The sequence below is a fragment of the Lynx rufus genome, unplaced genomic scaffold (assembly GCF_022079265.1).
Source record: "Lynx rufus isolate CCGP_SWC_20201006 ecotype Redwood Valley unplaced genomic scaffold, mLynRuf1.p SCAF_1, whole genome shotgun sequence".
NCBI classification, from domain to species: Eukaryota; Metazoa; Chordata; class Mammalia; order Carnivora; family Felidae; genus Lynx; species Lynx rufus.
The window spans coordinates 220,256,492-220,328,580 of NW_025814823.1; the positions used below are offsets into that span (position 1 = coordinate 220,256,492).

At 35.6% G+C, this 72,089-nt stretch overlaps 2 pseudogenes; one reads left to right on the plus strand and one right to left on the minus strand.

Moving 5' to 3' along the window:
• Window positions 1-11,271: 11,271 nt before the first annotated feature.
• LOC124510408 (heterogeneous nuclear ribonucleoprotein A1-like) lies at window positions 11,272-15,836 on the minus strand (annotated as a pseudogene).
• A 28-nt stretch (window positions 15,837-15,864) lies between these two features.
• Window positions 15,865-44,004, plus strand: LOC124510418 (nuclear transcription factor Y subunit beta-like; annotated as a pseudogene).
• Window positions 44,005-72,089: the final 28,085 nt, after the last annotated feature.

Sequence of the window (72,089 nt, forward strand, 5' to 3'; positions counted from 1 at the left end):
TCTTGTTTTAAAAGATTTATTTATTTTTTAGAGAATGAGCACAAGTGGGGAAGGGACAGAAAGAGGGGGGCACAGAAGATCCAAAGTGGGCTCCACGCTGCCAGCAGAGAGCCTGATACATGGCTCTAACCCATGAATCGTGAGATCATGACCTGAGCCAAAGTCAGACACTCAATTGACCGAGCCACCCCAGGAACCCTGCAAAGAATTGTTTTTCAGTCTTATCCATATTTTATTTTTATTGTTATTATTATTCGCCAAGGAAATCACTAATGTCAAAAAAAACACATATTTAATTCCTTTTCTTCATGGTATCCCAATTTTGTGTCAATATAAGAAAATCTCCATCTGGCTGACTTTCTTTCACATAGCATAATACACTCTAGTTCAATCCACATTGTTGCAAATGGCAAGATTTTATTCTTTTTCATCACCAAGTAGTATTCCATTGTCAGTCAGAGAAAGACAGCTAACATATGAGTTCACTCACATGTGGAATTTGAGAAACTCAAATGAAAAGATGAAAAGATGAAAAGAGGGGAAGGAAAGAAAAAAATAAGATAAAACAGAGAGGGAGGCAAACCATAAGAGATTCTTAAATACAGAGAACAAACTGAGGGCTGCTGGAAGGGGAGTGTGAGTTAAATGGGTGACAGGCATTAAGGAGGGCACTTTTTGGAATGAGCTCTGTGTGTCATACTAAGAGATGAATCACTGGGTTCTACTCTTGAAGCCAAGACTATACTGTATGTTATCTAACTTGAATTAAAAAAAAAATCTTCTCTATGAAAGTTTTCTATTAACATTTTAATGCTTATTTTTCTTTTTAGTATTTTTAATATCTTACTCTTTGAATGACATGGGAGTAACATAGGTAAAAATTTGTTTTGACAAGTGGCTATATCTAATGGTTTTGCTAAGAAAAAAAATGTCACTTCTGAATGGATGTAACTTGAGAATTTTTTGATTTGTTGACATTTTGGGAAGAAACAATTTGTTTTCAGATAAATACACCCAATTTTTCAAATAATTGGTGTATTTGCTAAAAAACAAAATAATGTCTACCAAGGAAAATAAAATTTATACTATTGAAATTAGAATAACTGTATTCAAAATATATGAGTTTTTCAGTTGGAGCATAGGGATACTTTATGTATATATACCTATATATTTATAATATATAAAAATATAAATTTACATTATGTTTTATTTATAAATATACTATAGTAGAGTGATGTCTGGACAATTGAGTGATATATGTATTATTAATACTAATTTTTAATTTCTACCACTTCCATGAAAAACAAATTGCTGTAAGGTATATATTAGGAAACACTGCAAAAAAAAAATTAAAAACTAGGCATTAGGGAATATGTTGAAAATATGTCATATGGAATTTTACTCTTGCATTGTTTTTTTTTCATATGATTTATACTGTCTGAAAAAAAAAAAAGACTAAAAATGTCCAAAGTTGGTACATACACATGGTTTCTAGGGTTATCACCAAAAATCAATGAAATCATATAAACAATTTATACATATATGTTTGAATTTAGAATTTTTAAATTCAGAATGGTATTTCCAGACTTTCCCTCTATCAAGGCACTCTTGAGCCCCTTTTTGATAAAATCCTTTTTACAGAATGTTTTTGACATTCTTTTTCTTCTAATCGCTGTCTGATATAAAGGCAAATTAGTTTTAATGATAAATGGGATATAATAAAAAATTTCCACTATAGTTTCTGTTCCTAAAACAATTACTGTATTTCAATAAATATTGTATTAGATAATCACCTCCTTTATTATATAGAAAATAGATTATGATTAAATAATACCTTTGTTTATTATTACTCTACCATTCTCGTATATTACAGGAAATTGACAAGAATTATGAGTACTGTTTTCATACGGATTTTCATTTATTGGACATATTTTTCTGACCATAACAATCAGTTTGTCTAAAAGACTGAAATCATTAAAATAGTTTATATCCAGTTTTACCTGCAGGTAGCAGCAAAATACTATTAACTGAGAACAATTATCTTCTCTGCTATCAGGATTTTTATTGTAAAACACATGTTTACACTCAGGATGCCTATATTCCTTGAGATACAGTTACTTAGGTTTTTTTTTTTTTTCTATAAGTTTATGCAAATGGATTAACAACTAAATTAATGGCTCTTATTTGTGGTTTATAGAGAAATAACTTCAATCTAACCTTGAAACTTCATAGAAATGCAATTCTTAGATGTCACCTTAGTCCTACTGTGGAAGGAGAGTAGCATACTGTTTAACAAGCCTTTCAAGTGATTCTGGGGCAAGCTAAAGTTTGAGAACCATGGAACTAAGTCAAGCCATACAACAGAACTTTCTTTGATGATTAAAATGTCCTATATCTATTTTTTCCAATACAGTAGCCAATAGTCACACATGCCTACTAAGTACCTGAGAGATGGCTAATAACCAAGGGACTGATATTTAATTTATTTACTTTTAACTTATTTAAGGTTAAAAAGCCTCATGTGGCCGATGGATACTGTTTTGGACAGCACAAGTCTGAATGAGCCCACGATTTCATGTGATTAGAATGGCAGAATAGATTCTAAAGGAAACAAGCTTATTACATCTTTCCACCATTACTGGAACTTGGTGCTTTAATTTACTACAAGAAAAAACTTAACCCATTCTAATTTTGATCCTAACAAAATGACTATAATGGTGGAATCAATCACTTTGGAAAAATTTGTGAAGTGAAATGCATTTAACAATGTTTGCCCTTTTTACCAAAAAGTGTTACCTGAGTGAGGCAGAAAGCTCAGGTGATGTACATATCCGCTATAATCCTCCCTCCTTTAGTGAGAATAGGATCAATGAATGTGATGGGATTATGTTCATGGTTAGGTTACTTTTTATGTTAAAGATAAATGGATTTTGCTGATATAGTAAACATCACTATGCATTTGATAATAAGTTAATTAAAAAGGAGATAATCCTGAAGGGGCCTGTCAGGTGAGCTTTTTTTTTTTTTTTCAATATATGAAATTTATTGTCAAATTGGTTTCCATACAACACCCAGTGCTCATCCCAAAAGGTGCCCTCCTCAATATCCATCACCCACCCTCCCCTCTCTCCCACTCCCATCAACCCTCAGTTTGTTCTCAGTTTTTAAGAGTCTCTTATGCTTTGGCTCTCTCCCACTCTAACCTCTTTTTTTTTTTTTTCCTTCCCCTCCCCCATGGGTTCCTGTTAAGTTTCTCAGGATCCACATAAGAGTGAAAACATATAGTATCTGTCTTTCTCTGTATGGCTGTCAGGTGAGCTTTTAAGAGAGGGTCATACCATAAGCAAGTGTGATTTGTCACTGGTGTGCAAGAATGGTTCAATATATGAAAATCAATGTGATACACCATATTAAAAGAACAAAAAAGAAAAATCACATCATTAACTCAAAAGATACATTTGAAAACACCGTTTCATAGTAAAAACTCTTCACAATTAAAAATAAACTGGGAGCACCTGGGTGGCTCAGTTGGTTAAGTGTCCAACTTCCACTGAGGTCATGATCTCATGGTTCATGGGTTCCAACCCTGCCAGGCTCTGTGCTGATAGCTCAGGGCCTGGAGCTTGCTTCAGATTCTGTGTCTCCCTCTCTCTGTCCTTCCGTCACTTGTCCTCTCTCTCTCTCAAAAATAAACATTAAAATTGTTTTCAAAAAATAAAAATAAACTCTATATAGAAGGAATTGACCTCAACATAATATGAAAAGCATACAGCTAATATCATACTCACCAGCAGAAAACTGAGTTTTCCTCTAAGATTAGAAACAAGACAAGGATGTCCACTCTCACCATTTCCATTCAATATAGTAAAGTTTTAGCCAAAGTAATTAGGCAATAAAAAGAAATAAAAGGCATCCAAATCAGAAAGGAAGAAGTAAAATTATCCTTGTTCACAGATGACACGATCTTACATATAGAAAACTCTAAAGACCCTACCAAAACAAAACTGCTAGAACTAATAAGCAAATTCATCAAAGGTGCATAAAACAAAATCAAAACACAAAAATCAGTTGCATTTCTGTAGAGCTGAAACAGACTATCCAAAAAGGAGATTAAGAAAATGATACCATTTAAAATTGTATCCAGAAGAATGAAATGTTTAAGGACAAACATACTCAAGGAAGTGAAAGAATTGTATGCTGAAAATAACAAAACACTGATGAAAGAAATTAAAGAAAAGAATCAGTGCAAAGACATCCATGTTCATGGATTGGAAGATTTAATATTGTTAAAATGTCTATACTACCCAAAGATATCAATAGGTTCAATGCAATCTCTATCAAAATCCTGATGGCATTTTTCACAGACTTTGAGAAAATTCTGAAGTTCATATGGAACCACAAAAACAAACAAACAAACAAATAAACAAAACCCCAAATAGTCAAAGTATTTTCAACAAGAACAACTAAAAGCATGACATTTCTGATTTCAAGATATATTACAAAGTTATAGTAATTAGAATAGTATGATATTGGCATAAAGATAGACATATAAACCAAGGGAAGAGAATAAAGAGTTCATAAAATAGACACACATATACTGTCAATTGATCTTCCACAAGGAAAATAAAAAACACACAATAAAGAATAGATAGTGTGTAGAACAAATGATGTTGGGAAAGTTGGATATTCATATGCAAACGAATTAAACTGGATGCTTATCTTACATCATACACAGAAATCAACTCGAAATGGATTAAAGAGTTAACTATAAGAAGTGAAACCATAAAACTCCTAAAAGAAAATATAAGGAAAAAGTTTCTGACATTGGTCTTAGCAGTATTTCCTGCATGTGACATCAAAAGCACAAGTAACAAAGGCCAAAATAGACAAGTGAGACCACATCAAATTAAAAAGCTTCAAATAATGTTCAAAAGCTTCAAACTAAAAAGCTGCAGCAAATAATCAATGGAGTGAAATTAGGAAATAGGTATTGCAGAATGGCTCACATAGACTATTTTATATATGCTAACTTTGATGCTAAGAACTTTACACGTATTAATTTATTTAATTATTAGTGGAAAACTACTGAATGACAACCATTACGGTTAAATTTTCTTGTTGGGAAAATTGGGACTTGGGGCACAGAGATATAAAGTAATTTATCCAGAGTTACACAGGCAGGTAGTAAATGGAGAATTTGACAACAGGGGTTATAGTTCCAGAGTCTTTGTACTTATACAATTCTCTATTTGCCTTTCAATGGGACCGTTAATTTTGGAATGTGGAATGTGGAATGGAAGCTCTTTCTCATGTTAAGAAAAGTGTTGAAGGTGTTTAGAGGGCTTGTGTAGGGGTTAGTAGGTGAAGCACAGGAAATTCTTTTAGGCAGGGAAACTGTTCTGTATGATACTGTAATGATAGACACATGACATGTATTTGTCAAAACCCATGGAACTGTACAACACTAGTAGTGAACCTTAATGTCAACTATGGACTTTCGTTAATAAGAGTATATTAATATTATTTCATTAATTATAACAAATGTCTCACACTAATGCAAGATATTAATTATAAAGGAAAAGTATATGGGGCACAGCAAGTGGTAACCTGGACATTTCTGCACCATACGCTCACTTTTCCTGTAAATCTAAAACTGTTCTTAAAAAATTCAGTTATTTAAAAAAAAAAGAACAAAAAAAGTGTTGATACTATAGATGAAGTCAAAAGACATTGGACGGTGGAGAACAGCACTCTGAGGGATGTCGATATTGAAGGAATTGAGAGACTCTTGAAAAGATGCAATGATTCTGAAGGTAAAATGGAAAGTAGGATAATACTTACAAAATGGTAGATGACCAAATAAAATCACTAAATGTAGCAAATGACAGCCTGAAATGACAGCCTGAAAAGAACATTTGGAATAGTTGTTCTGTGATATTTCATAAATATCCCAGAAAAGTAAGAAAAGTATTTAAATTTAAAGTGGGCAAACCACAACCATAAATGTTAGCCATAAAATATAAAGCGTAACAACCAGGAATTACAAAGTGGACTAGTATAAAAAGGACTTGCTAGTGGTTTAGAACCTGGTCCTGGGGCCAGGAGAAATATGTAAAAGTAAAAGTCACAGTTCTTTTATTTGAGACATGTGGTCTAGGGGTCTACAATCAAATATTCCTATTAGCATTCAATTAAGTTCTAAAGAGTAGAAGAGAGGATAAAGGCAAAATATGGCTGACATTTAATTTTTATTGTTTACAATCTGGTTGATATAAAAGGAAAGTAGATGGAATTGAAGTGTGATAAGGGAAGAAAAAGACAGTTATAAATAACTTTTATAACTTTACAAAAAAACCTTTTATAAAAAAGGTTTACAACAAAAATGTGTTTATTAAAAAGAGAGGTGGTACAAAAAGAAAATTAAAAAATCAAGACACTTAGAATACAGAAGATATACATCAAAAAAGCATAAACCAGAAAAATACTTTTCTACAAAATCTATTCAGTACAGACCATTTTATTAAACCCATGTAAGAGATCAATTAGGAGATATAAGTTATCTGAAGAAGATTTTGTAATAGAAAGAAATAGAAGAAGGAGAAGGAAGGAGGGAGGAGGAAGAAAGAAGAGGAGGAAGAAGATGAGAAGGCAAGGAGGAAGCAGAGAGAGAGAGGGAGAGAGATTAAAAGGAAAACAGCAGTTTTCAGGAAAAATTAAAAGAAATTTAAAATTTCATGAAGTGAAAGTCACACTGAAAACAGCAAAATTTGGATAAACATGAACAGAAATTTACAACAATACGAAATATAGACTTATGAAATATGATAGTTAATTTTATGTTCAAATTAATTGGCCATGAGGTGCCCATATATTTAGTCAAACATTATTCTGGGTGTTTCTGCAAGGGAGTTTTTGGATGAGACTAACAATTTAATCAGAGTAAAGCAGATTATTCTTCATAATATGGGTGGGCCTCATCCAATCATCTGACAGCCTAAAAAGAACAGAGCAAACCCTACTCCTCTCTTAAGTAACAGGAAATTCTCCAGCAGACTGCTTTTCATTTTCATCTGCATCATTGACTCTTCTGGATCTCTGCTGGCTAACTTTCAAACTAATACTGCACCATTGACTCTCTTGGGTCTTGAGTCTGTGGGGCCACACTGCCAATCACCATAATAATTGAACCCCATTCCTTATAATAAATCTCTCTCGGGAGGGAGGCAAACCATAAGAGAATCTTAAATACAGAGAAAAAAACTGAGGGTTGATAGGGTGTAGGGAGAGGAGAAAGTGGGTGATGGGCATTGAGAAGGATACTTGTTGGGATGAGCACTGAGTGTTGTATGGGAGCCAATTTGACATTAAATTATATTTAAAAAAATCTCTCTCTATGTCTTTCTCTTTCACACGCATACATACACACACACATACACACAAATACATGCACATATGCACACCTTCTATTTTTTCTGTTTCTCTATAGAACCCTAATACGCAAAATTCACTCACTATGCAATGGAAGGAAAGCAAGGTTTACGCAAATTTCAGTTTTGACCATGAAAAAGTAAATGGCAAGTGATCTACCTTCTTACAAAAATATCAGCTATAATATGTATAAAATTTATACATGGACTAGCTTCAGGCATAGAGCAAAAAGAGGTAAAAAGTTGTGATCCTGGAGGGAAAGGAATCATAAGAGGGAAGCTCCAACATTCAAAACAACATTGTGCCTGCGGGAGCTTTTCAAACTGTATCACAGGAAATGGAACGCAATCATGAACCAGTTTTTTGAATGAGTAAAATAAGTAGAAATCAAACTGGCATTCCTGAGACATCTAGGATTTGAGAGACAATTAAACTAAAAGAGTTAATGTACAAACAAGATCCCTAAAACTGCTTCCTTCAGCCTGTATCATAATATTAAGTTAAGTATACCATGGGCAATGTTCTGCAAGGTCTGGCAGAAAACACTATTGGAGGGTTGTGAGTAAAATACAGATTATAAAATTTGTACAATTAAATGGAGTCATTAACTATCAGATCATGTAGTACGAAGTGGCCCTGCTATAAAACACATAATGTTTTTAAGCACACATGGATCATTCAAAAAGATGAACCATTGTTTGGAACATGAAACAGGTCTTGATAAATTTTAAAGAGTTTTAATCATACATAATATATATCTTGATCAAAATTAAATTAAAAAATTAATAACAGAAGTAGCTGGAAAATCCTCAAGTAGTTGAAAACTGATCAATAGAGTTCTATATAGTCCTGAATAAAAGAATAAATAAATAATAAGAAAATATAAAAACATTTTGAACTACATAATAATGAGAACATAATCAAATTTTAGTGATGTATTTAAATCAATGCTTAAAGGGACTTTTATAGCTTTGGAATTTTTCTATACTTTATTCATTTCATTTCATTTCATTTCATTTCATTTCATTTCATTTCATTTCATTTCATTTCATTGTGACTCCACGCCTAATGTGAAGCTCAAACCCATGACCTCTGAGATCAAGAGTCACATGTTCTACCAACTGAGCTAGCCAAGTGCCCCTACACTTCTATAGCTTTGAATGTTTATATTAGATAAGAAGAAAATTTTAAGTCAATGGACAATGCTTCCATCATTGAAAGCTAGGAAAAGGAAAGTAAATTAAACCTAAAGCAAGTTAAAATATGGAATGAAAAACAGAATAGCTGAACTTAATAAGAAAAGGACAAATAAAAAAATGAATAAAATTAAAAGTAGGTTATTTGAAAGTAGATTACTTCTACTTTAATCTTCTAATCAGTAGATTACTACAACTGATAAAACCCTAGCAAGGCTTATAAAGGAAAGAGTGAAATCAAAGTTTCATAAAGGATTGCAAACTCACGGTTCAATATACTCTTCCAATTTCACTGGTTGTTGGTAGAATTACTAATATAATGAGTGAAAAAGGGGACATCACTACAGATCCTGTAAACATTAAAAAGGTAATGATAATAATATAGAAAGAAGTAATACTCTCCATTTATTAAATGGATCCAGCAAAATATTGACACTCTTTGCTTACACTAAGAAGATAAAAATTGGACAGATAAATGATGCTCATGGAAGGTCATGGGATGAAAAATTGAATATTTTTAATATGCTTATTCTTGGGGTGCCTGTGTGGCTCAGTTAGTTAAGGGTGAGACTCTTGATTTTGGCTCAGGTCACAATCTCACAGTTTGTGGGATAGAGTCCCACACCCGGCTCTAAGCTGGCAGTACAATCCTGATTGGGATTCTCTCTCTCCCTCTCTCCCTGCCCCTTCCCTGCTCATGGCTCACTCTCTCTCAAAATAAGTAAATAAACTTAAACAAAAAAAGATGTTTATTCTTCTCAAATTGACCTAAATATTGAAAAAAAAAACAAAAACCAAATTCACCAGGCTCTTTTGTGCTAAAGATTTATATTAATGGGAAAGAATTTACATTAAAGTATAATTTCAATTCTAGTTAGGAAGTTAGAGAAAGCAATTAGTTTATATACACGTATATTTGTGTTGTCCCAGAATACAATAGAGACTCTACAGAACACAAGGTTTCTTTAAAGAAAAAGAAGGCTGAAAATTTAGTATTAATGAGGAAATGGTCAAAGAAAGACTTTGGAGAAATCAAATAAATAGGGGTTAAGGGCAGTGGGTGTAGACTTTCAACTTCACCGCTGCCTAGTTCTGCAAGGGATAAGGGAGATAGCTTTAAAGCACTCAGTCACTGTCCAGCACATACTAAAACACCTTATGCAGAGTTATCATTACTAATATTAATGTTGGAAACAAGAATGAAAGTGTAAGAGTCTTATGAAGTCTGAGATTCACTTTTGTCAGACTCCATTAGGTTGGGAAAGAAGAAGAAAGAAATGGAACAAGGCCATTTGCATTAATCCAAATTAATACTCCATCTGAATAAAATATTTTTATTGAAAATGTTTTTATTAGACATTATAAAATTTCCCATAATTTATCCAAATAAGTGTATCGACAACTCACCAAGGAAAATAACCCAGCATTTTCACAGAAGGCTTTCTGCATGATTTTATTCATATTACTCTATTTAATCCAATCAAAATAATTATAAATTATGAGAATATATTTTGAATTTGAGGCTTCAAATTTGAGAATAACTCTTGTTTTATTTAGCTTTTTTTTCCAATGTATAATTGAAGACTAAGAATTAACTTATTTTGAGTGGAAAAAATTAAGTGAGGAAAATAAAATTTTTCTTCCATTAAGAAACCATTTATCTTCCATAGCTCAATGCTTGCCTATTCCAAGAACAGCCAAATGTCCTTACCTTTTTCAGAAAGGCATTAATACCTGTTGTGAAAAACCTTTATTACTGCTAATTGTTCCAGCAGCAGTGAATGGGAAACAGCAGGCCTAGGGGTTGTCTGTGACTATCTACAATAAAAGGAAGTTCTATACTTCATGGGCCTCTAAGCATGCAGCTAACCCTCCTGATTACAAAAGGTACAGAGTGCCATTAAAAGGCATCGAGATTTCCTGAAGACAATTATAAAGGCATATAACATCTGTTCTCAATCATGGGCGACAGAAGAGAAAATGCGCACCACATGATATGTTACATACAACAAAGAAGTCCAGCTGTGTGAAGAAAAGCATGTGAACAGGCGATGGCCAGGCAAGAACAGTGCAAAGTAAGCATTGTTCCAATGACAGTGACCCATGGCGATCTCTTTGAGTAGCTCTGTGGTGCCAAGCTCTGTTTGTTCTCCTACAAAAAGGGCCACCTGGGACATACTCAATTATTGGTGCTGTTCATAAAAGAGTACTATTCACCAGACAATTTGGGTTTAACATTTAAAGTGACAAATTTCAAAAAAGCTACATGGGGGCAAAGCATTTTCTTAGCCCTTTGTTCTAATTGTCCAGGATTGAAAATACCTTTATCTCCTTATAGAAATCTATGCCATTCCAAACCATTTTTACAGAATATAAAACAGAACCAAAATAGTTTCATAATAAGTGTCAATAGGAAAAAAAATATTGTGGAAAATAATGATTAGAGAGAATTATGCAACCGTTTACATCGCTGGCCCTGCCACTTCCTTCTGTCTCTCATTCTTACTGGTCTTCAGCCAACTTTCCCCTTGCGGTTTTCCCCACATAACACGTGCCTCCAACTGGGCCTTTGTATGTGGTGTTCTGTCCACTTAGGATGTTATTCACCCAGTTAGCTACCCACATCTTGCTTCCTCATCACCTGAATTTACTTACTGACATTGCCATCACAGTAAGGCCGTTTCTGAAAAGCCCAATTAAAACTGAACCCATTCCACACCTTTCCTGCTGTTTATGATTTATTTTTTCACATAGCATTTTCATACATAATAATATCTTCTTAGAAATTGATTTTGTATATTTGTTATCTTTTCCTGGAAAACATAAGCTTTATGAAGTCAAAACTGAAGCTCTTTTGTTCAGTGCTGCCTCATCAATATCCACATGACAGAAGTCAAAACTATTTCTCAAACAATTGAATGACTTGATGACTTTTTGGTTCTAAAATTCGACTGGATAGTAAAGGGTTAATCCAGCAGGTTTAGGGTGCTCAAAGCTACATGTTCCACATAAAGGACTGGCCCTTCACCCACTTAAAAGGGAGATTGCCTCTGAGCCCTTTAAAATATCCTGCCTGATAAGAATGTCTTTCTATACCTGAGACATTAAGCTACACACGTGGTTTATGGTAACACTGTAATTTATGGTGACCATCTATTTTTGTTTACCTGGGATCTGAGGCCACTCTGTCAGTTTGACCTCTGGGGGATTGGAGTCCAAGTAGCTTAGGTCATTAACATCAGTATTCCATGCCTCAGGACAACCATTAATAAAAACCCTGGTCAAGGGTCAAGAAGGCCTGAGCTTCATTTTTTGACAACACTTGGCAAATGTCATCATACATTGTTGCTATCTCTTTTACTCTACTGGGTCAAAGACAGTAGAGGTCAGAGGGACAGTTGAAAGGTGGTGCCTCGTTCCTCCTACACTATGCCATATACACCTTTGCCCTTTACTGATTTAAATCTGTATCCTTCCTCTATAATACACTGTAACTGTGAGTATAGCAGCTTTCCAGAATTCTGTAGGTCTTTCTAGCAAATCATGAAACCTAAGAGTGGTCTTAGGGACCTATGAGACAGTAATGACATCCATACTTGGATAAAAATGACTAATCATCATTTTGTGGTCAAACTATAATTTCTTATTTATGAAACTCAATGTTTAGGGTCCATTCCATTAAACCTACAAAGTTTAGATTCATTTATGTGAATAAATAATGGTATTCTTTGCAAAAATAACAATACACTGATTTTTGATAAATAAGTATTTGAGAGTCATTATCATATAGATATCAGTAGTACAATATTAATATAATTGATTGTTTCCATTTCCAACACTGAAATTACCTAGGAAAAATAGATGTAAATTAGCATGGTGTCTCAAAATGAATATAAGCCACACTCTATGAAAAATAGCGCATATTACCATTTTTCCTGTTTTGAATAACTTTGAGAACCAAAGTGGACATGCACATAATCAAAAATATAAGCCATGGGTTTGCAAATATAAATTAGACATGTACAATAGATAAATTATTCACAAGTATACAAGACCACGTATTTCTTTCAACTTATACTAATGTAATGTGACTACAGTACCCTTATCAGTGATAATAAATTCAAAGGAACTTGAATGCTCCCTAGATATCATGACCACATATATCCCCTTGATTAAATTAAAGCACCTGATGATTACCTTGGATTCTTTACATATACATAAAAATCCAACCAATTATATTTTGTATATCTGTGTGATATCCACAAACTTGCTAAGGATATTTGATTTTGTTGAATTGCTTAAAAAAATAAACACTTAAATTTTATAGCATGCTGAACTTGCACACATGTGCATGCATTAGAGGAAACAAATATTTTTGAAAACTTTGAATTTTATGCATTTTGAAAAAGAGAAAAGAAAATACATTTGGTAATTATTTGAGTTAAAAACAGAAATGCAAATATCCATTGATGTTCTTGTTTCCAAATTTCCCATGATATACCAAAACCACCTGAAGTTTACTCACTTAACTATTTCCCATAAAAAAGCAGAAGAAACAATTCTGTTTTAAAGCTTAATAAAACTGCAATGTGTGTGAATATTATTTTATATATGATTTTTACATTTAGTATATTTAATATACTAAAAATTCAATGACAAATTACTAAGTAAATATAATACTAAAAATATACAAAAATGTATAAATATATTCATATATAGCAAAGGCAGACACATATACATTTCTGTGTTTGTGTATGCATGTGTGTGTATCCATAAGTAATATATTTAGTAAACAGCATATTTATTAATTTAGTATTTTATATATAGCTATATATAAAATATATGATATATATACATGTATATAAATATATATTTCACACACACACATGCACACACATACACACCTGGGTGCATGTGTGCATATCTCCAAGTAGAAGTTTTAGAAATCTGAGGAGAGAAGAATTTCATTATCATTGTATGGGGGCAGAGCAGTACTAATATTTAAAGGCAAATCTTTAGAGACTAGGAATCCTGCACCATATAGATGGTCACCTCAATGAAGAGATTCTAAGTCCTTACTCTTTTTAAATTCTTCCAGATATGCTTACAAGTGAAAACCTGGAACAAAGTTGATTTTACATATAAATTTAAATATTTTAGCAGTTTTCCAGTAATGCAAAAAAAGAAAAACAAAGCCAAAAATGATAAATACCATTTTGAGCCAAGGCTTCACATATTCATTTAATCAAATTTAATGGAAAAATATTACCAAGAATACTGCGGTTTCTATTCTTTTGTTGCAACTTCATATTATTTAAGTAGTTACTAGAATGATCACACAATCTAAGTTCAAGATAGCAAGTAAAAAATGTTCTGTTCAACATCAATTTATTCCAGCTTATCTAGATACAGAACACTTAGGTCAGACAGCTATCAGACCTTTTATATCTGAAGGCCCTCTTAGTAATGTTCACTTTGAAATCATTTTTTGGCGTATTATCTGCAAATCTCCAATAAAGCATTATGAAGTACAATGGCCCCCGACGTACAGATGATTTGACTTATCATTTTTTGACTTACAATGTGTGAAAGTCATTCGTATTGACCAGAAACTATATTTCAAATTTTGAATCCTGATCATCTCCGAGGCTAGCCCTATGCAGGACATACTCTCTTTTGACGCTAGGCAGTGGCAGCGAGCTGCAGCTCGCAAGCAGTCGGCCATCATGAAAGTAAGCAACGGATACATTTACAGCCATTCTGTACCCACACAACCATTGTGTTTTTGAGCTTCAGAACAATGTTCAACCAATTACATGAGATATTCAACATTTCATTGTAAAACAGGCTTTGTGTTAGATGATTATGCCCAACCCTAGGCTACTGTAGGTGTTCTGAGAATGTTTAAGGTAGGCTAGGCTAAGCTATGATGTTCAGTAGGTTAGGCGTATTAATGCATTTTAGCTTATGACATTTTCAATTTAAGATGGGTTTATCAGGATATAACCTTATTATCAGTTTGAGGAAGATCTATTCTTGACTTTAGGTAATAATTTAATTTCATATATATTGTAGACACTGTAATTTTATGGATTTTCAAAAGATTCATATAAATTTAGTAAATTAAAAATAATATTAGTGATTTGGATTTATATGATTATTTCTGGATTGATTATTGCCATAAGTCATCATTCAAATCTCAATTAGATTATTTCTTTAAAAAGATGATATTATATTTCAAGTATACCCATATTGAGAAAATTAGAAAGACTTTTATAAATAAAATTTCTAAAAACCCACTCAGTTCTTACTGGTTTTATGAGTATTATAATTTATATTGATATATTTATTACTATAGATTTTTTCAAAGAAACGCTAATGTTTACAGTTTAATTGTTTATCTGGAAATATCTGGATTGTTTTTCTAAGCAAAGGTAATTTTAATTACACAATCATAAATTCTAATGAGTTTCACATATGGGCATGTGTGTCATGAGTGGCATGTGTGGTCATGGTCATGAGTTTCACATATGGGCAGAGAGAGGGAGAGAGAGAGAATCCTAAGCAGGCTCTGCACCATCAGCACAGAGCCCATGATCGGGCTCGATCCCACTAACCATGAGATTATGACCTGAGTCGAGATCAAGAGTTTGGTGGTTAACCTACTGAGCCACCAGGCATCCCCACAGTATGGTATTTTTGAATGATGATCTTGTCCATGGAGCCATGGTCTTCAAGTGTTACAAAAGAAGTGTTACAAAAGCAACGCCTCTCTTCTTGCCAGTGCCTCAATCAGTCACGATTTCAATCACCTCAATTTTCCCATACTGTTTAAAATAATCTCTGAGATGATGTCCTTCAGAGTCTTCTTTAATGCCACCAACAAAAACATTTTTCACAGTTAAGTGGTACCAGCTCTTTGAGAATCTTCTCTTGAGATTATTCTTTTCTCTTTGGTTCCACACCTCTTCCATCCACTTTGTGTGGCCCTGATTCATGGCTGCATCCACCCCCTCCACAGGGGCATACATGATAGACCCTAACCCTCTGGAAAGTTTGGTGTTTGGATCTCTCGTTCCTACACACTCTGTAAATGTTCCCCGTTGCTCAAAATGGTTCCTCAAACTCTCATCAATTATTTTTAAAGCTCAAACCTCGGATGAAGAGCCTCCACAGTTCTTCAGGCTCTTTGGGAGATTCTGGTTTAGACATGACAGCAGTGGGAGGGCAGACTTTAACGATGCTTCCTCGGCAGCATTCATGGGAAGAAAGGGGAATTCTGTATTTTTTAATCAATTTTTATGTAAACCTGAAACGGCTCTAAGAAATAAGCCATTAATTATCAAACAAAAGTAATAATTATATTTATTATTACAATTAATAATTATTATACAGAAAACAATACAAAAGATATGCAAACACATGCAAATTCTTAAAATTGCACATATCTATGACCTCTGCATATTCTTTTTCTTACTAGCCAAACCTATTTTTTCTCTAAATCTGAATTTTCTACTAACTTTTTAACTGCCTTTGCCTGACTTCTAATACCATATGTTATTCATGGAAACAACCGTCCCTAAGGTAATCAATGACATGCATTTCTCTAAATCTATTGAAAAGTTTGGTTTTCATTTTACTTGATCAAGCAACAGAATTTGACAATATTGTAGTATTTTTCCTTCTGTAAATTCTGTGTGTGTGTGTGTGTGTGTGTGTGTGTGTGTGTGAGAGAGAGAGAGAGAGAGAGAGAGAGAGAGAGAGAGAGCGGGAGAGAGATCATACTGCCTTGCTTTACTGTGATTATCTTTGGCTACTCCCCAGTAGATTTCTCTTCAGGCTCATTATCTTCCTCCACTCTGCAAATTAACTGTATTTCTACATTGTTCAGTTGAAACCCTTCTTTGTGTTTATTCTAAGATTTCTTCCTTGAAAAATAAAATGCTTTACTTGTTATTTATGGACTTTATGTATTCTAGTTTACTCATCTGAGTTTGTGATCAATGACATGATTGACAAATTTACTTGTGTGTTTCAAAGTTACTTTAAATCAGCAAGTGCACACTAAATTTATGTTCTCTTTCAAAAGTCAATCCTTTCCTAGAAAACATCATCTTTTTAATCACTTGAAAAAAACGAAACAACAAAAGGTCATTCTGATAACATCTTTCCATCTTGATCTATATCCAAGGGCTTTAGTTTCAAATAATAGAAAAATCTTGCTGGTTTAAACCAAAAAGTCAATATATTGACAGCTTTATCTTAATAGTTTGGAGGTTGGATGGAATACAGACATAGTTCTTTTACATCACTAGCTATGTTTCTTGGTGAATCTCTTTTCTATACCCTTATCTGTATCCAAGCTTCAATTTAAGGTTGCAAAACACTAACCATCATACACAGCAGTGTATGTTTCATTATTCAGAACAAGGGCAGAAGGAAAATCACTCTTCTGACAACTCTAACATAAAAGCTTTATTTTCTTCTGGTTTGAAGATACTGGGTAACTTGAATAACCTTGAGCCACAAACATTACACATAAGATAGTATTGGTTTTTTTAAACTAATCAAGGTCTGTTCTTGCATTTATGACTGGGTTAATCATATTCAAGCAAATGGGGTAGTTTTGAAGGATTTTAAAAAGGTGATAGCCAACTTCAGAATCTATCATTTGTCCACTTAATATTCATATATATCCTCTTTCTCATGCAGAAAGTTTCTAAAATGAATGTGTTTAAATTCATTATACTCAAACATTTTCAAAGGGACACAAATCAATGTTTATTCTAGTTGCTGTGGTAAGCTTTGGTTCTAGAATCTTAGCTAGATCAGCTCTCATTTTAATTGTATATTGTCAGTGCTCCTCATGTTCCAGTAATTGATAAAATATCTACTTCTAACACACATGATCTATATTGAAAAAGAACAGAACGTGTGGAGGGAATTACCTTAGTTAATGTGCTGATGTGTGAATTAGTCAGTATTGTGGGATGCTGAGATGTTTAATGTGGGTGACTTGGCAGGTAGTGGGGTCTGAAAGATTAGCTAAATAATGAAGAATAAAAAGATAAAGATCAAATTGTAAAAGTTCTAAATGATAAAGCTCAGAATTAAGATTCTAATAGCCAAAAATATTATTAAGTAGGGACACAATTATGTCACTTTTGATAATTATGTGTACCCTGTGCTGGCGTAAAGAAGATGGAGTCATGAAGCTATTTAGTCAAGTGAAACTTAATATTGAGCAGTGAGGTCTGTTCAAAGAAACATGAAAAAAGTTAAGAGCCATATGGATGTAAGACGATGAGAGAGGTGACAGAATCAAGCACACACTATATGTTTTAAATTTTAGTGGGATTTTTTTTTGCACGAGTATCTTATTTGTATATGCAGTCAATAGTTTATTATTACTTTATATTATTTGTTAAAGTTTATGTATTTTTGAGAGAGAGAGAATGAGTGTGGGGAGAGTAGAGAGAGAGAGAGAGAGAGGTCAAGAGACAGAATTCTAAGCAGGCTCGGCAGCCTCAACGTACAGCCTGACACAGGGTTCCAACTCATGAAACATGAGATCATGACCTGAGCCAAAATCAAGAGTCAGACGCTAACCGACTAAGCCACTCAGGTGTCCCTAATCTTATTTTATTTTTTTTATTTTTTTTTAATTTTTTTTTCAACGTTTATTTATTTTTGGGACAGAGAGAGACAGAGCATGAACGGGGGAGGGGCAGAGAGAGAGGGAGACACAGAATCGGAAACAGGCTCCAGGCTCTGAGCCATCAGCCCAGAGCCCGACGCGGGGCTCGAACCCACGGACCGCGAGATCGTGACCTGGCTGAAGTCGGACGCTTAACCGACTGCGCCACCCAGGAGCCCCCCCTAATCTTATTTTAAATACATGTTCTGCTACCGTGCAAAATAAAATGGGAGAAGTATTTTTTTTCATTATCTAGATGAATTTGTGTAAAGCAGGTGTTTTCCCCTTAAATGTTTGAAGGAATCTACAATGAAGTTTATCCAAGACTAGAGTTTTCTTTTTGAGAAGGTATAAAATGATGAATTATAGTTTATTAATAGGTAGAGGATTATTCATATTTCTTTTTTTTGGTAATTTTTAATGTTTATTTTTGAGAGAAAGGGAGAGAGAGTGCAAGCAGGAGAGGGGCAGAGAGAGGGAGACACAGAATCTGAAACAGGCTCCAGGCTCCAAGCTGTCAGCACAGAGCCTGATGCAGGGCTCGAACTCACGAACCATAAGATCATGACCTGAACCAAAGTCAGGAACCCCATCAGATTTCTTATTCTTATGTCAATTATATTGAATTTTTGAGGAAAATTTTACATACACATTTTTTTAAATTTTCGTAATTTTTATTTTTTTATATTTGTAAGATATATTTAGAAATATTTCTTTTTATTCCTGTAGAGAAAATATTTTATTTTAAGCTTTATTAATAGAATACATTTGATTTTTTTATAAATTTTTGTTTTTAAAATTTGTTTTCTTTTTTTTAAGTTTATTTATTTAGAGAGACAGAGAGGGGGGAAGGGCAGAGAGAGAGAGAGAGAGAGAGGGGGAGATGGATTGTCAAGCAGGTGCCATGTTGTCAGCACAGAGCCCAGCACTGGGTTTGAACCCCCAAACCATGAGATCATGACCTGATCTGACATCAAGAGTCAGACGCTTGGGGCGCCTGGGTGGTGCAGTCGGTTAAGCGTCCGACTTCAGCCAGGTCACGATCTCGCGGTCCGTGAGTTCGAGCCCCGCGTCGGGCTCTGGGCTGATGGCTCAGAGCCTGGAGCCTGTTTCCGATTCTGTGTCTCCCTCTCTCTCTGCCCCTCCCCCGTTCATGCTCTGTCTCTCTCTCTGTCCCAAAAATAAATAAACGTTGAAAAAAAAAATTAAAAAAAAAAAAAAAAGAGACGCTTAACCGATTGAGCCACCCAGGTGCCCCTTTAAAAATTGATTTCTGATCTCATATTTATCATAATTTCCTTCCACTTCTCTTGGAACCATTTTGCTTTGCTTTTTCTAGCTTTGTATACTATTTACTACTATATTCGTTTCCTGTGGCTGCTATAAATAATTTGGTGGCTTCAAACAAGAGAAATTTATTCTCTCATGGTTCTGGATGCCAGAAAACCAAACTCAAGGTGTTGAAAAGGCTGTTCAACCTCAAAAGTCTCTTCGGGAGGCTTGAATCTTTGCCTTTTCCGGTTTCTGGTGGTTTCTGGCTTTCCAACCCTGGGGATTCATCCCTCCAGTCTCTTCCTCTTCTGTCACATTGCTCCTTCCTCTTCTGTCTGTCACAGCTCCCTTGTGGATCTCCTACAAGGGAACTTGATATTGGACTAAGGGACCAAGGGGGTACACAGGATGTTCTCTTTATTTCAAGATTCTTAACTTAATCACACCTATAAAGACCCTTATTCTAAATAAGGTAAGAATCTCAGGTTCTGGGAATTAGGTTGTAGACATATCCTTTGAGGGCTACCATTCAACTTACTGCACTTTGGTAGTTACAGGTTTAAATCATAGAGTTCCTGACAGGCGCTTAAGGCTCGCCCACTAAAGACAGACTCTGCAGGTTCCCACAAGGTATGATGTATTTTATTTGCATTATTTGATTCAAAATATTTTATGTGTATAAAATAAACACATTTTACTTGCATTATTATTTGATCCAAAATATTATTAGATTCAAAATGTTTTGTGAATTCTTCACTGAAACATAGCATGTAACATATTTAGAACTATGTTGCTTAATACTATTGTGTCACATCTTCAGTAGTAATTTTAGACTGCTTTCACTGTGGTTAATAATTAGTCCCAGGATGGTTTTGTTCTTTTAAATAAATTTATATTTTCCCAGAATTTAATCAACATTAAAAGTTCCCACCTTCTGTTGGTATGACTTTTACCAAGTTTCTTAATCTTGATATTCAAACATTATCTTTCTTGAGTTTTTGTCTGACTTTGTACTGTGGTGTAAGTTGCATCGATATCTCCAATTATGATTCAGTATCTTTCAATTTCAACTTTACTTTAGTCAGTTGTTGCTTTATTATATATTTTAAAGTTAAGTTATTAGCTGTATTAAAATTTAGGATTTTTATAGCTTTTAAAAATGAACCTTTAATCATAGCTAAATGTTCCTTTTTATATAATATAATATTTCTCCCTTTAAATCTATTTTGACTCATAGTCATACAGTGTCATCAACTTAAATATTCACATATGCTTCCATGGCAAATGCTATGCAGAATATCAGGCTAATCTCTTCCTTGTGTTTATGTTATTTAACCCTTTCAAATTAGGTCACTTTGACAATCTGGAAGTTCAGTTTTTGTCTATCATTGCAATGAAAAGGCCAAAAATCTAAGAATGCTCATTCCTCCTCATTTTCCATTCCCTGCACTGTTAATCCACACATGCCCTGGATGAAATAGCAGTGGGACACCATCCTTTTCTATAAGGTATTGGTCACTTGAGTTTAGTTTTCTTGGCTGTACTCTGAGGCCTTCAAATAATTTATTTGTGCATTTTATACAATGTTTATAATTGATCTCTGTAAGTGGCTTTAACTCCGATATAGCTAAAATCCATTGTGTTTAATTAGGGTGGTTGGGGGTAAGTAGGCAATACTGGAACAGGGATGAGTTACTTGATTCCCATTCATTTCAAGTCATGCCTGGAGGCAATCTGCCCTTTAAGGTGGACACAGCTTATCACAATCAAACTTCTAATAGTTCTTCGGAATTCTTGATTCAACTCATAGCTATTCCTCTGCGTTAGTTGTGGGAAGAGGAGACACACACATAAAGCTGTGGCTTATAGAAGAATAGAAGTTTATTTCTCTCTAATGGAATGGTTCAAATGAAAATGTTCCTGGTTAGTATAGCAGCTCTTCCATTGTAAATATACTGCTGTTTCAATCTCTATGTTCACAGTGGATGCCATGGTTTTCATCTTCCCACAGTGTGGGGAATAATCTTAGGAATTCCCTGGGCTTATACCAATGGGTTAACAAGGCTTAAAGGATTACAAAGCCATAGGATCACACCTGAGTTTGGGTAAACAAGATTAGGAGCCCAGAATAGAGAGGGAGGGGCAAAGTCCCCAGAATAGGGAGGGCAAAGGCCCCAGAATAGAATAGGGAGGGGTGCAGAGCCCCCAGAACAGAGAGGGAGGGACAAAGGCCCCAGAATAGAGAGGGGCACAAAGGCACCCAATACAAAGTTATATGAGGTAAGCAAGATTAGGCCTTCAGGGAGGAAGCACCCCACAATTTACTAGTATAGCAGAAAGCTACTTTCACAGGAGGGAAGGACCAAGTTAGGTAAACAGGTAAATTGAGGTATAGACTGCTGTGCTGCAGGTGAACAATCCCAGAGCTGGTTAACAAAAGAAAAGGTGCCTTGTTAACCCTGAGGTTATTTCCCCTATCTGCCTTATACCCTAGGCTAACTAAGATAAAGAGATATAGTGCCTCCTGTCTCCATTAACAACCATCTGCCCATCTGCAGGGCACCAGGATTTTGGTTTATATTGACCCAAACCCCAAACACCGTATATCTTCAAAACCCCCCTTTCCCTCATGCCCATGAGTTAATGTTCACCAATTCATTGTTTCCTGGTGCATGACCTCACATTTGTGAGCCTCTGATCCTAATAAATATGGGGCAAGGACCCTTATTCGGGGCTTTTGTCTTTTCTGGGACATTAGCCATCTCTCGCCTTTCATCCTGCATCCTGCTCTTTTGTTGGCCAAAAGAGAACTTCATATTTAGAGTCTATGACACCCCAGAACTTGCTAAGAGATAGAAAAGTAGGGTAAAAGATGTTCATTCTTATTTAGAAGTGACCCATAAGTGGTATACTGGTACAAGAATTTGGATACATAGCGACAACATGCTGCATTAGTCAAGATGAAACTTGAGAGTTCCACAAATAAAGAAGGAAGTGGATATAACTACATAGCTAGAAGTCCCTGTCATAGTTCTTTGCTTTCCCAGGAATGAAAAAGGCATGAACAAGATATTCCTACACCATGGATGTTTAATGCCAAACACGAAACTCAAAGCTCTGGTCTTTTGTAAGGAGTCAGATATTACCACCCCCACTCCTGCACGGTCACTTTCTACCAAATAATACTAGTATTAGGTGACACTGTTCTCCTGAGAATGCACTCATGGAAAATTACACTGTATAAAGTACATCCTCCACAGCCAGTTTATAGCTTATTATAGCATACTCACAACGACATAGAATTGAATTTTTTATGCAGGCTTTCAGTTCAGTTTCTTCTAAGCTCTGCAACATATTTCATTTTCTCTTTGACTGACTTTTACCATATCAAAGTCCAGTTTTGTGAAGTAGTGTTTTAAGTACAATTCTGGAAGTTTAAGGTAGGTATCATATTTCAATACATTGCATGTAATACTTTGGCTTCCCAGGATATACAGGTCACTATCAAAACTGTCATGTTAGGACATTCTAAGTCCACATGGCAATGCCATCCTTTTCATAAAATTTACTCATTTATCTTTGTCAATCAGCTTAACTACAGTTTCTAGTACAGTTAATATTATTAAGATATCTGTTTCAATGCACAATGGAAATAGAAGTACAGAATAAAATTACCTTTTAATCATTTTTTAAAAATTTATTTCATATGGTTTTAAATTAAACTATTGGAGTTAATGGTGATAACCAAATTGGAAGTATCTCTTATGGCTGAGTGAATCTTTAACACATTCAGAAGAGCTTCTCATTCTGCACATCAATTATCACCATTGTATGTTTCCCAAGGACCATTTATGATGGACTTTCTCTGAAAATGTAGAGATATAGATGCCTAAACATTTCAAGTTTGAGTATTTTATCTTTTTAAAAAAGATACATTTGGTAAATGGAAATAAGGTTTGACAAGGTCAAGTATACTTACATTAGATCAGCTGTTGTGGACTGTTCCAACTGTGTTTTTCTGTCCAGTCTATATGTATTGTTCAAGATAAAAATATTTTGCAGGAAAGAGATACTTTGTAAATAGTTATTGAATGGGAAGATGAATGAAATAAATAATCAATAGAGAAAACTAAAGAAAAATGAATACCCATTTTTATGTGGCATGTATGAGTCGACATTTGAAAATTTACATGAGGCCATCTGAAAAGCATGAGGTAATTTATGTCTAGAATTCCAGAACTGGGTCACAGTTTTCTACACTGAATAATTTATACAAATATGTATATAAGGAATACCTTTTTAATAAATGTTGAAAATAAATCCCAGATCACTAATATTCCATTAAGAAGGTTAAATTTAATTGTGTGTGTTACAGATCTTATATTTCCATTTACTCAACTGACAAGGAAAATGTAATTATTTTTGAAACATTATAATATGCTAAGAATGTGTGACCTTTCCACAGTTTAAGCAGTAAAGCTCACTCAAAGGTGTTCTGCTCAAGCTTAATATTAGTATACCTAAACTACACTGATTTTTTATTAAACATGCTAACGTACCAACTACCAATGGCATATCCTTTGAAGTGTTAGAAAAGACAACCAAGTATTAAATGAAGAAGAATTGCTCAATACTTGATAAAATTTATTTTTCTACAATTATGCTGACCTGTTTACATAATACTTGGGAAGACATATTCTTATTTAAAATACTCATTTAGGGGCGCCTGGGTGGCGCAGTCGGTTAAGCCTCTGACTTCAGCCAGGTCACGATCTCGCGGTCCGTGAGTTCGAGCCCCGCGTCGGGCTCTGGGCTGATGGCTCAGAGCCTGGAGCCTGTTTCCGATTCTGTGTCTCCCTCTCTCTCTGCCCCTCCCCCGTTCATGCTCTGTCTCTCTCTGTCCCAAAAATAAACGTTGAAAAAAAAATTAAAAAAAAAATAAAATACTCATTTAATGTATAATGTAATATTTCTCATGAAAAATACAATCTTATTTTCATATATTTGGAAAATCAGATGTTCCTGTTCAGTGGATAATTACTGATATACTAACGTTACATCAATAGGATAAAACAAGGTTCTGTACTAAAAATATTGAAAACTTTAAAAGTTGTGAATTAATCCTTTCAATTTTATGTTCTGGTGTTTTAGAGATGCTCAGAAACCAGAAGTCACATAAATGGGTTAATTCTAAAATTGTTTAAACATTAGCCATCATCACAATTTAATGTTTAACAATTCTTGCCAGATTCATGAGTTCATATATTTCACTAAATAGAACTTTTCCCTTATTTTATTAATTGTAGATTGCATATGATTCTTAATGAAATATTCACATTTCATTACCAAACCAAGGTATCACTGCAGGTGTCCCAAGTTGTAAAATGTCACACACATTTTAGTAAAAGTGTAAGCACTATTAACTGAGGATTTAAATACATTAGCTCACGTGATTCTCTCAACAGCTCCATACAACAGAATAATTAGGTAAAATAATATGAGTTTCTATAATAGATAAGGCCCCAAATCTTAGTGGCTCACTTACCACAATAGAATTAATCTTATTCATGTGAATTCTAAATGAGGGCTTCCTGATTTGGACTCAATTCCATCCAATCTATTCAGGACACCAGGCTGATAAAAGTTCTTCCCATTTCAAGACAATATTGCTGGGGACATCAATATCCAATCAGCAGATTGGGAAGTGAAAGAATCATATTCAGGAAGTTATGATAAGCCAGACTTTGCTCTAATTTCACCGGTTCTAACTCTGTCACATGGTAATGACTCAGAAAACAGGGAGCCTTATGAGCACAGGGAAAATGGTCTATTTTCTGTGCCACCAGTCTCTTATTACAGTTTTCCCTTCTATTTATCAAATCCCAATTTCATCATTTTTCTGCACACAGAATATGTTCATTCTCTGATAAAGATTCAGGGTATATCTAACAAGTTTCTGTATTCAATTAAATGGAGCTATGATGTAGAATATAGGAATGAAGACTAGTAATTTGTTCTCAACTTATACAATACTCAATGGTAGAGTAGGAGCAAGATCATTGCAACTAACTTCCACATTTTGAAAATGAAGTAGAGAGAAACTCCAATGCAATGGTAAAGTCCTGCCAACTGGAATTGAAAAGATCCTTGATTGCAACCTAACTTTGCTCTCTGAGAAAATTCTCTCATTTGTTTCCTTTTGGAGCCCCTTGCTCACCTTTCTTGGACATCCCTTGTCCTTTCCTCTCAGGCCACACAAAGTGAATATTGAGGCAGAAGGCTGCCTCTGGTATGTGAGGCTTCCATAGACAGCCTCCCAGGCATGCAAGTTTGAGAACTTGAGTTCTGTTAAAACCTGTATTGTCAAGATATATTTTAGTTCCAGTAGCTAGTTTCATTGACATTCCCTTAGAAGAATAGTAGGTTTCTAATTTATTTGTTTCTAGTAAGTACCATGTGCCAGTAACCATACTGGAATTCTGTACTAGACAAAACTCCAAAATGTAATTCCTTTCCTTGCCTTGCTTTGCATTCTATTCTCTTCTTTCCGAAAAAAATGACAGCTACACTGAGGCAATCTGACTTACATGGGAAAGAAATACTCTCAGTCGTATTTGTGTCATAGGGATGATTCTTAATTGGCTGCTTGTACACACTTTTTTTTTTCAGCTTATTTTTCCCTTCAAGGTGAAAGAAGAGCCAATTTATCTACCTGTTGAGGCTTCACATTAGCTGGCAGTTTTCATTCCAACAGGTAAAATTATTGTGTCATTTACAGGTGAGAGGAATGAAGTACAAACTAAAGGTTATGTGGCATATCTTGTGTTAAACGGCTAGTGGTTTTGAGGCTAAGGTTTAAATTCAGCCATTTTCCAAAAGATAGCCTCCGCTTCTATACTGTCCCTCACATCTGTTATCTTCTGCCCATAGCACTTCTCTCTATGGGGCTTAAATACCAATCTATATGGCATAGAAGTGGGATAGACTTTATCCCATGCCTCCATCATCCTCATCAATCATTATGCGTTTCTTCAGAGCTAATCCCTCTTCTATATTTCAGTGACAAACTGAAGTTCTTATGCTCATATTCTCACTGATATGGTTATCTGGAAGTAGATGCCATTAACATTTCTTCTCCACCCACGGGCAAGTCCAAGTTTTTCTTACACTGTCAGAACAGCTCATGCTACATATGCAAATCTCCAAACATATGACAAATTTGCATTTTTGCAGTGGTATTGACTTTTTTTTTAAGATAATGCGCACATGTTAAGTCTAGGGTTATACATATGCATGTTTGTGTGACCACATCATACATTTTTCACAGCACTTTGAATTAGAGTGGAAAAATATTTTAAGTGGCATAATATGATAGATATACTTATTGTGTATTTTCCCCTAAAATACTGTCTTTATTTAAACATTATCATATTTTTGTACCCATGCCTGTCAATTAGCAGAAATATTTAAAATGAACATGGGAGGACCCAGCACTGAAGATCCTAAGGCAGTATGTCTGGGAGAGATCCTTTCTCTCTCTCTCTCTCTCTCTCTCTCTCTCTCTGTCTCTCAGTTCTGTAGTGTATTTTGATGCTTTAGGTGAATACACCAATGCTTTCTTAATTTTTTTTTTACATTTATTTTTATTTTAGAGAGAAAGAGACAGAGCGTGGGCAGGGGAGCAGAGAGAGAGGGAGACACACAATCTGAAGCAGACTTCAGGTTCTGAGCTGTCAGCACAGAGCCTGACGCTGGGTTCAAACTCATGAACCGCGAGATCGTGACTTGAGCCTAAGTCGGAGGCTCAACTACTGAACCACCCAGGCACCCCATTCACTGCTTTCTTTAACAGGTCTGTGGTAGGCAAAATATTGGTTCCTCAAAATCCCAATGTCTTAATTCCAGGAAACTGTGAATATATTAACTTGACATGTCAAAAGGGATTTAGTATATATGATTAAGATTAAAACCGAGATAAGAAAATTATCTTAGATTATCCTGGTGGTCCTAAAATAATCTCATGAATTCTTAAAAGCAAAGAATCAATCAATCCCAGCTATGGTCAGAGGTAGCAATTGTCATAGCTATGGTCATAGGGAGCTATGGAAGGAAAGGGCCAAGGAATGTTGTGACCTCAAGAAACTGGAAACACAAACAAATGGATTCTCTCTTAAAGCCTCCAAAAAGGAATGCAGCCTCACCTACTCATTGATTTTAGCCCAATGAGACCTGTGTTAGACTTCTAATTATAGAATTGAAGACATTAAGTCCGTATTGTTTTAAGCCACTAAACTTGTGGTAATTTGTAACAGCAACAATAGAAAACTAATATGCTTCATTTTAACACCTGATTGTTTCTTATTTCTTTTTAGTTGGATCTCTTTGTATTAAAAACCAACCACACCAAACAAAACAAAACAAACAAAATTTTGAAAAAAAGACACCTAAGGCCAGCATCCACTTATTTTACAAAGCATGAAATTTCAGTGTTTTACATAATTGTGAATGGTGAGTAGAGTTTCTTATTATTCCAAAATTGGCAACTAGAATACACAGCTGAGGATAGAGGATATGCTTCCCAATTTAATACTAAAGAAAGTCACAGATAAAAATTTGTGGTGTCAGAAGAAAGGACACTATTGCCTCTCCCTACTACTTGGTGTCTAGTGAACTGTAGAAACTAACCATTCTCATTCTTATCTGGGGACAGCTCTTTGAAAGGAAGTTCCTTATAGTTTGACATGGTTCAGGAAGGCTGGGTGGTTCAATTAATTAAGCGTCAGACCTCGGCTCAGGTCATGATCTCATGATTCGTGGGTTTGAGCCCCAGGCCGGGCTCTGTGCTGACAACTTGCTAAGGGCCTGGAGCCTGCTTCAGATTCTGTGTCTTCTCTCTCTGTCTCCCCCCCCCCCCCCCCCGCTCACACTCTCTCTTTGTCTCTCAAAAATAAGTAAGTGTTAAAAAAGTTAAGAAAAAAAAAAGATTTTGACATGGCTCCCTTTAAGTGAGAGCACTTTTTGTGTTTCTTCATGGGTATTTCTGATGGAGAAATTGTCATTTGGCCTGCATCAGTTGGATAGTGTATCTGAGTAGAAATGGGTAGAAACTGTATTCTTCATCAGATATATCCTTATATCCTTAGCATAGGGCTTGGTCTAAAGAAAGCATGCAATAATTGTGTCATGAATCTGTGCTCTAATGTAAAACAACATGCATTAATTAAATGCGGAGGACATGAGCTTTATATCCCTAAATATAAATTATAGAATTTCCATTTAAGTAATGCATCTTTCAATGTAAAATTTTAAAAAAATGCCATATATTATGCATACATATGCAGAAAAAAGCTAATTGCCAGAAAGACAAGAAGGTCATATTCAGATTTAATAATTACACAGACATGACCGAATTAACTGACAATGAGAATGAGGATAAATATGGACTTTTATTACTATGTGATAAACGGTTTAAAATTTTGTTTTACCACAGTCACACTTTCAAAAATATCATATTTGTAGTCAAATGACCTTTTCTAGGAAACAAAAGTGTGTATGGCTACATAAATATTTTGCAAAATGGTTTTACGCTTAGGTAGCTTTTCTATTTAAAATTCATTATTTTGTACCCTTATATTTCAAAAGATATACTATCTAAAAATGAGTAGTCACTTAAAATTGGTTATTTTCTAAAGTCAATATATGATACAAGGTAATTAAAATGAAATAGAACACCTAGAGTAGTTCAAAATCAAACTACTTATATCCAGCTTAGAATAATGACCATATTACTAGGTAATAGCTTTTCAAATAATGTACTCTGTTTTGATATAAGAATAAGGTGGTTCTGTATGTAAATATATGATGATGGCTCATTAAAAAATAGTGGTGTCAAAACCTCAGTTAGGTAAGAAAATAAGCATATATTAGGAACACATCTAGGGAGGTCAACCAGATGCCTCTGTTGAACTTGGGTTGATTTGATCACATCTGAGAATTGGCTATCTGACAAATAATCTAGGATGATGGTGGCTCAGACGATTGGGGTAATTTGATTCTGTTCCATGTGTTGCTCTTCCTCCTTCCTGGAATGACTTGGATATCTTGAGAAAGTCCATCTGACAGCAATGGCAGAGAGTAATTGCAGAAGCAGAAATGTGTAAGCCCTTTATACATCTGTCCAATAGTCCATCCCCAGAACAAGTCATAAGACCAGGCTAGAGTCAAAGTGGAAGGGCACTGAAAGTTTGTAAGGCAAATGGTATGATCACAAGCGGGGGTTAAAAACTGGGAACATTAATATGCCATATAGTCAGACCTCAGCTGAAATTATTCATGACTCTCCCACATTGCAAAATAGTCTCAGTCCTCTTCCAGAAACCTCAATTATCTCACTACCGCTCATCAGTAATGGTCTGTGTGTCATCTACATCAGCGCCAGGCACAGCTTCTCCTGATTTGGAGATTTCAAGCTAAAAAGGGCAAGATATTATGCTCAACCCCCAACAAACAGTAGTTAACGGCTGTAATAAACACTGCTCTTTGAAACATAAGAGAATGGTAGGTACATGGCAGTACTGTTCCATAATAATTTTTTGATACCACTAGGTAATCGTTGTCAAGTATCCTACACCAATAGGATGTATCCCTTTATTAAGCCCTGCTTCTGCTCCCTGGGAGTAATTCACCACTTCATCATACACCATGACTTTGGGCTGTATTCTGTTGTTTTTTTTTTTTTTTTTTTTTTTTTTTCATACCTCTCTTGACTCTTCTTGGTAAGTTGTGAAAATTACACTGGGAAATATGCCCTTTGAGCAAAATTTCAATATGTTTTTCACCAGTAGAAATCCAGGAAGGTTTATATTAGTGAGGGTTCTCTAGAGAAAAAGGACAATACAAGATTATATATAATAAATATTATATATATGAATGATATTAAGTATAAATAAATAGGAGGTAGCTTTAAAAAATATATGGGGATTATTCGTTTATATGCAATAGATGTCACAAACATTTTCTCCCCAGTTTGTTTTATATCTTTTGGTTTGCTAATGACTTTTGTTTTCCATATGAAGTTTTTGGTTGTCTAACTTATATTTTTTTTTGTTATTACATCTGAATTTTGATACATAGTTAGAAAGCATATACCTACACCCATGTAATATAGAAGTGCTTTCAGAGAAATAATTGATTGATAATTCTTTCTAGGTTTTCTGTTGAAATTGTTTTAAGTTTTCTACGTTGGATGGGGTCAGTTTTTGCTAAAGCATATTTTCCTAGGCAATTACCTACTTCATCTGTATATTGAAATTTACTTCCTTAGACTTTTTACAAACAATTAACTTACACTTTTATTATCCTGTTTTTTTTTTATTGAAATTTTACATCTCCCGGGGCACCTGGGTGGCTCGGTCAATTAAGCATCCGACTTTGGCTCAGGTCATGATCTCACGGTCCGTGAGTTCGAGCCCCGTGTCGGGCTCTGTGCTGACAGCTCAGAGCCTGGAGCCTGTTTCAGATTCTGTGTCTCCCTCTCTCTCTGTCCCTCCCCTGTTCATGCTCTGTCTCTCTCTGTCTCAAAAATAAATAAACGTTAAAAAAAATTAAAAAAAAAAGAAATTTTACATCTCCCTTCTCAATCCAGTATAAACCCAATTCACTTACTGACTGCACTAAAAAGTTCAACTCTTCAAATTATAACACAGAAAAACTTCTCCGTGTGACATCAATACCACCAGCATTCTCAATGGTTCTCTTATACAAAATAGAATAGCAGGATACATGTAAATGCAAGATGTGGACAGTGACCAAAAGACAGTAAGAGAAGATTGACAAATATTCCAGAAACTGTAGTTGAAATAAATGGACTGTAAAAATAGCCACAATAAAGAGAAAGATGAACAACATGGATCAAAAAAAAAAAGATGGCATCTAACAGAGTACTGGATTCAGTTTAAAAAATAACGAACTTGACCATTGATATAGAATGCAGGGTGAGAGAAATTACTCAAAGCACTTGAGACATTATGACGTGTACTGCATGGAGCAAAGAGACCACCCAGGTAGCTAATACCCAATGTTAGGTTAACAGATTTCAGAATTCTCTAGAATTTTTAGCGTATTTTCTACATTATGTGAAGATGATATTCTTATAGAAGCCTGCACTCTCAAATCCTTAGAGATGACTGACTCAAGAATAACCATTGTTTATTCTGTGAATGAATTATTTTATCTTCAGAATGGGATGTCTATTCTGTCCTTTGTTTGTCTATTTTTGGGGGCAAGGGACTGTATTTCTAATGCAGGAGGAGAGTATATAAGTAATATATTTCTGTTTGGTAGCCACCTCTTATGTCAAACTAAAAGTGGGGAATATATCTAAATAACACCAACTTGTTATTTTTATATTACATAGCTAATTTCAACTGATTTACAATCTTAAAAATATACTCTGAAGTCAGGGAAAAACTCAAAAGGGAATTCAATAGCTGATTCATAATCTTGTACAAGAATCCATTTTATAAGCGCAAAAACACTTGTTGCTATTTTATGAGAAGATCTAGAAGGAGTATTTATATTAATATTAATACATGTAAAAATGTATGGAAAACACCTAAGAAATGAAAAACAAAGAAAACTATTGTTGAAAAATAGGCATTAATGATAAAGCGGATGTATTTGTTTCTATTTTACTGAGTGGATTCAAGTAAAACATGATAAAACTCATTAATCTAATAAAAAGAAAAAAGTCAAACTAATTTATGTAGCAGATTATTGCATATACGACCAAGAAAGAGAAACTAATAAACTATTTGAATGCTTTGATAGTAATACCCAAATCTTTGAAATGGTAAAACAGACATAAGAAGACTTTTGGATTAGATGAAGTGGCAAAGTCTTAAGTTCAATGTGAAAGAATATTAATAATTCTTGTGCAGAAGGTTGTCATTTCTGTGGGTCAGAACATTAGTGAAAAAAATAAATTTTCAAATAGAATTTCAGAATATTTGAAGCCATTTCCATGCTAAAGTCTAATTGCTCTAAGACCAATTAGAAGTCCAATAATCTGATTTATTTTAGATTACCTTCAGAATATATAACGAGGTCTCTAATCAATCATTGTCATTAGAGCAGTCAGGTCTTTAGGTCTCTCCAATGTTATACCCTCATTAACATAGTCAGGAGAGACTCCATTTCTTCTTCTTCTTCTTTTAATGTTTATTCATTTTTGAGAGAGAAACAGAGCACAAGTCGGGGAGGGTAAGGGAGAGAGGGAGACACAGAATCTGAAGCAGGTTCCAGACTCCAAGCTGTCAGCACAGAGCACATCTTAGGGCTTGAACTCATGAAGCATGAGATCATGACCTGAGCTGAAGTTGGATGCCCAACTGACTGAGCCACCCAGGTGCCCAGGAGAGACCCCATTTCTTTTTTTTTTTCCAATTTTTCTAAACATTTATTTATTTTTGAAAGACAGAGAGAGACAGAGCATGAGCAGGGGAGGGGCAGAGAGAAAGGGAGACACAGAATCCAAAGCAGACTCCAGGCTCCAAGCTGTCAGCACAGAGCCCGATGCAGGGCTCGAACTCACAAACTGCAAGATCATGACCTGAGCCAAAGTCAAACACTTAACCAACTAAGCCATCCAGGTGCCCCAGCGACCCCATTTCTTAACCCCAATTCCCTTTTCCTTTGAAATAATGAATACCATATGGATATTTAATTATAATGTGTCCTCTTTTGTCTCTATAACTGTTTTCTAAAGAGTGTATATTATGTCACTCTGAATTTCTATAGTCAACCCAAGTATCCTATTAACCTATGGGACTAGGACTAGATCTTTTTTGTTTGTTTTTCAATTTAGAGCATGACACTCACTGCACTCAGTTGGTATGTGTCCAAAGTGTTCTTCCTTGTTTCATAAGATTTAAGGATTCTTTTGCTGTCAGGACAGAACACCATGGCACTTGAAAAGCTAGAAAGCAGAACTCTATATTGCAGCCCCAAACAAAAAGGCTGTCAGGCAGGACCATACAGGGAGGTGCCTTTGGAGAGGGTAACTGAAAGTTGTTTTGCATCAAGCATAATCCTGTTACTCAGCTTTCCCGGGCTCCCAGGTTGGTTTATTTGAATAATTTTGGTGGACCCTGGGGCATAGGGATTGCCCTGGTTGTGTGCTGCTTGGTCCCTGGGCTGATACTTAGGGTTCCTATCTATGAAAGCCCAATAAAGGACGTGATCGAGGTGTGGACCTAATGAACTGTTCAAGAAGCTACCTGGCCTTTTTCAGGATATCATAACTGGGCCAAAAAAGTGCAAACACACCAACCAACCCCAGACTAAACTGTATTATCGTCCTTAAAAGGAATCTTGGCACTTGTTGCCTTAGCTGACGCCCAAAGAACAACCATACCTTCCTCCAATAATTGTGCTAAAAGAAAGCTTAATTTCTCTAAAATTGTGTCCAGCATGGGAGTAAAATGGGACTGACTAAATGTCCAGATAGTTGAGATTAGAATAAATGTATATATTTCTTCTCATAAAGGATCCGATCCTAATCCTGAGTCCTTGCAAATGCTCATCTTTACTAATCAACAAACCTGATAAATATTGATTTGTGCAAGGCCTAAAGCCATTACATTGCATTTTCCCGTTTTTAAAATGTGTCATGTGGTGTCTCCTGGATTGGATGGGAGCCCCCAAAAGTGGGGTGACCATTGATCGGGTGGAAGCCAGTGACACACGCTGGTGGTGAAAGAACTCACCTGAGGCAAAACAAAGGAGATAGAAGTTTAGTGGATACACTGGAAGGGAGCAGTGGACAAGACAGCAGAGTCATTGTCTGCAACAAGGCAGTGGGTGGGGGCTTTATTTAAAGGAAGAAGGTGAGGCAGCTGGGGACATAATGGATTTTTCCTTCTTTGGTTTGTGTGCGTGATTGTAAGTAGCCCATTGGTTAGTCAGGGCTTTTGGATATTTTGAGGTGGGTCGCCTGATGGGCTGTTAGTACGAAGCCAGGTGGTCCTGTGGGCCCTTTTTACATTCCATGGCTCAAATCTGTTGCTTAAAAGCGACCTCTACATGTCACTGCTATTATTTTCCATGCATTTCACCTGTTTCTAAGTACGCCATTGTTGTGGTAACTTTATTCTACACTTTATCTATCCTTATGAGCATTTTTGCCTTTATTTTATTAAGTCATTCATTATAATTATAGCAGAATTCCCCAACACTACCCTCAGAGATTTTAATTTTTTTTTATGTTTATTTACTTTTGAGAGAGAGAGAGAGAGAGAGAGAGACGGTGTGATTGGGGAGAGGCAGAGAGAGAGGGAGACACAGAATGAGAAGTAGGTTCCAGGTTCTGAGCTGTCAGTACAGCGCCTGACCCATGGCTTGAACTCACATACTGGGCGATCATGACCTGAGCAGGTCAGACGCTTAACTGACTGAGAAACCCAGGTGCCCCTACCCTGAGAGACTTTAATTTGTTCTTTTGTTGTTACAATTGTTTTCCTCTCAAATTCTTGAAAAAAAAAAAAAATCCTAAAATGTCGTTTTCTGTCCTTTATTCCTATCGTGATGAGTATTTGCTGGCTTCTTCCACAAAAATGATCATATATTATGATTCTTAATTTTTCTTGAAGTTTTCTTATAAGATAAATTTATAAAGTTATATTTCATCAAGAATTTGCTTAGTTGAAGGAAAAAAAACAAAGTTGGAAGATTGATACTATCCGTCATCAAGACTTACTGTAAAGCCAAGTAATCAAGACAAGAGTGATTTTGGTGAATGAATAGACAGATCATTAGAACAGAATAGAGTGCCAGGAAATAGATACATACATACATAGTCATACGGGCAATGCACATAAATATATATACAGTCAATACACATACACATACATGCAGTCAAGTGATCTTTGATAAAGAAAGGAGGACAATACGATGGAGAAAAGATAGTCTTTTCAACAAATGATGTTGGAACAACTGAGCATTCACATGCAAAAACTGAATCTACACACAGGCTTTAAACCCTTCAAAAATTACTAATAAATCACAGACTAATTATAAAATATGAAACTATAAAACTCCTAGAAGGTTATATAGAACAAAATCTAGATGGCTTAGGGTACCATGATGATTATTTTAGATATAACACTCATGGCATGCTCCATCAAAAAAATAATGTATACACTAGGCTTTGTTAAAATTCATAAAAATGTTTACTGGGGTGTCTGGGTGACTCAGTTAAGTGTCCAACTCTTGATATCGGCTCAGGTCCTGATCTCATGGCCATGAGATTAAGCCCCATGTTGGGCTCCATGCTAAGTGTGGAGCCTGCTTAAGATTCTCTCTCCCTCACTTTCTGCCTTCCTATAAATAAATAAATAAATAAATAAATTTATTTATTTATTTCTGGGGGTGGGGGGGAGAGGTCTACTTTGTGAAAGACAATGTCCTAAGAATAAGAAGGCAAGTCACAGAATGGGAGAAAATATTTCCAAGATGCACATCTAATGAAAGGCTATTATCCAAAACATATAGAATTCTTAACATTCAAACTTAAGCAAATAAACAATATGATTAAAAAATAGGGCAAAGATCTTAAGTGACACCTCATCAAAGAAGGTATACAGATGGAAAATAAGCATATAAAAAAATGTCCTGTCCCATACATCATCAGAAAAATGAAAGTTAAACAATAAGATACCACTACACAACTCTTAGAATGGCCAAAATCAAGAACACTGACAACACCTAATGCTGGCAATGATTCGAACAAGAAGAACTCTCACACGTTGCTGGTGGGAGTTAACATGGTACAGCCACTTGGCACTCCAGAATTGAAGTATTACTGCTTTTTATTTATTTTTTGTTTATTTATTATAAACTTACTTATTCATTTATTTTGTTTTAAATAATTTATCTTCAATGAGATATCAAATTGTTCATCGATCTGGAATCGTTCTTCATATTTTTTTTTTTTATTTAGCAAGATTTTATTTATTTTTTTTTTATTTTTTTTTATATGAAGTTTATTGACAAATTGGTTTCCATACAACACCCAGTGCTCATCCCAAAAGGTGCCCTCCTCAATACCCATCACCCACCCGCCCCTCCCTCCCACCCCCCATCAACCCTCAGTTTGTTCTCAGTTTTTAACAGTCTCTTATGCTTTGGCTCTCTCCCACTCTAACGTCCTTTTTTTTTTTTTTTTTTTCCTTCCCCTCCCACATGGGTTCCTGTTAAGTTTCTCAGGATCCACATAAGAGTGAAACCATATGGTATCTGTCTTTCTCTGTATGGCTTATTTCACTTAGCATCACACTCTCCAGTTCCATCCACGTTGCTACAAAAGGCCATATTTCATTTTTTCTCATTGCCACGTAGTATTCCATTGTGTATATAAACCACAATTTCTTTATCCATTCATCAGTTGATGGACATTTAGGCTCTTTCCATAATTTGGCTATTGTTGAGAGTGCTGCTATGAACATTGGGGTACAAGTGCCCCTATGCATCAGTACTCCTGTATCCCTTGGGTAGATTCCTAGCAGTGCTACTGCTGGGTCATAGGGTAGGTCTATTTTTAATTTTCTGAGGAACCTCCACACTGCTTTCCAGAGCGGCTGCACCAATTTGCATTCCCACCAACAGTGCAAGAGGGTTCCCGTTTCTCCACATCCTCTCCAGCATCTATAGTCTCCTGATTTGTTCATTTTGGCCACTCTGACTGGCGCGAGGTGATATCTGAGTGTGGTTTTGATTTGTATTTCCCTGATAAGGAGCGACACTGAACATCTTTTCATGTGCCTGTTGGCCATCTGGATGTCTTCTTTAGAGAAGTGTCTATTCATGTTTTCTGCCCATTTCTTCACTGGGTTATTTGTTTTTCGTGTGTGGAGTTTGGTGAGCTCTTTATAGATTTTAGATACTAGCCCTTTGTCCGATATGTCATTTGCAAATATCTTTTCCCATTCCGTTGGTTGCCTTTTAGTTTTGTTGGTTGTTTCCTTTGCTGTGCAGAAGCTTTTTATCTTCATAAGGTCCCAGTAATTCACTTTTGCTTTTAATTCCCTTGCCTTTGGGGATGTGTCGAGTAAGAGATTGCTACGGCTGAGGTCAGAGAGGTCTTTTCCTGCTTTCTCCTCTAAGGTTCTGATGGTTTCCTGTCTCACATTTAGGTCCTTTATCCATTTTGAGTTTATTTTTGTAAATGGTGTGAGAAAGTGGTCTAGTTTCAACCTTCTGCATGTTGCTGTCCAGTTCTCCCAGCACCATTTGTTAAAGAGGCTGTCTTTTTTCCATTGGATGTTCTTTCCTGCTTTGTCAAAGATGAGTTGGCCATATGTTTGTGGGTCTAGTTCTGGGGTTTCTATTCTATTCCATTGGTCTGTGTGTCTGTTTTTTTGGCAATACCATGCTGTCTTGATGATGACAGCTTTGTAGTAGAGGCTGAAGTCTGGGATTGTGATGCCTCCTGCTTTGGTCTTCTTCTTCAAAATTCCTTTGGCTATTCGGGGCCTTTTGTGGTTCCATATGAATTTTAGGATTGCTTGTTCTAGTTTCGAGAAGAATGCTGGTGCAATTTTGATTGGGATTGCATTGAATGTGTAGATAGCTTTGGGTAGTATTGACATTTTGACAATATTTATTTTTCCAATCCATGAGCAGGGAATGTCTTTCCATTTCTTTAAATCTTCTTCAATTGCCTTCATAAGCTTTCTATAGTTTTCAGCATACAGATCCTTTACATCTTTGGTTAGATTTATTCCTAGGTATTTTATGCTTCTTGGTGCAATTGTGAATGGGATCAGTTTCTTTATTTGTCTTTCTGTTGCTTCATTGTTAGTGTATAAGAATGCAACTGATTTCTGTACATTGATTTTGTATCCTGCAACTTTGCTGAATTCATGTATCAGTTCTAGCAGACTTTTGGTGGAGTCTATCGGATTTTCCATGTATAATATCATGTCATCTGCAAAAAGCGAAAGCTTGACTTCATCTTTGCCAATTTGGATGCCTTTGATTTCCTTTTGTTGTCTGCTGATGCTAGCACTTCCAGCACTATGTTAAACAACAACGGTGAGAGTGGGCATCCCTGTCGTGTTCCTGATCTCAGGGAAAAAGCTCTCAGTTTTTCCCCGTTGAGGATGATGTTAGCTGTGGGCTTTTCATAAATGGCTTTTATGATCTTTAAGTATGTTCCTTCTATCCCGACTTTCTCAAGGGTTTTTATTAAGAAAGGGTGCTGGATTTTGTCAAAGGCCTTTTCTGCATCGATTGACAGGATCATATGGTTCTTCTCTTTTTTTTTGTTAATGTGATGTATCACGTTGATTGATTTGCGAATGTTGAACCAGCCCTGCATCCCAGGAAGGAATCCCACTTGATCATGGTGAATAATTCTTTTTATATGCTGTTGAATTCGATTTGCTAGTATCTTATTGAGAATTTTGGCATCCATATTCATCAGGGATATTGGCCTGTAGTTCTCTTTTTTTACTGGGTCTCTGTCTGGTTTAGGAATCAAAGTAATACTGGCTTCATAGAATGAGTCTGGAAGTTTTCCTTCCCTTTCTATTTCTTGGAATAGCTTGAGAAGGATAGGTATTATCTCTGCTTTAAACGTCTGGTAGAACTCCCCTGGGAAGCCATCTGGTCCTGGACTCTTATTTGTTGGGAGATTTTTGATAACCGATTCAATTTCTTTGCTGGTTATGGGTCTGTTCAAGCTTTCTATTTCCTCCTGATTGAGTTTTGGAAGAGTGTGGGTGTTCAGGAATTTGTCCATTTCTTCCAGGTTGTCCAATTTGTTGGCATATAATTTTTCATAGTATTCCCTGATAATTGTTTGTATCTCTGAGGGATTGGTTGTAATCATTCCATTTTCATTCATGATTTTATCTATTTGGGTCATCTCCCTTTTCTTTTTGAGAAGCCTGGCTAGAGGTTTGTCAATTTTGTTTATTTTTTCAAAAAACCAACTCTTGGTTTCGTTGATCTGCTCTACAGTTTTTTTAGATTCTATATTGTTTATTTCTGCTCTGATCTTTATTATTTCTCTTCTTCTGCTGGGTTTAGGCTGCCTTTGCTGTTCTGCTTCTACTTCCTTTAGGTGTGCTGTTAGATTTTGTATTTGGGATTTTTCTTGTTTCTGGAGATAGGCCTGGATTGCAATGTATTTTCCTCTCAGGACTGCCTTCGCTGCGTCCCAAAGCGTTTGGATTGTTGTATTTTCATTTTCGTTTGTTTCCATATATTTTTTGATTTCTTCTCTAATTGCCTGGTTGACCCACTCATTCGTTAGTAGGGTGTTCTTTAACCTCCATGCTTTTGGAGGTTTTCCAGACTTTTTCCTGTGGTTGATTTCAAGCTTCATAGCATTGTGGTCTGAAAGTATGCATGGTATAATTTCAATTCTTGTAAACTTATGAAGGGCTGTTTTGTGACCCAGTATATGATCTATCTTGGAGAATGTTCCATGTGCACTCGAGAAGAAAGTATATTCTGTTGCTTTGGGATGCAGAGTTCTAAATAGATCTGTCAAGTCCATCTGATCCAGTGTCTCATTCAGGGCCCTTGTTTCTTTATTGACCGTGTGTCTAGATGATCTATCCATTTCTGTAAGTGGGGTGTTAAAGTCCCCTGCAATTACCACATTCTTATCAATAAGGTTGCTTCTGTTTATGAGTAATTGTTTTATATATTTGGGGGCTCCGGTATTCGGCGCATAGACATTTATAATTGTTAGCTCTTCCTGATGGATAGACCCTGTAACTATTATATAATGTCCTTCTTCATCTCTTGTTACAGCCTTTAATTTAAAGTCTAGTTTGTCTGATATAAGTATGGCTACTCCAGCTTTCTTCTGGCTTCCAGTAGCATGATAACTAGTTCTCCATCCCCTCACTCTGAATCTAAAGGTGTCCTCAGGTCTAAAATGAGTCTCTTGTAGACAGCAAATAGATGGGTCTTGTTTTTTTATCCATTCTGATACCCTATGTCTTTTGGTTGGCGCATTTAATCCATTTACATTCAGTGTTATTATAGAAAGATACGGGTTTAGAGTCATTGTGATGTCTGTCTGTTTTATGCTTGTAGTGATGTCTCTGGTACTTTGTCTCACAGGGTCCCCCTTAGGATCTCTTGTAGGGCTGGTTTAGTGGTGACAAATTCCTTCAGTTTTTGTTTGTTTGGGAAGACCTTTATCTCTCCTTCTATTCTAAATGACAGACTTGCTGGATAAAGGATTCTCGGCTGCATATTTTTGCTGTCTAGCACCCTGAAAATCTCGTGCCAATTCTTTCTGGCCTGCCAAGTTTCAAAAGAGAGATCAGTCACGAGTCTTATAGGTCTCCCTTTATATGTGAGGGCACGTTTACCCCTTGCTGCTTTCAGAATTTTCTCTTTATCCTTGTATTTTGCCAGTTTCACTATGATATGTCGTGCAGAAGATCGATTCAAGTTACGTCTGAAGGGAGTTCTCTGTGCCTCTTGGATTTCAATGCCTTTTTCCTTCCCCAGTTCAGGGAAGTTCTCAGCTATTATTTCTTCAAGTACCCCTTCAGCACCTTTCCCTCTCTCTTCCTCCTCTGGGATACCAATTATGCGTATATTATTTCTTTTTAGTGTATCACTTAGTTCTCTAATTTTCCCCTCATACTCCTGGATTTTTTTATCTCTCTTTTTCTCAGCTTCCTCTTTTTCCATAACTTTATCTTCTAGTTCACCTATTCTCTCCTCTGCCTCTTCCATCCGAGCCGTGGTGGTTTGCATTTTGTTTTCCATTTCCTTTAAAGCGTTTTTCAGCTCCTCGTGACTGTTCCTTAGTCCCCTGATGTCTGTAGCAAGAGATTCTCTGCTGTCCTGTATGCTGTTTTCCAGCCCAGCGATTAATTTTATGACTATTATTCTAAATTCACTTTCTGTTATATTATTTAAATCCTTTTTGATCAGCTCATTAGCTGTTGTTATTTCCTGGAGATTCTTCTGAGGGGAATTCTTCCGCTTGGTCATTTTGGATAGTCCCTGGTGTGGTGAGGGCCTGCAGGGCACTTCCCCTGTGCTGTGGTGTATAACTGGAGTTGGTGGGCGGGGCCGCAGTCCGACCTGATGTCTGCCCCCAGCCCACCGCTGGGGCCACAGTCAGACTGGTGTGTGCCTTCTCTTCCCCTCTCCTAGGGGCGGGATTCACTGTGGGGTGGCGTGGCCCGTCTGGGCTACTTGCACACTGCCAGGCTTGTGATGCTGGGGATCTGGCGTATTAGCTGGGGTGGGAAGGCAAGGTGCACGGCGGCAGGGGGGGCAGGCTTAGCTCGCTTCTCCTTAGGTGATCCACTTCAGGAGGGGCCCTGTGGCAGCCGGAGGGAGTCAGATTGTTGCCAGAGGTTTGGCTCCGCAGAAGCACAGAGTTGGGTGTTCGCGCGGAGCGAGCAATTTCCCTGGCCGGAGCCGGTTCCCTTTGGGATTTTGGCTGGGGGATGGGCGGGGGAGATGGCGCTGGCGAGCGCCTTTGTTCCCCGCCAAACTGAGCTCTGTCGTCCGGGGGCTCCGCAGCTCACCCTCCCTTTGTCCTCCAGCCTTCCCGCTTTCCGAGCAGAGCTGTTGACTTATGACCTCCCAGACGCTAAGTCGCGCTTGCTGTCGGAACACAGTCCGTCAGGCCCCTCCGCTTTTGCAAGCCGGACTCGGGGGCTCTGCTTGGCCGGCGAGCCGCCCCTCCGCCCCGGCTCCCTCCCGCCAGTCCGTGGAGCGCGCACCGCCTCGCCGCCCTTCCTACCCTCTTCCGTGGGCCTCTCGTCTGCACTTGGGTCCGGTGACTCTGTTCTGCTAATCCTCTGGCGGTTTTCTGGGTTATTTAGGCAGGTGTAGGTGGAATCTAAGTGATCAGCAGGACGCGCGGTGAGCCCAGCGTCCTCCTACGCCGCCATCTTCCCAGAATCCATCCGTTCTTCATATTTTTAAACTACTCTTCTTTTTTTTTTTTTTTTTTATTTTTAAAAAATTTTTTTTTTCAACGTTTATTTATTTTTGGGACAGAGAGAGAGACAGAGCATGAACGGGGGAGGGCCAGAGAGAGAGGGAGACACAGAATGGGAAACAGGCTCCAGGCTCTGAGCCATCAGCCCAGAGCCCGACGCGGGGCTCGAACTCACGGACCGCGAGATCGTGACCTGGCTGAAGTCGGACGCTTAACCGACTGCGCCACCCAGGCGCCCCTTAAACTACTCTTCTCACTACTCAAAAAAATAGTGTACTAAAAAAAAAAAAAAAAAAAAAAAAAAAAAAAAAGACTTGGCAGCTCTACACTGGGACTGGTTCCTTAGCAGCCATTTCTTGTCCAACCAAATAGCCGATTGGTAATTGGAGCCAACCAGAGCTGCACTGGGGATGGATGGTGACAGTGTTACTGTGATAAATGTGATAGAGTGATAGATGCTTCTCAACTATCCATTCTATACACTACATTGGAGGAAGTCATGTTACACTACCTCATGATGATACTGAAGACAGCATGAATGATCAAGAAGACATAAATGGTTCAAAGTAAAGTTTCAAAGAGAAACATATATTTTCCAATTGGAAATGTACCTAGGATGATGAAAAGTGCCATACCTCAAATGGGAAAGATTGGAAAAGATGCCCAAGAACGTGTTCAAGAATGTGTGAGTTCATTAGCTTTATTATAGGTGAAGCAAGTGAAAGATGCCATCAAGAAAAATGGAAGGCAGTCGAGAAGATATTGTCTTTTCCATGTCTACCTTAGGCTTCAACAGTTATGTAGAACCGCTAAAATTATACATTCAGAAATTCAGAGAGGCTATGAAAGGAAAGAAAAGAATTGGGGGAACAGTCACAGCTATAGAAGGACTAAGTGACGAACTTATAGAGGAGGCATTTACCAACCAGTTACCAGCTGGCCTAATAACCGCAGATGGTCAGCAACTAAATATATTGTGGTTTTTTTTGTTTGTTGTTTGTTTTTGTTTTTGTTTTTTTTTAGGGGAGGGGCAAAAGTGAACGAGGGGCAGAGAGAGGGAGAGGGAGAGAGAGAGAACAAAGTGGGGCTCACCCAGGGCTCATGTTTTTACCTTAAGTGGGGCTGGAGCTCACCAGAATTGGGGCATCAGCTCACCTGAAGCACAAGTCAAGCTCACCTGAAGTGGGAGTCATGCTCACCTGACATAGGCTCAAACTCACCAACCGTGAGATCATGACCTGAGCCAAAGTCAGATGCTTAACGATTGAGTCACCCAGGTGCTCCCAAAATGTGTGATTTTTACAACATGATATCAACAGATTTATGTTCTTCAGCAAATTCAGTTTTCACGACCTGAAGAAATGGTGGAATGGGGAGTGTCAGAGAAGCAAAAGAGTCTGTGTGATTCTGGGACAGACATTTAGAAGGAAAAGAGGAGAAAAGATGTTTTTGTATAGTAAATAGCTATAATGTAGCTTTCTGATGCTTGATTACTTGAGGTGTCAATTCTTACTTGAGAGAATCCTTTTCATGAATGATTTTAAAGAAAAATTGGATTTGCAAGGTATAAGATATTTTTGTTTTCTTTGAGAGTTTGTTGCTCTGTATGACTCCTGTATGCATGGTATATTGCAATTTGTTACTGACAGTGATTTGTAGATAGTTTCTTACTTTCATATTGAGTCATGCTTCTTTTATAATTCAAGTAAGCAGCTAGGTTAATTTATGATGTTTGTTATCTTAATAAAATATAAGGGTAGGGTTCACTTTGGGAAAAAAAAGTAAGAATTTCTCAAAAATCAAAGTCAATAAAATGATGAGAATGTAACTTAGCTTTTGAACAGCTGTTCTAAGTTCACAAATAAGTCTATAGGCTCAGCAATTTCCAACCAGTTTCTAATCAATAACTAATCAACCTCACTTCTATATCTATAATTTATGTTTTAATTTGTAAAGCAAGATTTTATTCCTTTTATTTTGCTTCTCTTTTAACCATTATTTTGTAATCTAGTATTTCTATGTGTCCGAGGCGTAAAGGAGGTAATAATGTTTGTGGAAATGCCAAAACAGTTTTCTGGTTCAGATATTTTGGTCATTAATATTTGTATATTTTTATTTTCTTTGTGTTTATTTGCTTGTTTGATTTTCTTTTAGAAGGAGCTGAGTGACTGAGTTATTTAACATTGGAACAAAATTTAGAGTCAATTTCCAATAGATAAAATGTATAGTACCAATCAATCACTTGATTTACTTCATATGCCCACCAATATTTATTGCATAAAAAATCGATGGCTATCTCAAATCCACTTTTCCAATTCTTTCATATTTACATATACCTTGTCTTTAGATAAATAAAATATCTATCTCAAAGTGTACTCAACATGTTAATGATCAAATGCAAACAGTAGAGCATAACAAATAGTTCATAGTAAAAAAACTAAGTCAACTACAGACTTTTTTTTAAAGAAAGGCTTCTAAAATAATTATGAGTTCATTAACTACTACATTTCCAGAAAAATAGTTCAATACTGAATATTTTCAGAATTCAAGGCAAAAAGGAATGTTGTTAGTGCCTGCTAAGAAACTTCTGTGTACAGATCATTAAGAAAGTTTAGAATGGATACAATTCACATGAGTCCTAGCAGAAATTACATAAGTAAGCCTTATGTAAATATGCAATAGTAACCATGAATAACAAATCTGTAGGATAGTACAAATCAGTTTTCAAAGAGGTGTCTTAATTATCTTGAAATTTGTAAATGGGACCTGCTATTTAATTCAGTCAAACCATTTTTCTGATTGCAAAATCCAAAACAAAAATCAAAATAAAACTAAATTGTTAAATCCTTAAACAGTTCACAAGTGAAATTTTACACTGATATTTTGTAGATCATGATTGTTTTATTCTTTCTTTACTTGTACTTGAATTCAAGCTTAGTGAAAATGTTAGATTTCCTCTTAACACAGGCACACTCCTTTATGCCTTCCTCAGTGCTGGAGAGAGGACTGGGCCCATGTTAACCTTCTCTACCTCACCACTCAAGTCTTCTAAATTAAAGCTGTATTACAGTTGATAGTGAAAATTTCACTTGCATTTTCTGACAAGACTGACATGTCACACTGACCAATTTCCGACTAAAGAGTAGCACATATTTTTCCAGGATTTTTAAAAATGCTTTCCTAAACTTTATGAATAAATTAGAGATATGTGTATTTTATTTTCTGCTCTCTACTTCTTCCTTTCATGTTATTTTGGATCTATTTTCTAACATATGGTGTATGGCCATATATAATAAAATTATAGAGAAGTGTGTCACAAAATTTGCATAGAAAAACCTATTTTAATCCACATGATTTGATACTTAATTCATTAATTGGTATGTTAGGAAGGTGATATGAGTATTTTTTAAAAATCTGTATAAAATCAGTTAAATAGACAAATAAAGCTGATGTCTATAGCCAGAGGAAAAACAGGTCTAAGTAGCACCAATATGATGAGCTTAATTGAAGATGCTTCATTCACTTCTCTTTATATAGCCATGAAGCTAGTAGCATTGGCTTATTATTTATCCTAATTACATTACCATAATTTTTCTCTTTTTAAATGACTTGCCAAAATGTAAATAGGAGACACATTATGCCACCATGTTTACATGTCATAGAAAAATCTAATATTGTATCATGCTTTGGCCAACAATGTCTACCAGAGAAATACTATGTTATAAATAGTCCATAAAACTTTAATAATCCAATATTAAAGAACTTATGTTGAGCAACAGCAGAACAAAGTATGATTGGTGATAGATAAAACATTTAAATTAAAACTTTTCCCCAAAATCAATGAAGTAATATATATGGGAATCAAAAGTTTACTCTGGAGTGTATTCCCATTAATGTTCACAACTACAGATTTGGTTATATTTCATAGACTTCCCTAGAAGGGCAACTAACCCTCACTGACAAGATGCCATCAAATTTAATTTTTAAAAAAAAGTATTCAAAGTATACTTCCCATAATTGGGTAAAGTAAGATGAAGCTGAAGACAACTTTTTAAAAGGATGATTTATTGAGGCACGACGGACATACAAAACCTGTAGATATTTAACATATACTAGTTGATGTGTCTGAGCTAAATATACATCTGTGAAACCATCATTACCATCAATGCTATAAACTCACTCATCACCTGTGGAAGTTTCCTCCTTTGTGTATTGTTTGTTTTTTCCTTTTGTGGCAAGAGCAGGTAACATAAGATGTACACACATAAGTAAGTTTATAATGCAATATTTGCCTACAGAGACATTTAATTGATTAATAGTAAAATGCCCAATTATTAATTAGAATAAAGTGTTACAGCTAATAATTGTTAAGTAAAAATGTGTCAGATTCTGTGCTACGTGTTGGAATACGAATGATGCCTCAAATACTTTTCCAGATGAAGAGATGAGAATTCAGGTTTACTAGGTTTTATTTCAAGATGCCTGTGGAGATATCTAAAATGTATATGCCCATTATAAATTGGTTATATGCGAAAAATCTGATTTACAAGTCATATTACAGTGTCAAGAAACACTGATTTACAAATCATATTACAAAGATGACCTTTGAAGATGTAAAAGTGGATGAGATTTCTGTAAGAGAGTACAGTAGAAAATGGAAGAGAGTTCAAGTAAAACAAGGAATACCATCACTTAGGGATAAGTGCAGATGAGAGCATCTTTGAATAAAATTGTGGCCAATAGTAGTAAATGAATTTATCAACCATTTTGTATAAGTGACTTATTTTTGAAATTATTTTTACACTTAAATTTAGGAGGAGAGTATATGGAAGAAGTATATTTGAACTGGAATAAGGAAAAAATGTGTGGCTTACTCTTTGAAGATATTTGTGGACAATGGCAGTAGGTAAAGTACAGTTCCTTGAACATAGCTAAATGGTACATCTGGTGGAGGGTATGTTTCCCCTAATATTAAAGTATTTGAGTATATTATATATATTGGAGGGGCATGTTTTAAGGAGGTGATGGGGCTTTAGAAAAGAAGAAATAGTCAACAGAACCAGGTAGAATGAGTTGCCACTATGCCATATTACTAACCCATAATAAACCATCTTAGCATATTGCTTTCTAATGTATTTAATCTATCTTCACTTAGTTTTTGCATGTATGTATTTTGAAAATAGTCAAGTCTTGTGGGGAATACCTATGTAAGTTGCAGTCAAGAGCACAATTTTCAGAATCAACTGTAATTATTTAAGAAACATTTATACCATAAAAGCTGATCATTTGATTATGACTAACAAACATTAAAACAAAGTGCATGTTTAGGCAGATTCTTTTAACTTATCTTACTGAAAACATTACATGGGGAATATTTGAAAATACTTTTTAAAATATTTTGTGATCTACTTTTATTCTCCCAAGTTGTTTTTCTCATAGTTCCATATTCAATTTGTATTTTAAAGGAAAATTAACCTGTATGGTTCTGAATTCTTTACAACTTATCTCATCACACTGCTTTGCATGAGCTATTTTCTATCTGTAAATTTTCCAAATCTCTTAAAAGCCCTTTATTCTATGTTGCACAAAACTATTTTATCTACAGTTTAAGTCAAGGCTGAAAGCACTCAAATTTCTTTGCAAATGAAAAGCTTATTGAGTTAGAATGAGTTGGAAACACTTCCTATTAATATGTATTTGAATATATCTGAAAATTGTTATACCAGAAAACAATTTGTGAATTTTAACTTATTCTGAACTTTTCCCCAAAATATTTAGAATAATATGATTGTTAACTAAAAATATGTATATTTCTTTGAAAGTACAAGTATTTTCTTCCTCAGTCCAAATATGGATGTTTCTGATTTATAATAATTGGAGTCATTTTTCACAATGCATTGGACTGCTCAGAATAAAATAGCATTAGTTTATAGGCTCAACACAACTGTATTTTGCTTTATTTTCCTAAATTTATGAATGCAACATATCGCACTACCTAATACCACTCAGAAATGTTCCTCCTCTCAATTTCTATATTATTTACTGCTTTCATTGTTTCAATTCTTATCATAGGCAATGTTAAGTTGTTATTTCCACATTTTACCCCTTTGCTTTCTTCCAAAATATAAGTGAATTCAGTACAGATTTGTTCTTTACTTCTTTTTTTAAATTTTTTTATGTTTATTTATTTTTGAGAGACAGAGACAGAGTGCAAGCGGGGGAGGGGCAGAGAGAGAAGGAGACACACAATCCGAAGCAGACTCCAGGCTCTGAGCTGTCAGTACAAAACACGACTTGGGGCTCGAACCCACGAACCCTGAGATCATGACCTGAGCCGAAGTTGGACACTAAACCGACTGAGCCACCCAAGTGCCCCTGTTCTTTACTTCTTTGTGTTCCATAAATGATAAAGACCATAGTTTGTGACTAAAATTAGTACACTAAGTCATTAATTTCTCCTATTCTATTTATAGCTAAATATTGAGCTTGGGATCCAAGTATGGTAGTTTTAATTACCTGCGATTTATTAGTTATTAGTGCTTCTTATCTGAGCAAAGGTTTTCTTTATCCTGAGATACATTATCAACCTGAGTGAAAAAGGTGGCTGAGCCAAGGATGCTGTGTTTGCATAAAGAACTGTGGAGACTTGTAGTAAAGAATTTCAATTTGGCTTAAGGAACATAGACAATGCTGTAAATATAAATATTTTATTTTATTTTATTTTTAAATACCATTTTAAAAATGTTTATTTATTTGTTTTGAGAGAGAGAGAGAGAGAGAGAGAGAGAGCGCCAGGGAGGGGCAGAGAGAGAAAGAGGGAGACAGACAATCTCAAGCAGGATCCGGGCTGTCAGCCCAGAGCCCAATGCAGGGCTCGAACTCAGGAACTATGAGAAAATGACCTGAGCTGAAATCCAGAGTCAGATTCTTAACTGATTGAGCCACTCAGGCTCCCCAAATTATAAACATTTTACATCATCGCTTCATGTCTCTCATTTTATTTTCTCCCCAGCCCTCAGTGGTTCATAATGTGCAAGATGGCATGTGGTTCACAGTTACACACACATACACACACATGGAGACAGCAGTGAAAAGAAATTTTCTAGAATTTCTATAACTTCATTAGTTCAAAGCATCTGCAGTAGTATCAGCAATGGTTTCAATAGAAACAATATATCAAAAACTTTGATATAGGTATCAAATCTGTTGCTAATTAGTTAATAGTTAATTATAGTAACATATCAAAGACAGCAAGAATATCATCAGTCATCTCATATCACTGTCATTTACTTGAAAAGGCAAGGAGATTAAGTGTTACTATTCTAGGGAGAAATATCAGTACTATCTGCACCAAATATTAAAAACTGCAGTGTGGATTCCATAATTTATTTGCAGCAATATTGTTTTCAGCAAAACAGTTGCTGTTTCGGGTAAGTGTGGTGACTGAAAATGCCACCAGATAACGATACAGATGGATAAAGTGGCTGACACCAGAAAATATCTAAAAGAACTATTTTTCAGAGGAAAAGGTAATATCCCCTGTTTCAAAATGACTTGAAAGAGGATGGAACTTTCTAAGAGTGAGAAAAGAATTTCAAAATGTTTGTGATTCTTTCCAGGCTCTATTTTTATCTTGAAACTGTTGAAGACTAGGAAATAGTCTGTTTAGGAAGCACCAAGCAAAAGGAAAAAAAAAAAAAAAAGCGCAATTTACTAACATTCTTCTGGGTGTAAGAGACATGGAGATTAAGTAGATTTATTCCCTGTGCCTCCAATGGGATTGACAGAGGCTTAAAGAGATTTTTAAAATATGATGTTACATGTATTATAATAGAATACAAATGTTTCTAGTCTTTGTGAAACTCATACATATCTGAGCTGTTAAAGATGAATAAAAGTTACAAAGGCCAAGAAAGCCACCTAATCAAAGAGTGAAAATGACAAGAGCTAACATTCATTTAGTGCTTTCCTGTGGTTGAAGCTCTTCTGAGCACTTGACATAGATCATTCATTAAATCCTCAAAACAACTATATGAGAGGATCCTATTACAACAGTTTTACAGATGGGGAAAACAAGTTTTAGAATAGTCACATAAATTGTACAACAGCACAAAACTAATGGCAGAAGAGATGAACTGAAAACCCAGGCAGCCTGACCCCAGAGCCAACACTTAACATTTTTCTACTAACCAGGTCCTGGAGAACAAAGTCAATTCACCCTACAATATTCAAATTGTTTCTGTCAGTTATTTAAACATTTTTAAAAGTAGGAACAACACTGCGAGATTGATACTCAATATGTTATGGTTTTGTGCTGGGAAATTTTGAGATGGCATAGGACTAAAGGCTGGAACATTGTTTAGAAATAATTTCATATGAAATATGTCAGGGTCTGATTTATGATAGAGCGGTGAGTAGAAAAGGGGATAGAATTGAGATATGGAGATTAAAATTTCTAGGAGTCAATGTTTTATCAGGTGCAGAAAGTAGGTAAAGGATGAAAGAGGATTGGGTAGATGATGTTAAATTTAACTGACAGAAGAAATGCAAGCATAATAAACTTAGAGTGTGATTTGAAAGGTGGGACAGGACAAGGTGATTTGAGTAAATGGAGACTGAAATGTCAGGTGAACATTTACAGTTTGTGCACAACAGACAGTTCAATGTATAAGTCTGAAGTGGAGGGAAAGAAAAGAGTTTGTGAGTTAGATTTCAATTCCTTTTGTTTAATGACCATACTGAGCAAGTAGTATATTCTGTCAAAGTAAGACAGATAGATGGAAAGACTGGTAGGAAATCATCCCTGTTTTCAAGGATCTAAACATCTATGAAGATTCATCAGTCTGTGGGTGGAACATGAATTACATTACCCTAGGATAACGTTAGATGGAAAGGCAGAATGGACCAAGTGCAGAATAAAGTGCATACGATAAGGAGACTGATTAAAACAGTAAAATGATTAGAAGAAAACATAACATCTGGGTGTAATGGTAGAAGGATTAGAATAAGGGAAATCTCAACAGTCGCCCGCACTGCACAATGTCACGATGCAGCATGCTTTTCAGTAATTCTCTCTTGGTTCTTAGCAAAATTTATCTGCAATCTTAGAACCACTTTACCTATTCAAGAATACACTCTAAATGTGCACCAAAAATAGCATTGGTCATCCAGCTCCTTTCAGCTGGTTGTGTTAGGATTGTGCTGAATACAATGGGAAGGACGGAGACAAGTGTAGCAAAACCAAATTCTAGCTGGTGGGAAGAGTATGGCCCCAAAATACAGCCTTTGTCAAAATCACATGAAGAAATGCAATCATATCTCAGTCATAGGTTAATTTCTTAGAGTCAAAAGATGTAGAAAAAAACATATGTGAGGCAATATTTTGTATAGAAGTATAATCTACTTGAATAAAATTGTTTCTACGTAGTTGCAACTTTCATATTTACGTTAGCACTTTTAAGCAGGAAAAATTACAGGATAATTTCAATGTTCATAAACAGACAGAGCATACATATTTTAAGTCTTTTTCATATATGGAATTATCAGACATTTATAGAACTGAATCCTGAAAAGAGTGGGAGGCAACAAAAAGTGAACGAAACCCAAATGCCAAGAAGTAGACAGTCCACAAACATGCCACTTATAATCTATTACTGAGAAAAATTTCAACAATATTTTATTTGGCATTTGTTAAATGTGGGAAAATGTAAAGACTTACTGTATAGCTTAACTTTTCCAAACATGTTAAAATTACAGATATTTTCTGATATATGTATTCTGTTACTTAATCGAAAGTAAAAGGAGTAAAATACATTATAAGTAACACAAGATGATCTGGTTCCTTATGTTCAAGCATACATCTTTCCTAAGGATTTATATTGAATCTGAGGTTTAAAAATGTATCAGAAGAAAGAAATAAACGTGAACAAAAAATTGTTATTCACAAAAACAACTGATTTTTTTTAAACTGGCTGAAAAGCTATTTTCTCTTTAAGTGAATTTCTTAAAACTGTGTAGCACTATTACTTTTTTGTAAACAATGGTACTATTTATTCACAAGTAATATAAAATACATAATAAGATGTCAGTTAGGAAAGGCAGCTTCACAAGAACAAGTTCTAGAACATGCTGTACAGCTTCCTTTTGTATTTGCCATAGTAAAGACACTGATAATTTCAAATAGGTTAACTGATAAATAGAAATAAATAATGTTGTGATGTTTACCATCCGGAACGTGGTCAAGAGCCTTAAAGCAAGCTCCTTCTCACCTCTTTCTCCAGAATTAAGCCCCTGAGCAGCCAATATCAGTCCTGAAACAGTCACATTCTTAAGCTCACACAATCTCCGTGCTGTTTCTCAAATGTCTCCTCAAAAGTCACTTTACTTTAGTTGTGGTTATACCAAGCTCTTTGTTTGGTTTTTCCGCCCACAGTAAGTCAGATACAACAAACTGGAAGTTTCAGGGAACGAGGCATGAGGCTCAAAGTTATGGATGATACCAAGAAGGGACAGCTGGTCAACTAATAGCCAGGGAGGAGACCTAAGGACAATAGAAAACAAGTCCAAATACTAAGGAATCCAAATGGGGATAAGTAGGCCTATTAACCTCAATAGCCTTTGGGGGAATTACTACTTTAGAGTAAAATAATGTTCATAATGTGACTATCAATCTTTAAGAACAAATAAAATTCTCCTTCAGTATATTCTTTGTAACAAGATAACTGTTTAACAATATAACCTTTACCAAATTTTTATAAAAAATATTTAAATTAGTAATCTTAATGCTTTGCTCATATAGAATTGTTTTTCTGTATGAATGTAGGACAAGTGAAGTAGTTTTGTACAATGGTTGTTCAACTCACTTAAGCTCTGATGAAAATTCAGATACTAATTTTCATGTATTTTATTTAGTTCCTTTATTTTCTCCTTCCCTATCTCAAGGAGAAAATACGTTTACAACAACTATATTATATTCTGGTTCTTATTTTTTAGCCTCTGACCTTAGGCAATCAAATTAAGAAAGCCTCTCAATTCCTAACACTATTAATTTTATATTTAAAAATATTTAAAGTTAAATATTTTAGGAAAAAAATTGTATACATCTATGTTTGTCTTATTGCTTTTAACTGTAAGAAAATTGAATCTTGAAAGGTATGGTTCTCATGTACATTAATTATAACTACGCAGTTAATCACCAACTGGTCCATCTATTTAGTTTGCCACCAAGAATCAGGTAACAGCAGTGGTCAACTGATTTTTTTGAGTCCAAGGTCCATCTGGGTGGATTTCTCACAGAATAACTCCCATATACATCTGCCAATTACTTGAAAATTATATCTAGATAAAATTTGGGGAAATATTTCTGATGGAGAGGTAATAACAAGCATAAATATAATCCTACAAAAATACCTTTATTCAGATATTTATATTCAGATAGTTTTCATCTGTGTCTCTATCTCCATGGCTACTAATCCATAAGTCACTTTTAAGTCCTCATTGACTGCAAGGCACATTGCACTCTATATGCATGCAATTATTTAAACACCGTCACCAACCTGCAATGGGCATTATTGTCTAGATGCTTTTCAAATGACTTTCCCAGTGTCACTTTAGGCATTAAGTGGCATAGCTCAAACTGAATGCAGACTGAAACATTGCCTATGACTAATTAACTCAAATATGCAACACCATCTAGCCTTCGCTAGACAAATACATGGAAACAAGAGACAGCTATAGCTGTGGCTACAGCATTCTACAATCTCACAGGTGAAGATGAAAATCTGTTGGGGGCTCTGAGGACAGATAAGATGAACGTAGATACACAGGTCCTGAGTGGCTTAATTCAAGGAGGAGATTGTTTTCCTTAGTGACCAGTCCCATGGAGCGGAAAGAACTGCCCTGAGGGGCAAAGGTAGATTTCCTATGAGTCCTTTCAAGTGTCCCACCATCACCTCTTGAAGAATTTGGCTATAATTGTAGCAGCATCCACAACCTCCTTCCTGATCCTCACTGAAGTGTGCTCCCAGTTAGAGAATCAAAATATCTTTCACAAGAATATAAGCTTCATGCTGAAGCTGTCCTATTCATTACTATGTCTCTTATTCCATGTATGATTCTTACCACATAGAAAGTATTTATTAAATAGTAATTGAGCCAATGGAAGGACAGAATTGGTACCACCACTGCAAACTTCCATAATCCCAGAAAGAATGTGAATATAGGACCCCTTGACTTTTTTGGACATACTGACTAATCTCTCATCATAACACCCCCACCTATGATTCACTCAGGTGGGATGGTGCCCTTGACTGAAATCATTCAGAGCCAGCAGGGGGTGATACAGTGTATTTTCCTACCTTTTAGTGTATATGGTCTTGACCTCTTATGTGGATAATAAATACCCAAACATCCAGTGACTATATGCTAAGTATGCTTGTTAATTTTTATGTTGATAGCCAATTTATTTTTATAGGTAGTAATTTATAATATAATTGTTTGTGTTTATGAAAATTTATTATTTAATGTTTTGAAATCATTATTAGAATTTATAAAATATGTAATATAAAAATAATGTCACATATATCTAGTCTTGAAGAGGCAGAAAGTCTTCCTAAAACGTCTTAGGCTTTCAAGTTTGCCAGAGAAAATAACTTATGACCGAATGGGCTTATAGTTTCCAAGTTTTGCCTGTAGTCAGAGACAGTCATATGCTTTTCTCTCAGGAGATATTCTAAAGTTAAATTTAACTCTGTCCCCAATGAAATGAATCAATAAACTCATTAATAACCTATGTTGATTAAACATGAAATTATGTTTGATCAGAAAAATGCATTTTAGGCCAGGTACACATAGGTTTTAATGATTATAATTAATAAAACTGAAATGCCGGTCCACTATCAATATCCTCCTAGAAGTGACTAAGGGTCCTTGCTATAAACTAATTTGTTGAGAAGGATAATTAATTTTTTAAAAGAACTGTAAACATCCCAATCAAAAGGCATTCTGCAGATGGTGCACAGAGCAGCTCCCCATTCTGTTCTCTGAAACCTGCTCTTTCACAGTGACTATTTGGAAGCAGTGTTGCCCCAGAAATGATTAGAGGGTTAGGAAAGTAAGTATTTGGAATGAGGTGAGTTTTCTCCAAATATTAAACAATTTTTACATGGGAAAGGAAAGACTCATTCCTTATTTATCCAGAGAGCAGCTTACAATGAGTATTGTCCATCTGTATATAGTGAATATCAGTGCAAAAGGTAGTGAATCAAAATTTATTCCACCCACATGTACAAAAGGCAAAAGATGAGAAATTAACACAAAATGGTCCAGAGTTGTTAAATGCTTCTATAAGGGCAAAAATAAAATTTAAATTTAAATTGCTGTCTAATCTATGTAGAAGACCCCATCAAACAAACAACAGGCAACAAAAAAATACTCCATGTAAACCAAGCTTACAATAAAAAAGAACACATATCAAGAGAAAAAAAAAAGCACCACTGTGATGAAAAGTTACAGACATAACAGAAAAACTTCAACCCCCAAGTAAAAAGACAAAAGAACACATTATAGCATAAATACATATAGTTAAAAATTGTAAAATAGTCTTTTCTCCTAAAGATAAAATGTGATAGCAGCTTTAAAAGCACAAATCATTTAGTAAAGAGCTAAATAACATATCTAGAAATGAAAACAACCTTTATAAATACTCAATTCCCTGTATCAAATCTCTTTCTGTTCAAAATAACTAAAGTGGCATTTGTTTTTTGTAGCTTAACTTTTTCTGATACATCAAGGATTTATTCCTCCAGAAAATTTTAGCAATAGTGTTTTTGTTAGTAATACTCATGTACTAACTAATGTTGCCATTGATAAAAATATCTTCCTGGGAATGGAGACTCTACAAAGAAACCGTCATTTGATTGATGTCTCAACATAAAATTTAAAGATGTCTAAATCATATATTTTTTTTTTAATTTTTTTTTTCAACGTTTATTCATTTTTGGGACAGAGAGAGACAGAGCATGAACGGGGGAGGGGCAGAGAGAGAGGGAGACACAGAATCCAAGGCAGGCTCCAGGCTCCGAGCCATCAGCCCAGAGCCTGACGCGGGGCTCGAACTCACAGACCGCGAGATCGTGACCTGGCTGAAGTCGGACGCTTAACCGACTGCGCCACCCAGGCGCCCCTAAATCATATATTTTAACGAGTTGTTTTAATACACTGTTATGGCTACCTCCTTAATTATGATACTATAACTACATACATTAGAATAATGGCACACATATCAAACTATTGGTTGACAGATTAGGAAACGTGCTCTCAATATGGAAGCAATCCTACATGAATTAATAATACCAATACCTGTTATCACCTAAGGATTGTTGCTGCTGAAATACTTCCTGTCTTTTATATTCACTCCTAGTACTACTTTCAACATGTAGTACATTTTAAATAATCAGATATATATATATCTGATTATATATATCATATATATGTATATGTTTTTAATTTGGCATGGTGTGAAGGGTTTCATAGCTAAGTGTATTTTCACAGATAAAGAAATAGTGGTCTAACAGTTTAAGTTAAATTATGTCAGCAAGTCCAAGTGACTAATTTAGGCACCAGCCAACATATATCAGGAATGCCTGATCTCGGAATTCGGGTTTAATCTTTATTCTGCCTGTGTCGCATCATCTAAAATAACAACCAGGATGGAATAAAGTTGGGAAAAATAAAATGAAGAATGATGAGGGATATAAATATCAATTTTAACAAACCACTGCAAAATTTAGTGCCTCCTCCACCCCAGCAAAAATAATCATTTGTTCTCATAATTCTATGTGTTAGCTGGGCATTCTTCCAGTCTGAGTTGGCCAGGCTGGGACTGGTTGACCTAGTACAGGCTGACTCATCTATGTGGGTTCTCAGCTGAAAAAAGATGGGCTAACTAGAATGTCTGAAACCACTTTCCAGGTCTTGCATTGTTCAGCCATTCTGCCTTTGACTAGTTCATATGGTGAGACATTCCATCAGAAAGACAGAAAATGTCCCAATATATAATTATTTTACATCTCTCTGCCTTCCTTACCTGTTAAATAAGCAAGGTCATACGGCCAAGCCCAAAGTCAAGTTGGAAGAGGATTATCCAAGGACATGTATAGAAGGAGGTGTTATATAAGCATAAATTTGAATATTTTTGTAGAGTAGATTTCTGGAAGAAAAAGAAAAACTCATGCATGTACTGTGATTTTTGACATTGACCAATAAGATCACCATACTAATATTCATTGTTCCAATTAAATCCTTTCCAAATAACTCCATCATTTCATTTTGCTTGCCCATACATTTATTCCTAGTTTGAGACGACTCACTGACCAGGAATCTAAACTTTTGCATTTTTACTTCCACATATGCATATGTATTTAATACTGATATATAATCCATAACCTTTATTTTTTATATGTATGGCATACATTTTCCTCAACATGTATCTCTTTAAATGTTTGAAGGCTTATAGCAGCAAATCCATGTGCATAATTTCTTTATTAATCTCTTCCATGCCACTTTCCATAAATATAAAAAAATTAACTGGAAAGGAAAAATAAAAGAATAAAATGAATAAAAAAGAGAATAAGGCTAACTGGAATCTAAGCTTGTTATATTGTCTGTTAACAGTTCATATTGAATTAATTAATTATAATTAAATTAAACAAATACTGATTGCCTACAATATGTGGACAACATTATTTTAGGACTCTAGTGAAATGAAAATTAGTAAAAAGTTGACTGACATAAAATAATTTGCCACCTAGTAAGAGAAATGAGACGTGTTTACAAATAAATATCGAAGAAGAAAGATTATAATCATTGATTTGAGAAAGAGAAAGTTAAGACTTCTTGTGATATTATATTTAAATTGTCTTAATCTGCTCTTACTGCTAGAATATAATGCCCATAACCTGGATGGGCAAAAAAATATATATATATTTTTTTCATAGTTCTTAAAGCTGGGGGAGTCCACAAATGAAGTTCTGACCTCTTCCATATCCGAGAAGAGCTCTTTTCCTGGCTTGCAGAGGGCATCTTGTTGCTATATCCTGACAGGGAGTGAGATGGTCTTTCTCCTGTGTATTATTATAAAGGCCTTAATTCCATCGGTAGGGTGCCATCCTCATGATCTAACTAATTCCTAAAAGCCCCACCTCCAAGGGATGCCTGGGTGGCTCTGTTGGTTGGACTTCTGACTTCCTCTCAGGTCATGATCTCAGAGCTCATGGGTTCAAGCCCCGCATCTGGCTCTGTGCTGACAGCTTGGAATCTGGAGCCTGCTTGGGATTCTGTGTCTTCCTCTCTCTCTGCTCCTCCCTGCTCACTCTCTCTCTCTCTCTCTCTCTTTCTCTCTCTGTCTCAAAAATAAATAAACATTAAAAGAAAAATTTTAAAACAAAGCCCCACCTCCGAATATCCTCATACTGGATATTATAGATGCAACATAGGAATTTTATGGGGACATAAACATTCAGCCAATAGCACTGTCCTTCAAACAAATATAGAAGTTTGACAAGAGGAGATGAGGGAGGATATTGTTGAAAGTAGGATGCAGACAGTAGATAATTATTAGCAACAATATTCTATGTGCTGGCCCTCTCTTCCTTTCAAAATTGTCAACTATGGGACATTTATCTATAAATAGTCTGATAACATGAATGTAGTGAAAGCCTTAAATCCATCAGAAAAGAAGTCTTGTCTGAAAACCTTTTTGTATGGTATAATATATAGTGCTTCAAATAGAATTTTATTTACAATTGATGTCTACATGTTCAAAATAATTATTTATGCAAATGAATAGCATTTGAAAACACTCAACACTTTAGGGAAAAAGAGGGAGAGAAATATATCAAATATCGGACTAAAATTTTCTTCTCTTTTTCAAGCAAAGAATTGACTTTTCGAAACAACAATGCCAGTAATGGGTAAATCAATAAGAACATTTTGGAGATTTAATAGCACTTTCAGTGAATAGCACTTGCAAATATCACTATTACCTTAGTTCAATTCAAACATAGAGTCATTGCTAAAGGTTGAACTTCATACTCATCACCTGTGATTTTAGTGAATAGGAGGTGATAGAAAGTCAGTTTCAGAAAAGGTTGTGAAATAACATCTAATTGGATTGTCTTAAAGATGGTATAATATATCATTATAGCCAAAACTCACTTCTGAATATTGACCATCTTTTGCCAGACTTAATGGAAAAGAGTTTTGTATGTATTAATTACTAATATAAAAATACTTCTTAAAACTGGGATCTTGGAAAAGGCAGTTTAATATATAAAGGGTAATATTGTACATACACATGCAGTATTATAAGTATATATATATATATATACACATATATATGTATGTATATATATATATATATGCAATTTAAAACACACAAAGTGAAATATAAAAAAATAAAATGGATGTTAAAATATAGAAAACATAAAAAATACATTTAATTTTTAATCAAAATAGAAGCAAAAAGTGGGCATCTGGGTGGCTCAGTCGGTTGAGCGTCCAATTTTGGCTCAGATCATGATCTCATGGTTCATGAGTTCAAGCCCCACATGGGGCTCACTGCCATCGACCTGTCAGCACAGAGCCTCCTTCAGATCCTCTGTCTCCCTCTCCCTGCCCCACCCCCACTTGTGCTCTCCCCCCAAAATAAATAAATATAAAATTATTTTTACATTAAAAAAATAGAAGCAAAAAGAATTTTGGAGAAAGATTTAATAAGAAATCCAATTAGGAGGAGAGAGAGCACTATGTTCCTGGCTTGAGCTGCCTGAGTGGAGGTTCAATGTCAGGCTAAATTTGGGAGGGTGGATCAGGGAGAGAGGGAGGCATGGTTCAAACGACACCAACTCTTGCTATTCCTACCAAGTTTTAGTGGATTTTCTAAAACGTATGATTCTTCATTTGCTATATGACCTTAGGACAATGTTCAGACTTTAAATGGTTGTTTATTGAAATTTGACCACTTATGCTTTTTCATTCCACAAAGCACCTCGCATTACTATTTTGGAAGTGGGATTCCTATATAAAATGTTTAGCTGTTAAAAAAAAAACCAGTTTTTTTTAGCTGTAAAAACATCTGTCTGTCATCTATCTATCATCTATCTATCTATCTAATCTATCTATTATCTGTCTTGATAAAATATATACAAACATACATGTGCACATTCTTCTGACACAGCTGTTGAGAATAAAGAATCCTGGGGACTTCTTGTCTGTAAGGTGGAGTATCTATGCTGGGAAACAGAAGTTGAACAAAGCACAGTGTTCTTGTCTTAAAGCAAAGGACCACTCAGAGAGAAGCACGCCGTTGTCCCTGCCTTCGGCCCCAGAACTACGGCTCAGAGATTTTTCTCAGGGAATATCTCGGGTCATAAAATGCTTTGAAAGTTTTCCAAAGAAATCGGCTTTATTTTACACAGAGTGTGGGAAGCTCAAACGTAAGGATGCTCTCAAAAATAATGGAGAATTTGGTGGGATATAACAAGGAAGAGTAGCCGCATGTCGGTGAGACAGTTCGCCAAAAAGAACCCTGGGGAGATAGCGAAACCCTTCTTCGGCTCAGCAAACAAACAAACAAACAAAACCTCAGAGACTTGCCTTAAGAACAACTCCTGCAAAGTAGCCTGGATTTAATTGGTATTAGATTAACGATAGAGAAACAAAACACAAAGAATATTCAGTCCTATATGATTTCCCTGGTGATTTCTACCAAACATTTAAGGAAGAAATAATAACCAATTGTTCATAAATGCTTCCAACGAATATAGTGGAAAACAAAACAAAACAAAACAAAACAAAACAAAAACAAAACAAAACAAAAAAAAAACTTCCCAACACATTCTATACACAGAGAAAGCCATGCCCAAAAAATTAAACTAGGAACCAATATGTCTTATAAATAGGGACAAAATATACTAGCCGAATCCAGCAATCCAGCAATATATAAGAGATTATGAATGGTGACTAAGAGGGAATTATGTCTAGAATTGAGGTTAGTTTAAGGATTGAAAATCAGTGAATGCAATGCACCATAATCAATAGAATAAAGGACAAAACTACATGATATCTCAATAAATGTAGAAAAAAGAATTACAAAATGTAGCACATCCTCATCATAAAAATACTCAACAAACTAGGTATGGAAAATAAATTCCCCAATAAAGGATATCTATGAAAAACTCACAGTTAATATCACATTTTACAGTGAAAGACTGAATGCTTTTCCTTTATTGTCTACCATATACAATTTATAATTATTGGTTTATTAAAGTTTTATTTTAGGGGCGCCTGGGTGGCGCAGTCGGTTAAGCGTCCGACTTCAGCCAGGTCACGATCTCGCGGTCCGTGAGTTCGAGCCCCGCATCGGGCTCTGGGCTGATGGCTCAGAGCCTGCAGCCTGCTTCTGATTCTGTGTCTCCCTTTCTCTCTGCCCCTCCCCCGTTCATGCTCTGTCTCTCTCTGTCCCAAAAATAAATAAACGTTGAAAAAAATTTAAAAAATAAAAAGTTTTATTTTATATTAAGATTATTTGTCAGTATTATTTTTTCTTTAAGATTTCCCAAAATACATTCCAAATTTATGGCATAAATGTTTCCTTATGATCAACGTATGTGTTATCTACATCATCTTTGCCATACTAACGTAATTTTTTCCGTATTTACTTTTTTTCTGCTTTCTTCTTTTTTTGAAGCTTGTTAAATATGTTTCTGCTTTGTATCTTTCTGAAATAATAGCTTTTTTAAAAATTTTTTTGTATGTTTATTTATTTTTGAGACAGAGAGAGACAGAGCATGAACGGGGGAGGGGCAGAGAGAGAGGGAGACACAGAATCCAAAGCAGGCTCCAGGCACCGAGCCATCAGCCCAGAGCCCGACGCGGGGCTCGAACTCACGGACCGTGAGATCGTGACCTGAGCTGAAGTCGAACGCTCAACCGACTGAGCCACCCAGGCGCCCCTGAAATAATAGCTTTTATATATCCTCTGGTGCCACTAAGCCTCATAGTATATACACAAAATCTGAAGCAATAGCTACAAATTCTATAGAATTTGTATAGTCTTCAATAGAAGTGTATTGACTTCATGGTGTTAATCTGTCCTCATTCTCATACAAAGAGACATACTTAACCGAAATGAATGATTTTGTTAATCTGCACATTTTCATCAATAGTTTCATTTTCTGACCCATTTTTGTTACTCCTTGGCTACCCAAAACCATTTACTCTCCATTTTTTAGCAGCATATCACAGAATATTACTTTTAACGTTATCCTTTGAAAAACCTGGCATATTGTACATCTCAGTGCTTGGACCAAAGGCAATTTATTGGTGGAGGATTCTTGAACTCTATTGGTCAAGAGAAGTGTAATAATTAATTTAGAGAATAGAGATGCACGGCATTTGAGTATTGTTTTGAAAAGTGATAAACTGATATAAATCTAGGTCAAAAGGAAATACTGAATGCTATGCTTTCATTAACAAAGAGTATTTGAATCTCTTAACAGTATTTTTAAAGAACTATTTCTGTTATAGACTGAAAATACTACTGTTAGTGATGTTTTGTGTAAGAGATCAGACTGAGAACCTTATGGTTGATGATAGAACATTTAGGATTAACATTATTGATACCAAAGTAAAACTATTATGTTGGATGAGAAAGAGAGAATACAATTGAGGGTTATTATAATATTTGACCATGAGAATATGACTGAAAACTTTACCAGTGAAACTGCTTTGGGAGTTTGAGTTTTAACACACTTAAAATAAAATTTCCACATTCCCCCTTACTTTTCCAAAATGTTCTTGGGTTTCACATATGTCCAACATTATTACAAATAATCAGATACCTTTGATCTTAAAGCATGTGTTGCCTAGGAAAAGGTACAAGTAGATGCAAATATCAAAGCCATTGAATCCTCATATATCGTCAGATGCAATTTTCATATTATCATGACATAACAAATTTCATGACCCAGTGAATACGTATATTGAATATTACATAGCTTTAACAAAATTATAGGGCTTTATTTTTCCATGAAAATAATCATACACTTTCATATTTTTTCCACTTTTTCCTGCTTAAGCCCAAAGAATGGGATTTAAAAGCGAATTGAAGATACAGAAAAAATATGGGAAATGATTTCATAAGCTGCTTTAGTGCAATTACAGAAGTATAATTGGCAGACATTATAAAATGTCAGCTTTTATCTATAGTAAATATAATTTACACAGCTGAAAAGAGTGATTAGAGTCAGATCACTGAGAGGCTAATGAAAAGAGCCGTCGGCACAGATGCGGATTGTTCATTTTGCAAGAGATCAGAGAAATGACAAGCACTGACGGTGTTTTTACATGCACTGAAACTCATCACAGACATGCTCAATCATGCCCTGGGATACAGAGCAATCTAATCGTTTTTTATTAAATAATTCAAATTCTATGGCCTGTGTTTGACTCACATTTTGAAAGGTATTGAATTGAGTCATCCATTGCTTGGAAGTTAAAGTATGTTTCATAAATTGGGCTTGTAAGAAACATTAACAGAAGAGGGCCTTAACGAAACAGAACAGAATAGAGGGATAGGGCTTGGCAGGGACAATAAACCAGAGACCAAATTGCAAAACTAAATTGCAACAACAAAATAAATAGATCTGATATGCTGTTGAAAATAACAGTCCACATATTTGTTTGGTAAATGATGTCCTCTAATAACTATTAAAAGAGTTACTTGAAAAGTTTCATGTGTTTTGGTACTCCAGTTAATGAGATTGTAGAACTTAAAACATTGCCTAAGGAAGAGAGGACGAAAAAGAAAATTATGCTTCTTTAGCATCTTTTGGTAAATGAGTACTATTGCTTAATCAAATAAAATTGAATCACAAGGGAAATCAGAAGGAAGCAGAACTGAGAAAACTCTTAGAAGGACATTTAAAGGAAACTAGAACACATGAAAAAGATAAGCTCAATAATAATTCTTGTTAAATGTATATTTATCTATTTTATTATCCTATTTTTTTAAGTAGTAACGAAATCTGTTGGGGTGGCCCACTCATATTATTTAAATTTTCATTAAAGCATTTAATTAATGTTTTGGGGCAAATTCAGGCAACAAATTTAGACGAGCATTTTGAATTATGAGTATTTAAACATTAACATATAATTATTCAAGACTGCATGTTTTCTTTTTTTTTCAAATTTTTATTTAAATTCCAGTTAGTTAACATAAAGTGTAATATCAGTGTCAGGAGTGGAATTTAGTGATTCATCACTTAAATATAATGCCCAGTGCTCAACACAACAGGGGCCCTCCTTAATACCCATCACCCATTTACCGCCCCCGCACCTTCTTTCCATCAACCCTCAGTTTGTTCTCCAGTTAAGAGTCTCTTATGGTTTGCTTCCCTCTCTTTTTTTCCCTCTTCCCCTATGTTCATCTGTTCTGTTTTTTAAATTGTACGTATGAGTGAAATCATATGGTATTTGTCTTTCTCTAACTAACTTATTTGGCTCAGCATAATACACTCTAGGTGCATCCAAGTCATTGCAAATGACAAGATTTCACTCTTTTTGATGACTGAGTAATAAATCTTTATCCATTAATCAGTCAAAGGACATATGGGCTTTTTTCACAATTTTGATATTGTTGATCATGCTGATATAAACATCAGTATTTACAGTATAAACATCCAATCATTATTTTGTATCTTTTGGGTAAATACCTAGTCATGCAATTGCTTGACCATAGGGTAGTTCTATTTGTAACTTTTTTCAGGACCCTCCATACTGCTTTCCAGGGTGGCTGCACCAGTTTTCATTCCCACCAACAGTGTAAGAGGGTTTCCCTTACTCCGCTTCCTGGTCAACATCTGTTGTTTCCTATGTTGTTATTTTTAGCCATTCTGACAGATGTGAAGAGGTATCTCATTGTGGTTTTGATTTCTACTTCCCTGATAATGAGTGATGTTGAGAACCTTTTAATATGTCTGTTGGCCACCTGGATGTCTTCTTTGGAAAAATGTCTATTCGTGTCTTCTGCCCATTTCTTAACTGAATTATTTGGTTTTGGGGTGTTGAGTTGGATAAGTTTTTTTATGGATTTTGGATACTAACCCTTTAAACTTAATTATGTCATTCTTTTAAATTTTTTTAAATGTTTATTCATTTTTTGATATAGAGAGACAGAGCGTGAGCAGGGGAGGGCCAGAGAGAGAGGGAGATGCAGAATCTGAAGCAGGCTCCAGGCTCTGAACTGACAGCATGGAGCCTGACGCGGGGCTAGAACTCATGGACCGTGAGATCATGACCTGAGCTGAAGTCGGATGCTCAACCGACTGAGCCACGCAGGTGCCCCAATGTCATTTGTAAATATATTCTCCTTTCTGTAGGCTGCCTTTATGTTCTATTGATTGTTTCCTTCACTGTAAAGCTTTTTATCTTGATGACATCCCAATAGTTCATTTTTGTTTTTGTTTCCCTTGCCTCTAGAAATGTGTCTAGTAAGAAGTTGCTATGGTTGAAGCCAAAGACGTTGCTGGCTATGTTCTCCTCTAACATTTTAATGGTTTCCTGTCCCACATTAGGTCTTTCATCCATCTTGAATTTATTTTTGTGTATAGTATAAGAAAGTGGTCCAGTTTCATTCTTCTGCATGCTGCTGTTTAGTTTTCCCAACACCATTTGTTGAAGAGATTGTCTTGTTTCCATTGGCTATTCTTTCTTGCTTCATTGAAGATTAGTTGACCATAGAGTTCTGGTCCATTTCTGGGTTTTCTATTCTGTTCCATTGATCTATGTGTCTGTTTTTGTGCCAGTAACATACTGTATTGATGACTAAAATTTTGTAATATAGATTGAGGTCTGGAATTGTGAGGCTTCCAGTTTTGCTTTTCTTTTTCAAGATTGCTTTAGCTATTCAAGGTCTTTTGTCGTTCCATACCAATTTTGGGATTGTTTGTTCTAGCTCTGTAAAAAATATGGGTGTTATTTTGAAAGGATAGTGTTAAATATGTAGATTACTTTGGATGGTATAGACATTTTACCAATATTTTTTCTTCCAATCCATGAGCATGGAATGTTTTTCCATTTCTTTGTGTCCTCTTCAACTTCTTTCATCAGTGTTCTATAGTTTTCAGAGTACGGGTCTGTCTCCTCTTTGTTAGATTTATTCCTCAGTATCTTACAGTTTTCGGTGCATTTGTGAATGGGATAGATTCCCTGATTTCTGTTTCTGCTGCTTCATTATTGTTGTATAGAGATGCAACAGATTTCTGTACATTGATTTTGTATCCTGCGACTTTCCTGAATTTGTGTTATCAGTTCTAGCAATTTTTTGCTGGAGTGTTTTGGGTTTTCTAAATAGAGTATAGTGAAAGTTTGACTTCTTCCTTGTGGATCTGGATGCCTTTTATTTCTTTTTCTCGTCTTATTGATGAGGCTAGGACTTTGAGTACTATGTTAAAAAACAAGAGTGAGAGTGGGCATCTCTGTCTTGTTCCTGACTACAGAGAAAAATCCCTCAGTTCTTTCCCATTGAGGATGACATTAGCTTTGTTTGGGTCTTTCGAATATGGCCTTTATATTGAGGTATGCTCCTTCTATCCCTAATTTGTTGAGGGTTTTTTTTTTTTTAATCAAGAATAGATGTTGTATGGGGCGCCTGGGTGGCTCAGTCAGTTAAGTGTCCAACTTCAGCTCAGGTCATGATCTTGGTTCGTGGGTTTGAGCCCCATTTCGGGCTCTGTGCTGATAGCTGAGCGCTTGGAGCCTGCTTCGGATTCTGTGTCTCCCTCTCTCTCTGCCCCCTCCCCACTCACTCTTTCTCTTTTTCTCTCTCTCACTCTCTCGCTCAAAAATAAACATAAAAAAAAGAATGGATGTAGTACTTCATTAATTGCTTTTTTCTGCATCTATTGAGAGGATCTTATGGTTCTTATCCTTTGTTTTATTAATGTATTGTACTATGTTGATTGATTTAAGAATATTGAATCACACAGCCCACTTGATCATGGCAAATGATTCTTTTAATGTACTATTGGATTCAATATGCTAGTATTTTGTCGAGAATTTTTGCATCCATGTTCATTAGGGATATTTTCTTGGAATTCTCTTTTTTAGCATGGTCTTTGTCTTGTTTTGGAATCAAGGTAACACCAGCCTCATAGAATGAGTTTGGAAGTTTTCCTTCCATTTCTATTTTTTGGAACAGTTTGAGAATAGGTGTTAACTCCTCTTTATTCTTTTTTAATTTTTTTTAATGCTTATTCATTTTTGAGAGACAGAGAGAGACAGAGCATGAGTGGGGTAGGGGCAGAGAGAGAGGGAGACATCAAATCTGAAGCAGGCTCTAGGCTCTGAGCTGTCAGCACAGAGCCCAACACGGGGCTTGATCTCCTGAACCATGATATCATGACCTGAGGCAAAGTCAGATGCTTAACCGACTTAGCCATCCAGTCGCCCTGGTATTAATTCCTCCTTAAATATTTGGCAGAATTTCCCTGGGAAGCCATCTGGCCCTGGACTTTTGTTTGTTAGAAGATCTTCCATTACTGATTCCATTTCTTTGTTGGTTACTGGTCTGTTCAAGTTTTCTACTTCTTCCTATTTCACTTCTGATAGTTGGTATGTTTCTAGGAATTTATTCATGTCTTCCAGATTGCCCAATTTCTTGGCATTTTAGTCCCTGGAGAGGCAATATCACCTATCCCTTGGAGATGCACTCCAAGAAGGGGGAGCCATCTCTCCCAGTGCCTTCCAGGGGATCCTCAGATGACACTGTCTGCCCCAGGGTTACCTGCCCTCCTTCCCCACAGAAGCCCTGCAATGTCTGCCAGGCTCCATATGAGCCAAGCTCCGACATCTATACCTCCTATCTTTAAGCTCCCCTTGTAAAAACTGATGAAAATCAGCCTTTCTCATTTCCCAACATCTTTGGGGAAGTGTTATCCTTGTGCGATCCCCTGTGTGCTCCTGTCTCTCTCCCTGTCTCTCTCTCTGTCTCTCTGCCTTTCTCTATCCCTCTCCCTCTCTCTCTGTCACCTATCACCTCTTTCTCTCTCTGTGATTAAGCTCCCTCCCCTCTGCAGCACTCACAACCTTTTTCTCCCCTGTATCAGGTACCCACTCCTCCTACCTTGCACAATGTGGCCAATTCTGTCCCTCTAGTTGTGAATTTTGTTCTGTTAGTTCTCATATTTCTTGGGTTTTCAGACTGACTTGATATTTATCTAGCTGTTGGAGGGACGAGGCAAGCCTAGGGTTTTCCTACTGCTCCACCATCTTAACTCCTGTCCTTTGAAAGAATCCATTAATTTTGATATCTTGTATTTTCTTTTTATTCAGTTAACATATTTTTACTTCCCTTTAAGTCTTCCTTTTTGACACACAGGCTACTTAGAATTATGTTGTTTAATAAGAAAATTTGTGGATTTTCTGAAAATATATTTTTAAAATATTTTTAATGTTTATTTATTCTTGAAAGACAGAGAGAAACAAAGCACAAGCAGTGAGGACAGAGAGAGAGAGGGAGACACAGAATCCGAAGCAGGCCCCAGGCTGGGAGCTGTCAGCACAGAGCCCCACGCGGGGTTCGAACTCACAAACCGCGAGATCATGACCTGAGCCCAAGTCTGATGCTCAACCCATTGAGCCACCCAGGGGCCCCTGAAAATATTTTTTTTTTAATCAGTTTCTTCTTTACTTCTCACGTAAATTGAAAAAATACTTCTGGAGAGAAGCACAGCAGTAGCTGTGAGTTGTGACGTAAGGAGCTGTGAAAAGAAAGGCAATTTGATGTAGTGTTTCTGTGAGTCAGTGCTAGAGAAACACAAGGAAAGTACTTGAATTGTTTTGAAATAAAGCTTTGGCCATTTTGAATTACATTAGCTACACTCTACTTCTTATTCACACACTGCTAAAATACAGATTACTAAGCTTTCTGCTTCGATTGTATTAAACATTTGGTTATTGGACACTTACTTTCTTTAAAGCAGGTTTTATCAACCTTGGCATTATTGACATTTTGGGCCAGATAATTCATTTTTGTTAGTAGCTGTCCTGTGCAATGTGGGATATTCAGAAGCACCTCTGGCTTATTTTCATTAGATGCCAGTAGCACCCATTCTCACTTGTGTAATGAAAAATACCCCCAGATGTAGCCAAATGTCTTCTGGGGACAGACTTAGGCCTGTTAAGAACCACTGCTATAAAGTGATTTAGTCCATACAAAAGATTAAAAGAAAACATTGAAATTACATGATTTAAATGTATATATAATAAGTGCAAAGTTTCTCAAACTCGATTATTTTTTCAATGCATTGATTGCATAGGATCAAATACTTGAAAGGCTCACAAGACTCTTCAGAGTGCCTCCACAAAGTCTCTAAGATATAGTGTATGATGCAATAGGAGAAAGACAGCCAGGCAAACCTCAGGGGACAAAGGGACTTCCATGTGCAGCATCCCAGGTATCTAAGTGAATGTGGTTTGTCCCTGGATTATGAATTCCTAGTCTGAGAGAGAAATCTTGGTTCCAGGAACCCTCAGGCAAAAGTTTCTAAGAGGGTCTTTTATGCCCAGGGGTCATGTAGCCACAGCAGTCTGTGCAACTAGTCAGAGTAGGTTTAAGTCATCGTTCTATACTTGTATATGCCAGCTGTTCCAGAAACGTTTCAATATTTAAAGAGCATATTGTAAATCCTTAGCTATCCATCTTGTCCTTACATTAACTACGGTTCAGGACCAGGTTTGAAGCATTCCTAGAGATAAGCATAGGGCTGTCTCCACACAACTATAAGAATACTCTACGCTTCCCCTCAAAAAAATAAGCAAAGAACAAACACTTTTCTCAAAATTTTCTGTTTCTCTGACTGGCTTCAACCCATTTTTATATAATCATGATTCTTGCTGCAATTCTCCTTTCTTGTTGTCTTAATTACCAACTACACATTCATTCATTCTTTTTTTTTTAAACTACTTCTAATATTACAAAGCACACTTATTTTAAGAGTAGAAACTGATTAGATTTGGCAAACTGACACTATTGAGCAACTATCAACACAGTCCGGTTCTAGAACATTTCCGCCCCCGAAAGGTTATTCATGCCAACTTGCATTTGATCTCTGTCCTTTTCTTGACCACAGACAATTGATCTGAATCTTTTTTACATTATCTTTGCCTTTTTAAGAATTTCATATATGTAGAATTTTTAAGAATTCCATATATGTGGAATCACGTGGGTTTTTTTGGTTTGTTTTTTGGTTTTTTTTTTTTTTTTTTTTTTTTTGCTTGACTCTTTTCACTTAGAATGATATTTTTGAGATGTACCCATGATGTTTCATGTATTGGTTGGTCATTCTTTTCTGTCTCTGAGTGCTATTCCATTGCATGGATATACTACACTTTGTATAACCTTTAGCCAGTTGATGGATATTTGACTTGTTTCCAGTTGCTTCCTATTATGAATACTACAGCTATGCTTATTTGTGTCTTTGTTTAGACATGTTTTAATTTCCTTGAATAGATGTCTAGGAGTGGAATCAGTGTTTCAATATAAATGTATATTTAACTTATCAAGAAACTGTCCAAAAGTTTTCCAATATTACTATAACATTTTATATTCCCACCAGCAATGTATGATAAGAGAATTTCTGTTTCCCACATCTATGCTAACATTCAGTATTGTTAATATTTTGAAAATCTTAGCCATTGTAGTGGATATATAGTGATTTTGTTTGAATTTCTCTAGTAATTAAGAATATTGAGCATCCTTGTTGTTTTTAAGCTTTATTGAGAGATGACTAAAACATTACATTGTGTGAGTTTAAGTGTTGATTTCATACACTGATATATTAGAAAATGATTACTACCAAAGTGTTAGCAACATTTCCATCACCTTACATAATTACCATTTTTTATTTTGTAGATAGAACATTATGATCTAATCTCTTAGCAATTTATAAGTACATAATACGGTATCGTTAGTTATAATCACCATTTTGTACATTAGATTCATGTGTTTAGTTGATATTCTTTGGAAAAGCATCTATTCAAATTTTTGTGCAATTTTATTTTTATTGGGTGTTTGTCTTTCTAATTGAATTTAGAAATGTTTATATATTCTGTATAGAACTCCTTTATCAATACATTTTCAGAAAGTGTTTTCCTCTTGTCTGTAACTTGCCTTTTCATTTCTTTAATGATATATTTTGAAGAGCAAAAGTTTGACATTTTTATGAAGAGTAGATTTATTTTATTTTCATTTCAAAGAACCCAAGATTACAATGATTTTTCACTAAGGTTTTCTTTTAGAGGTTTTATAGACTTAACATTTACAATTGTATATCCATTTTGAGCTAATTTTCACACTGATACTAGCTAGATAATGAGATTCTGGTTTTGTTTTATTTTACATACAAGTATCCAATTGTGCAAGCACTATTTGTTGAAAAGACCATCCATT